The 71611-nt window shown below is 41.7% G+C and overlaps 3 protein-coding genes, 2 non-coding genes and 1 pseudogene across 6 annotated transcripts; 2 read left to right on the top strand and 4 right to left on the bottom strand.

Moving 5' to 3' along the window:
- The first annotated feature begins 2353 nt into the window (after positions 1-2353).
- Positions 2354-2438, top strand: TRNAR-UCU (transfer RNA arginine (anticodon UCU)). The gene is given in 2 exon segments: positions 2354-2390; positions 2403-2438. It is a non-coding gene; the product is annotated as a tRNA-Arg (tRNA).
- Positions 2439-13365: 10927 nt separating this feature from the next.
- DNTTIP2 (deoxynucleotidyltransferase terminal interacting protein 2) lies at positions 13366-31417 on the bottom strand. Its single transcript, XM_059688791.1, has 7 exons — positions 31260-31417; positions 28763-30366; positions 27234-27372; positions 23860-23955; positions 21721-21885; positions 19874-19983; positions 13366-13770 (listed from the first exon to the last, which is right to left on the bottom strand). The coding sequence occupies exons 1-7, from the start codon at positions 31329-31331 to the stop codon at positions 13677-13679; spliced, it is 2280 nt and encodes a 759-aa protein (XP_059544774.1). The 5' UTR covers positions 31332-31417; the 3' UTR covers positions 13366-13676.
- Positions 31418-33981: 2564 nt separating this feature from the next.
- Positions 33982-43380, bottom strand: LOC132230786 (long-chain-fatty-acid--CoA ligase 1-like). Its single transcript, XM_059688788.1, has one exon. It carries the CDS (start codon positions 38542-38544, stop codon positions 36448-36450), a length of 2097 nt encoding a protein of 698 aa, XP_059544771.1. The 5' UTR covers positions 38545-43380; the 3' UTR covers positions 33982-36447.
- Positions 43381-47710: 4330 nt separating this feature from the next.
- On the bottom strand, positions 47711-68216 carry GCLM (glutamate-cysteine ligase modifier subunit). Of its 2 annotated transcripts, none has more exons than XM_059688789.1 (7): positions 67795-68207; positions 62360-62425; positions 61122-61206; positions 58702-58761; positions 55681-55883; positions 54053-54167; positions 47711-48625 (listed from the first exon to the last, which is right to left on the bottom strand). In XM_059688789.1, exons 1-7 carry the CDS (start codon positions 67918-67920, stop codon positions 48456-48458), a joined length of 825 nt encoding a protein of 274 aa, XP_059544772.1. In that variant the 5' UTR covers positions 67921-68207; the 3' UTR covers positions 47711-48455. The 2 variants fall into 2 exon arrangements, with proteins under 2 accessions (XP_059544772.1, XP_059544773.1); XM_059688790.1 differs by lacking the exon at positions 47711-48625 and adding an exon at positions 49418-49443 and having other exon boundaries at positions 67795-68216.
- On the top strand, positions 57208-57747 carry LOC132231905 (ubiquitin-conjugating enzyme E2 C-like; annotated as a pseudogene).
- On the bottom strand, positions 66246-66350 carry LOC132232036 (U6 spliceosomal RNA). Its single transcript, XR_009452200.1, has one exon. It is a non-coding gene; the product is annotated as a U6 spliceosomal RNA (small nuclear RNA).
- Positions 68217-71611: the final 3395 nt, after the last annotated feature.

Genomic DNA, 71611 nt, shown 5'->3' with positions numbered 1-71611 from the left:
AACTAAATACCCATTTTCACTCCTTTTGCACTGCTGCCTCTGAAGCCAGACTCACGATAAACCGCTTATTATCAGAGAACACCTGCAGCCCTCCTTCTGCTGTGGCTTTCCCAATCCTTTAATTGTCGGGCATGAAAAGCTTGCTGACCATGTATCTTGGTGATGTTTTCCATGACATAAGGAGTTTGGAATCAAATATCCAAAATTCTCTGATTCATTAAGTGGAATTAAGGACACACACACCTTTCCTTAGCACCAGGGTCCTTTCCCAATTCCCCTTGCCTTAACTTTTCTATGAGTCTAAGTTGTTATTTACTCATGTCAATGACTCACCATTGGAGAGTGGCTCCACCATATCTAAGCCAAATTCCCTGTATGGTATTCCTACAGGGGCACTGAGCATCTCTCTTCCCCCATATTGCCTTGTTCAATCCCAAGGACCAGTGAAGACTCTGAGATGCCACCAGTGCCAGGCATATTGCACAATTCGATAGAAATTTGTTTAAATAAGTGTGATTGAAAGTCATATCCTATTTTATTTTTAAAATATATTTTTATTGATTTAAGAGAGGGAGAGAGCCCTAACCAGTTTGGCTCAGTGCATAGAGCGTCGGCCTGTGGACTGAAGGGTCCCAGGTTTGATTCTGGTCAAGGGCATGTACCTTGGTTGCGGACACATCCCCAGTAGGGGGTGTGCAGGAGGCAGCTGATCTATGTTTCTCTCTCATCGATGTTTCTAACTCTCTATCCTTCTCCCTTCCTCTCTGTAAAAAATCAATAAAGTATATATAAAAAAAGAAACTGCCATTGTTAACATGTTAAGTGTATTTCTTCCCTTCTCATGCAATAAAATGCCATCTATAAAAAAAAAAAAAAGAGGGAAAGAGATAGAAACACCAATGATGAGAATCATTGATCGACTGCCTCCTGCGCGCCCCCTACTGGGGATCGAGCCAGCAACCCGACGCTCAACCATTGAGCCACACGGGCCAGGCTAACCTTTTTTTTTTTTTTCCCCCAGCTTCCCCTCTTTAGAAAGGGGACAATAGGACCTGCTCATAGTATTGTTGTGGCTTAAATAAGAATGTAAGCTACCTAGGGCACTAGGACCTCCCTTTCTCTCTTTAGAACACTGACAGGCTGCCTCGATGCCTGGCGATGCTGGGCAGGGATGCTGGACAGGGAGGCACGGCGCGGACCACGGGTGGGCCGAGGCTGATCCTGGGTGGGTGCAGAACTGGGCAACGGACCAGGCTGCAGAATGCGCACAGCCGCGGCTCCGCAATTGGCACGGAGGCGGGGCTCGGAAAGGGGCAAACTGATTGGACCGGGAGGCGAGGGATTTCGTCCTGCAGCAGTGGTTGCATGGCAACCGCGCAGTTTTTATTTAGATCTTCTATTTCAAGTGGCTTCAAAGTCGTAAAGGTGGGGATTACTGGGGCACTGAAGAGTCCCCCAGGCCTCCGAAATCACCCCCCCGATTCGTGGCGAACGCGCCGTTCTGAGCAGGCTGGGGCTTGGGCGCCCGGCACCCACGAGAACCCCCGCGCCCGCCCGCGCCCTCCCGCCCCCGGCGCCCCCACGCGCGCAGCCCCCCGCAGGGCTGCCGCCCACGCAGCCGCGTGCTCCGGAGGCGCGGGCTTGGGCGGCTGAGCGGCGCCCCCGGGGCAGCTCCCGGCCCAGGGACAGGTCCCGGCGATTGCTGCGATGGGGGCGCGTCGCCTCCCTCAGGCCACCAGAGCCCGGATGCCTCCGAAATTTGGCTCTGGGTCTGTGGGGAGCGAAATGCAACCCACACCCCGTTTCAGCCAGCCCCGCGCAAATAAGCACTCAGCCCGCACACAGACGGCGCCGCGCCCGCGCTCAGAGCGGCGGGTTTGGGCCGCCGGCGGCCAGAGCGGAGCCCGGGACCCGCGCGGAGCCGCCGCTCGGAGGTGCGACGTAAGTGCCCGGCGTTACTCGCTCGGCTCAACGGCGCAACGGCCGGCCCGGAGCCCGCATCGCCGGGGCGGGGGACCCGGGGGCGGGGCGCTCGGGCAGGAAGGGAGCCGGGGAGGAAGCCCGCGGCGATTTGTCCTGCGCGGCGGGGTGCGGCGGCTGGGACGGTCCGGAGACCCGGCTGCGGCTGCCCTTGGACCGACCCGCCGGGACCGGCGGCTGGCGGCCCCTCGGATCACGGTGAGCGGCGGCCGCCGGGGGAGGACGAACGGATGCCTGCGGCCCGTGTTTGGAGGCGGCTGCCCTGGCTGGCACGGTCTCGGCGACACAGACGCACGGCCAAAGGGGCATAGGGAAGAGCGCCGAGCCCTCGCCTCTGCTTTAACAGAGCAGCTGCGCGGAGGCTCCAACAGGTGGCTCCGTGGCGCAATGGATAGCGCATTGGACTTCTAGAGGTTGAAGGCATTCAAAGGTTCCGGGTTCGAGTCCCGGCGGAGTCGTAACCTTTTTTCTGCTCGCAATTTATTATAAATCCCTGTCATTTCTCTGCTTCCTCTCGTTTTCCTGAACTGTTTAACGCTTCCCGCTCCCTAATCTCTCTCTCCCCTCGGCACTCGGCTTCTGCGGCCCCTCTCCCTACAGCCGATCACGCGGATTCCGCATCACCCCAGCCGCCCGGGGTGGTGTCTCAGGGCCTGGGCACAGCCGACCAGGAATCTGATCCGGGAACTGGGAAGAGCGGCCCCGGGCGGCGGCGGAGCGAGGCCTCGCGGTCTGTCCTTAAAGGAGATTGCGGGGAAGGCCGTGTCTCGGGCGCTCTGGGGGAGCTGCCCCCAAGCCCGGGGGTGATACTCCCTTGTCGGGAACGCGACTGTGACTGCTATGGAGGGGCGAGGAAGCACCAGAAAACGCATCTACTCCCTTCGCTGCGCGGTGCCGGCTGACTGCCCCTCCCACTCAGAAGGCTTCAAAATTGTCGCCGGAAATCCTCGTGGAATCCTGTCAGAAATGCAGATTTCTGGGCGTCATTCCTGGACGGTAATTCAGTCGATCGGAGGCGGGGCCCAGAATCTGTATTTCTGATCAGAATGCCCGCTCCCCTCCACTAGATTCCTGTGCAGAGGTCCCAGGTCCCCTCCGCCTGTCAGCTCCTCCATTACCACCTGGCACCTCTTCTGACAGTGTATACCTTTGCACAAGATTAGGATTCCACCGCATTAAATGCGAGCAAATTAATGAATAAGTGGAATTTTAAAAAATCCATTGCAACAAACTTCATTCATGCAAAAATTAGAAAATCCGAAATTGTCAAGAAAGGTACAAGGAAAAGTAAACACCCTTATTGTTCCTGTATCCCAGTCTATAAGCCATTGGTGAAAATAATTTCTTGGAAATACTAGTATTTTCAGATTTTATGCACATGTTAGCATTTTTATATCTATTGTCTTGCTCTGTGTTTATTGATGTCAGTCACTTAGGTGATTGGTAGTATACTAGCCCTTTTTTTTCTCTTTTCTCTTTATTTTTTTTTCTTTTTAAATATATTTTTTAATGTTGATAGTATTACAGATATCTCCCATCCCCCACCCCACCCCCTTTCCTCCTCTTCCCAGCCCCTATCCATCCCCTCAGGTCTTCACTACCCTATTGCCTGTGTCCATAGACTATGCATATAAGTATTTAAGTTCTTTGGTTTATCTCTTCTCGTCCCCCCAACTCCACATTGAGGTATACTTGCTCTTTCTATTAAGGCAGGTACTTGTTCCACTGTACATGTGTATCATAGAGATTTAACAGCCCCCAATAGTTTGGCATTTAGGTATCCAATATTTTCCTATTACAAACAATACTTCGGTGAACACCCTTGTTCTTACATTCTTGTAAGTATATTCCTAGGACGTTGAACTGTTGGGTCAAAGGTTTGTTTGTGCATTCTTTGATAAGTATTGTTAAATTGCTCTCATAGAGCCTGTACCATTTTACTCGCCCCAGCAATGTGGTTCATTTCCCCACAGCCCACACGTTACCAAAAAAGATTTCTAGTTGTAGTTTCATGTCTTTTATTATGAGTGAAGCTGGGCATCTTTACATACATAGAATAATTTGTATTGCCTTTTTGTGATTTTTCTTGACTTTTGCTATTGCATCGTTGGTCATATTAAGGAAGCCAGCCCTTTGTGATTATGTTACAAACTTTTCCAGGTTATTTGTCTTTTGGTTTTGTTTATGGTATTTTATGTTATTTTTTGCCTTACTGACATTCATATATTTGGATTATCAATCTTTTCTTTTATGGCTTTTAGGTCTGGGGTTATACTACCTTCAGATTATTAAATAATTTCATCATATTTTAGTGTTTATAGTTTTATTTTTATATTTAAATCTTTATGTCATCTGGAATGTATTTTTTAATAAGGAGTGAAGTGGGAGTTTTGTCCAAGAATCACTGATAATGAATGCCTCTCCTTTTCTACACTAAGTTGAAATGCCCCCTCTGTCATTTTCTGAATTTCCATATGCATCTGGGTTTCTGGATCCTCTCTTCTCTTTCATTGATCTGCCTGTTTTAATTCTGACTGAGAACTGTGCTATTTTAATATCACAGTAGGGCCAGTCCTCTCTAAAAATGTTTGCTCAGTTGGTTGGATGTCATCCCATGCACCGAAAGGTTGCACTCAGAGCCCATGTCTGGGTTGCTGGCTTGATCCCTGGTAGGAGGCATGCAGGAAGCAGCTGATAGATGTTACTCTCTCTCTCCCATCTTCTTTCTCTAAAAATCAATCAATCAATCAATGGGTGATTGTATGGTATGTGAATTATATCTCAATTTTTAAAAAGGAAAAATAGCCTGGCCAGTGTGGTTCAGTGGTTGAGTGTCAACCCATGAACCAAGAGGCCACTGGTTTGATTCCCAGTCAGGACACACGACCAAGTTGTGGGCTTGATCCCCAGTAGGGGGCATGCGTTCATGTTTCTACCTCTCTATCCCTTTACCCCTCTCTCTAAAATCAATAAAAACATATTTTAATTGTTTAATTAATTAAAAAGGAAAAATAGCTTTTTAGTTGACTAAGTTGTATTTTCTGGAAATATATTTTCAAGGGAGCTCAAATGGTATTTTTACCTTCTCCTTTCTGATTTTTATGCCTCATATTGTTATTCTTGTAATAGCATCAGCTAGTATATCCAGAAAAATATCTATCCCTATTTTTCAATAATCTTTGATTTATTAATATTGTGAAATATATTAACAGATTTTCTAATATTTAATCTTTTTTACATTCCTGAAACAAATCCCACGTGGTTGTGGTATCTATTTTAATATTCTAATATTTTCAATTTTTGCATAGATTATAAAGATTGACATTTAATTCTCTACCATAAAAGCAGCATTGTGTAGAATGGCCCCAAACGGAAATAACCCAGATGTCTGTTAATAATTATCTGTTTGGAGAAAGTGTGGTAGAGTCATATAATTGAGTACAATGCAGACCTTTAAAAAATAAGGAAGATCTACATATACTGCTGTGAAAAAATGTCCAAGATTAATGGAAAAGGCTGATATGCAAATCAGTATGTTTAATATTATTCCATTTGTGTTAAATAATGTTAATATAATAGTTAGGTACTGGGGCAAGAGCAGCAGTGGTATGAAGAGTGGGGACTCCTTTTTTTACTGTGTACCTCTTTGTAATGTTTGAGTCTTCTTCATAATAAACCTACCCTGTAATAGAAAAGTTAATATTTTTAAAGGTATAGGAAAAACACCCTAATGCTAATGAGGAAGGGGGAAAAGGCATTTCGTGCCTATTCTTAGATCACTTGCACATGGCAGCCCTGTTACTGCATACCCATTAAAGATTTCCCTAACTTGATTTAACATTTATTGACCCCTTACACTCTACTAGATGCTGGATCTCAGCTATAACTACACCCTCCTACTAAGAGTGGAGAAGCATGTGAACAAGATAACTCTTTACAGAATGATTCCAGCAGGCACTGTGTCCTGAAGGTCATGTACACCATGTTACAGGGTGTGGACTTTACCCTAAAACAATGGGAAGTCACTGAGTAGCTTTTATAGGGGGGTGTGTCTTGTATTATCCCACTGGCTGCAGTGTGGATCCCAGGCTGAAATCACACAGACCAGAGGCCGGAATACCAGTCAGGGCAGTTGGAATTATCTAAGCAAGAAAATGGTGAGGGTTGGAATTGAGAAGGTGGTTTGGGGAGACATATAAGTGTACAAATTGGAGACATATCAAGGGAGGTTGAATTGATGGTATTTATTTGATGAATTAAGGGATATCTGGTGGAGAAGGAGGAAATAGTGAGAAAAGCCTCCCATTTCAAATTAGGGCAGATGGGTGGATGCCAAAATATCCACTGGGACAACTAAGGAGAGAGAATGGTTTGGGGGGAAAGTACGTACCAGTACAGATCTGCCTGTGTTGAGTCTGAGGCCTCTGTGGAACATCCCTGGAGAAGATGTACAGTGGCAATTGGATGTGCAAATGCCCAGCACTCAGCAAGCTCTCAATAAATGTATTAATTGAATGAAAGAACCAAAGGAAAGTAGGTATGTGGAAAGAGAGCAAAGGAAAAGAAGAGACAGTGTGGCGCCCAGGAGATGGATCTAGGCTTGAGATTTAAAATTCATTATCCTACAGATGGCATTTAAAACTCTGGACTTAGACAAGATCATTCAGGGAGTGTGGAGTGAGAAGAGATGACAGTTGAGAACAGAAACCCAGAGCACAGATATTTGAAGGATAGACAAAGGTTAATGAGGTCTTCAAAGAAGCCAAGAAGGTAGCTAGAGAGGGTAGGAAGGGAACCAGGAGAAAGTGTTACCTCCAAGAACTGATGGAAGTTTCCTCTAGAGAAGGGAATGAAGAGGAAAGGGGCCACATCTCATATTTTTCTAAACTATTGCTGTATGGCAGCAACTTTAACACTTACCATTTAATTATCTCCCAAATTTTAAGAAGTATGAATTACCCTCATTTTACAGATGAGAAAATTATAGTGCAAAGATGTTATAAGATGAAAGGATTAGCTTAGGATGATGGAAAAACGCCTCCTTTCCTGAGGCAAGTAGGACGAGGACAGAGATAAAAGCATGAAGGTGAAGGGAAAACTGAAGATGCTCATGTTTGAGGACCTATTTTGTGTGTGCTCTCTTCTATAGCTGTGCCCAGGATTCCAGGAAGGTATTGACAAAGTGGGAGCTGCCACAAGGGTGGAGACGTTCCCATCTTATTGCCACTTATGGCCAATACAGACTCTAAAGACCAGTGGCCAGGAGTGGTTTCATTTCAACTTTTTGCTGATCAGGGACTTTCTATATCCCATCAGCATTTAAAAAAATATAACCTCTCCCAGGCCCCCCTTCATTGTGCCACTGAGCAGCACCTTGGAGATGCTGGTCTTGGTAATTAGCCACTTCATTTACAGCGGCCTGTGCCCATGCGCCCAGTTCTGAGGCCCCCGGGTTAAGCTTTTGCCATCCCTAGCCCCTGCTTTACACCCACTGTCCCCACAGTTCTTTTGTATCAATGGTCTTTAGTTCTCATGCACTATGCACTCAGAAAAATCCAGGTTTAGTTTTTGTTATTGGTTTTCTATTCTCCAGGTTTCAGTGCCAAAGAGGCTATGCTATTAGATAGGTGGGCACTGCCTAGGAAATATATATCAATAAAACCTCATCCACTTTCAATTTTGTATCTAATCTATTTTTTGAGTATTGGCTTTGTGCAAGGAACTGTGTTGGAAGGAAATATAAAGAGGAATGAGATCAATAGCATTTTCTTAGAGTTATCCTAGTGAGGGACAGAGAGCCATGGATTGATTCCATTAATTAATTAGGATTGGTTTTGGCTATGAGTGACAGGAAACTCAAAATAACAGTGGATTTGGCAAGATAGAGGTTTCCAGGGAATGATAGCTATTTGATCATAAGAGAACCAGGCTTCTCCTCATTGTTTCTTCCTCAAAATACAACTCTCCACTCTTGTTCCAAGATGATTGCTTCTGCCTCTATCATCAGGTCAACACACAGTTCCTCTCTAAACTCACCTTTCTTTGAAGGACATTTTCCATAAGTTGCATATACACTTTCACTCACATCCCATGAAGAGGTGGGACTCATAGCTTCCCTCACCCCCAGGTGGCTATATTTCCAGCTAGAAATCATGTATTCTATAACAGTAAAAGAAAAAGTTCAGCAGTTTCTGCTGGTGATACTGAAGTAGGTATGCAGATAGCTATAATGCAAGGTCAAAATAAAATAGAAATGTGACAAAAGAGTTATACTTACTTGCTCTGTGACCTCAGGCAGGTTACTTAACCTCTCTGTGCCCGTTTCTTCAGTTATAAAATGAGGATAACACCTACCTCATAGGTTTACCTAAACTTTTGTATATGTATATAATATATATGTTCCATATGTACATGCATATGGAACAGTTACATAAAAATAAGTTGTATTTGCTAAGTTCTTAAGTACAAATAAAATAAAAATAAGCACAGTAAAATGGGAAATTCAAGAGTATACACATCAGTGGAGAAAACATGAAAAAGGATTTCATGAAGAAATGTAGACTGTCAGCTCTGTGATGCCTGGGATGAGCCTGTTCCTTCCCTGGGCACCCCCAGCACCAAGCACAATGCCTCGCACAGAGTAGATGCTCCAAATATTGGTTTCTGAATAGGCCTGAAAGGTAGTAGTATTTTATTAGGTGGGATGGAGGTAAGAAAAAGATATTAGAGGAGTTAACCATATGAACAAAGACATAAATGATGAAAACTCACTGTATCTAGCACAGTACCTGGCATGCATAAAACTCAGTGTATGTTGACTGCCTGCAAGCATTCAATATCAACCAGCTTGGTTTGGCTGAAATGTATTAGTCAGGTCAGGCAGAAATACACATCACTCTAGAGCAGTGGTTCTCAACCTTCTGGCCCTTTAAATACAGTTCCTCATGTTGTGACCCAACCATAAAACTATTTTCATTGCTACTTCATAACTGTAATGTTGCTACTGTTATGAATCATAATGTAAATATCGGATATGCAGGATGGTCTTAGGCGACCCCTGTGAAAGGGTCATTCGACCGCCAAAGGGGTCGTGACCCACAGGTTGAGAACTGCTGCTCTAGAGAATCCTATCTAATAATAGACAAACATGGTAATTGACCATACCTTCGCTACGCCTCCCATTGGCTAATCAGCACAATATGCAAATTAACCCAACCAAGATGGCGGCCGGCAGCTGAAGCAAGCAGGAGGCTTGCTTGCTCCAGTGATGGAGGAAGCCAAGGTTCCCCGCCTGCCACGGCTCGGCTCTGAGCCTGAAAGCAACAATGTTTCAATTATAGAAGCTAAACAAACCCCAGATACCTGCTTTCAGCAGGCCGTGGCCTCAGAGCTGAAGCGAGTAGGAGCCGGCTCTCAGCTCCAGTGATGGCAACAAAGTTTCAATTTTTTGAAGCTAAACAAATTCCAGATACCTGCTTTCAGCAGGCCGTGGCCTCAGAGCTGGAGCGAGTAGGAGCTGGCTCTCAGCTCCAGTGATGGTAACAAAGTTTCAATTATAGAAGGTAAATAAATCCCAGAATAAGAAAAAAAAAAAAAAGAAAAAAAAATGGAGAGGCTGGGAGCTTCAGTTGCCAGCCAGCCTGAAAATGGCCCTCAGCCCCTCACCCAGACTGGCCAGGCACCCCAGTGGGGACCCCCACCCTAAAGGAGGTGTGGCCAGCCTAAAAACAGCCATCAGCCCCTCATCCAGGCTGGCCAGGCACCCCAGTGGGGACCCCCACCCTGAAGGGGGTGTGACCAGCTGCAAACAGCCATCAGCCCCTCACCCAGGCTGGCCAGGCACCCAAGCGGGACCCCCACCCTGATCCGGGACACCCTTCAGGGCAAACCAGCCGGCCCCCACCCGTGCACCAGGCCTCTATCCTATATAGTAAAAGGGTAATATGCAAACTGACCCTAACAGCAGAAAGACTGGGAATGACTGGTCACTATGACACACACTCACCACCAGGGGGCAGACGCTCAATGCAGGAGCTGCCCTCTGGTAGTCAGTGAGCTTCCACATGGGGGAGCTCTGCTCAGCCACAAGCCAGGCTGATGGCTGCCAGTACAGCGGTGGTGGTGGGAGCCTCTCCTGCCTCCTCAGCAGCACTAAGGATGTCTGACTGCAGCTTAGGTCTGCTCCCCGCTGGCAAGTAGACATCCTCCGAGGGCTGCCAGGCTGCCAGAGGGATGTCTGACTGCCAGCTTAGGCCCAGTCCCCCGGGGAGCAGGCCCAAGCCAGCAGGTGGTCATCCCCCAAGGGGTCCCAGACTGTGAGAGGGCACAGGCCGGGCTTAGGGATACCCCCCACCCCAAGTGCACAAATTTTTGTGCACCGGGCCTCTAGTTTAATATAAGGGATTGTTACACAGGTGGTAGAAATGCTGAAAGTGTAGGTCACCCAGAGATGGCAACAGTAGGAAACCTCTATCACCCCTTGTGCTAGAGAGAGAATGGGAGGAGATGGTGTTACCAGAACCCAGAAGCCTGGGCCAATAGGTGGGAGGCTGCCTGGTGAGATCTGGGAAATGGCAGAGCCACAACCCAACTCAGGGTACAGAAGGAGATAAATACCCTGACTTCTCCCCTTCTGCTCTCCAGTCTTCAGGGCATTGTCTTACCTGAAAGGTAGTTGGCAAGGGAATTCGAGAAATGTAGTGTAGAAAGTGTCTGGGAAAGACCCCTGAGCTGACTGTCGTCTGAATCTAGTGGCGACTGGCAGAGCCATGCCCTGGAAACATACCTTGCCAGAGGCAGGTGTGTTGTCAGTCTGACTTTTAGCTCAGGCGCCAGGGGGTGGATTTCATTGTCAAAATCCAGCCAGGCACCAGGAACAAACACGATTATCTGGGCCCACCCAGAAGTGATGATGATTACAAAGACACAAGAATGCACATATTTTCTTTATCTTAAACTTTAGTAAAACTTCCTGGTATCTTACTGTATAAAATAAACACACTGTATCGCTCTGGGTCAACTGTCTCTCTATCAGAGGACAGCTGTCCCACCGGTCCCAGCTTTCCCTACTGTCTTTGTGTCTGTCTCTTTCGTTTTCTCAATCCCCCGTCAACCCTACTCAGGACTCCTGTCCGCTCTCTAGCTGTGCTGGTTGCGGAAAAGAGAGAAATATTTATATCGTAGGTTCCTGCAACCCAGAGTAAAGCAGAGAGAAACAGACAAATGATCAGCACAAATGGAGTTTGGTGCATGGACAGGGGAGTGGTGAATATAAACCTGTGGTGGCATCATTTTATAGGTCTTGAATGTCAGATCTTGAATGTAAGTTTTTCTGCATGTTTTGTTAAGCAAAGATGGCCCATAGAAGGTAAAATGCAGGAAGGCATTAAAATTGTTTAAGGAAGACTTCCCCAATGGGGAGTGGGGGGAATGATAGAGAACTGAGAAATAGTAGCTTTCCTTTGAGTACCTGCTATGTGCCAGGCACAGTGAGTGCTAAGTGCTTAATCATCTCAGAAAGATGATGTTTCTGGTTCTGGTATGAGATGACATCATGATACCTGGCTGGGCATATCACAGTTATTGGAATTACGTGCATCTGGAGCAAGGCTGTAGAGATAAACAAAGAAACAGAACTTCCGGAGGATGAGGCCCAGAAATCAGGATTTTAAAAAGATTCCCAGGTGATTCTAATGTGTAGCCAAGGTTGAGAACCACTGCCTTAGAGAGTGACTATGAAGGAGGTATGTGGGAAGTAGAACTTCCTAAATACTGCATGCTGAGGCCATTTAACCATTGCTAGAGCCTTCAGTGACACACAAAATGTGTGGGTTTTGTTTTGGTTTTATAGCAATTTTTATGCTATACTGTTTAAACTTAAGAAAAATTTCAATTATCATCCTTTTAAGAGAACATTACAAGGTGCCAGACATGTTGGGGAAGCATTTCAAACCTTCCAGATTTGCTTAGCTGCCAGCTGAATACTACTAATTCAATAGCATGTAAAAGCACCAAACCAAGCCCCATCAAATCAAGAGATACAATGAAAACAACGGTTATTTTGAGTCACTGATTTTTGGGGTAATTTGTAATGCGGTGATAATCGGAACGAACATGCACTATGAACCACCTGTCACCTGAGGCTAAAATAGTTTTTGTCTTATAGTTAGTGTTTAGTGAGTATTAATTAATAACCTTTTCCATTTCAGAAACTCCCCATACCTAATTTATTTCACGTTTCATTTTAAGATATTTCTTTTCTTTGATAAAACACTGATCTGCTTATGACATTTAATTACAGGTCATGCTATTGACCCTGCTTCTTGGAAACTATTAGTAAGTGGAAGCATTCCTTCTTTACTTTTAAAATAGGAAACATTTCTTTACTTTTAAATTGTGTAACAATGAGGAGATGAATTTTACATTTTAATTAGATGCTTAAGGAACTGATTACCTAGAAAGTCTTTTTTTCTGTTTTAACCCTAATTGAAAATGGTATTGGTAGTTATTCTGAATAGTTGCCATTGCTTGAAACTGACTTGAAATAGTATTAAAATGTCTTTTTCATATGAGCATGTTTTCTTCTAACTTGCTATTTCTAAGAGTAGGATCCCATGAATTTATTCCAAAACTTTACTCAAGGTTCTATTGAAATTTTCTTTACAGCCTCCCTACCCCCCACCTCTTTCCATTTTCTTAAAACTCTGCTGTTTATGGTCTCAATAGCCAAGTATTGCCTCTCCTCTCACATTATTATGGGAAGGACGTTTTCTCAGGCCTTAATAATAGGAATAATGTTTCTTTAAAGTAGTTGTTTTTATCTTATGGCAGAACACTGACACAGAACTGATTTTTGTGTTAGATGCTAGAAAGTTCATGGCTAATATTTATTATCTCTGTCACCCTGGCTTCATCTAATTTCTTCCATCCTCAATTTCCTTTCTGTAATTTCCTCACTTAAAAAACTAGCTGTGTTGTATGCATTTTTTAATAAGCTATCTTAAAAACATTTTGAAACAAGACAGGCTATTTTAGAAATCATTCAAGATCTTAAGGTATTTTGAAAGTCCTTCTTTCATCAGCTTTAACCCAATCTTTCTAGGTAGTCTTCCTTATTTTTTAAGTCCTTTTGTATCCTTCCTTTGGTTTCAACTATGACTTTTATACTGGCTACAAGTAGATCTGTGTATCTCAGTCCAGATCTCTGTATTTTTTGGACCTAAATTTACAGCCAACAAAAGAGCATTTCCTGTCTACTATCTCTCCCCTATATATACCCCACCCCCACATCTTTAATTAATATTGTTAATTACAATATTGTTACATATATCCTTGATCACATTAAAGTTTTTTGAATGTTAACAAACTTTATACTTTCTAAATATCTTTTAATTCAATTTTCTTTAATAACCAAGCATTGAAAACTTTACAAAATGTCCATTAAATTTGTTAAGGTTCTTTTCCTTTTCCCCCTCTATGGGTCTAAGCATGGGTGGGACTTTTGTAGATGCATCTATTTTTACTCCAAGGGGCACATGATCGAATCTCACTCAAATCAACTTTTCCAAACAGAAAAACCCCTATAAATAAATAGGGCCAGTCTATGTTAATTTTTTGTGATGGTGTTAGTTTTGAAAGACATCTTTAGTAAATAAATAAAGGGGCGAGGTAAAATACTGTGGCTTGCTTGGTGAATCTTAATTGCGAAATTTCTTCTTCTTTCGGAACTTCTTTCCTGCTGCATTTGCTGTTTTTTCAGCCATGATCTCTGAGTACTTCCTTCGGTTATATCTAAAAATAAAAACCAAACTTTTAAGTTCTAAAGTATGACAAATCAAACTTTAGAAGTCAATGTAACATTTTTGGGAGGTAGAGCCTGCTTTTAAATCTCAAATATTTTGTGTGTGCATTTTTACCATCTATTCATCACATTTGTACTAAGTTCCACCATGTGTAAGGAGCCATACTAGGAGTTGGGGACAGAGGAGGGAACCAGAGGTCAAGGTCCCTGCCCTCATGGAGCTTATAAGCTAGTGAGAAAAAATGACAACTATAGAGGAAAGTTTTTGAAAACTTTCAGTCACTAGAAACTCGTGCACTACATCCAGCTAATATCAAATGCTTTAAATATTTTTGTGGGATAAAAATGTAAATAAAATAGAAGGACTAAGTAAAACAAAAAATTTGCACTTACCTATAAACTCACAAATATACTTCTTAGAACCTTAAGAAATATACCAAAGACCAATGGTTTTCAAAATATGGGCTGGGAATGAGACCCTTCCAGGAATCCATTAGGTAAACACTATTTTACAAGTACACTAAGACATCGTTGCCTATCGCATGAGTGTACAGGGAAGTTTTCCTGAGGCTACACAATGTGTTGTATCACAACAGACTGACACAGAAGCAGATATGAAGCTCCAAATGTCTTTAAGCCAGACATAAGAGATCTAAATTTCATTATTTTTGTTTTGTTCATGAAAATATGTTAATGTGTAATGGGTTTATAACTTGAAAATGAATTGATAAATATTCTTAAAGTTTCTAAATTCTAATTTCCATTATGGTAAATACTGATAAATGTAACCCACAGAACACAAGTTCTCTGGGTCTTCAATAATTCTTCAGAGTGTAAAGGCATCCTCAGACCAGAGAATTGCTACTATAGACTGTATTTCCCCATTGGGCTTTGGAAACACAGAAGCACAATTTATTGCAGAAAAATAATGCTGTGGTAGCTAGAAGTTGTCAGTCCACAGTTAATTATGAAAAGTTAAATTCTCTAAACATACAAAATTCCTTTGTTCTAAAGCACATTCACTGTGTTAAATAAATCTGTTATCACATTACTAAACCCAAGGATTAGCTACAATTCTCTCTAAAACAGAAGCTATTTAAAGCCTTTACAACTTTACAGCCCATTCTAGCCCCAAAACACAACTTACACAGACTTTCTAACAAATCTAAGGTTAGATTAAAAATAAAACAAAGCCAGCCCTGGCCAGGTAGCTTAGTTGATTAAAGCATCATTATAAGTCAAGGGTGTGGGTTCGATCCCTGGTCAGGGCACATACAGGAATCAACTATTGAATGAATAGATACGTGGAACAACAAATTGATGTTTTGCTCTCTCTCTCTCCCTACCTTCCTCTCTCTCTCTCTCAAATCAATAAAAATAATTTGAAAAAAATGAATTAAAACAAAAAAACCACATAACAAAGAAAAGCACATTTTTTTTCTGTCCCAGAACATTCCTACTAATGAACATCTGATGCATTAAATATATTCTGTGAAGTTCTCTTTCCCAAAGTGGTCAGAGACAACCTCTTGAGCCAGGGTAGAGGGGATTAAAACTTCCGTCATTCAAAGTGATGAATAGCAGGAACCTAAAACCTAGATTACTTTACCCAGCAAAGCTATCATTCAGAATTGAAGGTCAGATAAAGAGCTTCACTGATAAGAAAAAGCTAAAGGAGTTCATCACCACCAAACCAGTATTATATGAAATGCTGAAAAGTATCCTTTAAGAAGAGGAAGAAGAAAAAGGTAAAGATACCAATTATGAACAACAAATACATATCTATCAACAAGTGAATCTAAAAATCAAGTGAATCAATAATCTGATGAACAGAAAAAACTGGTGAATATAATAGAATCAGGGGCATAGAAAGGGAGTGGACTACTATTTCCAGGGGGGAAAAGGGTGTGGGGGGTGCGGGAAGAGACTGGACAAAAATCATACATCTATGGATGAGGACAGTGGGGGGGGGGGGGGTAAGGGCATAGGGTAGGGTGGGAACTGGGTGGAGGGGAGCTGTGGGGGGAAAAAAGAGGAAGAACTGTAATAATCTAAACAATAAAGATTTAATTAAAAAAAAAAATTCCGTCAGTGTTCCACACATTGTGGCATGTAAGTTTCAGTGATAAAACAGACTATATTCATTTTAAGTAATGTATTTTATCTTAATGTATATAGAAAAATATCATTAATAAACTCATTTACAATAGCAATATAAAGTCTCCTTCCTTTTAAAATAAAGTAAGCAGTACACAGATAATTGTGTAACATTGTGAAAATGGTATTCAATGACTGAGGTATAGTAAACAATGAGCTGATATGACAACCTCTAACTTGCAATTTTATACTTCACAAGTGGCCCGGTGCATGAAATTTGTGCACGGGGGTGGGGGATGGGGGTGTCCTTCAGCCCAGCCTGCACCCTCTCCAATCTGGGACCCCCCGGGAGACATGCCTCTTGCAATCCGGGACCACTGGCTCCTAACCGCTCACCTGCCTGCCTGATCACCCCTAACCACTCTGCCTGCTGGCCTTCTCGTCCCCAACTGCCCCCCCTTGCTGGCCTTCTTGTCCCCAACTGCCCTCCCCCGCTCACCGGCCTGCTCACCCCAAATTGCCCCCCCACTGGCCTGATTGCCTCCACCCCGCCAACCTGCTCACCCCCAACTGCCCCCCCCTGCCAGCCTACTCACCCCCAATTGGCCCCCCCCTGCTGCCCTGCTTGCCCCCAACCCCCCCCCCCCCACCCCCCCGGCCAGCCTAATCACTCCCAACTGCCCTGATCGCCCCTAACTGCCTCTGCCTCTGCCTCGGCCCCGCCACCATGGCTTTGTCCAGAAGGTCTCTCCGTCTAATTAGTATAGTACCCTTTTACATACTTCATTCTACTACATTTCTAGGTTACTGCCCCAACTTATTTATTCCAAGACTAGAGGCCCGGTGCACAAAATTCATGCACTGGGTGGGGGGGGGGGGAGACCCTCAGCCTGGACTGCACCCTCTCGTAGTCTGGGAGCCCTCAGGGGATGTTCCTAAGCCATCAGTCGGACATCCTTAGTGCTGTTGCAGAGGCGGGAGAGGCTCCCACCACCGCTGCTATGCTAGCCAGCCATGAGCCTGGCTTCTGGCTGAGCAGCACTCCCCCTGTGGGAGCACACTGACCACCAGTGGACAGCTCCTGCACTGAGCATCTGCCCCCTGATGATCAGTGCGTGTCATAGCGACCAGTCTTTCTGCTGTTTGGTCTATTTGCATATTAGCCTTTTATTATGATAAAGTGTTATTATGGGCAAGGCCTCTAATTCAATTTTTTTTAGGTAAAGGGAGGGGCAGAATTTTCACCAGAGCCTGAAGCTAAAATTGCCCTTAGCTCAAAAATCTACATACCACTGAGACACATTTTGGTGAGGCTCATTTTGAACCCCCCCACTGTTCTGTTATGTGTATTAAGTATTGGGAACTATCTTATCTCTTTAGTGAAAGGAACCTTTTGTTATGTTACAATGACTAACTTTATCTCATGTGTTGTGTTTTGGCTTCAAGCCGGTATCCAGTATTCATGCAGCAACTTCAGCTCTTCTGTTCAATATTTACCTGTTTTATCTTTTATTTTATTTTCTCTAAATCTTTCTAGATTTTTATGTATTAGATAGGAATAGCCCATGGACACAGACAATAGTCTGGCAAAGGCCTGGAAGGGGCGGGTGCAGGGTGGAGATCAATGGGGAGAAGAAAAAAAAACTAAAAGGGACATCTGTAATACTTCCAACAATAAAGATACATTTTAAATAAAGGAAAATATCTTAGCTGAAAAGAGTTTTATGTAAAATAATATAAGTAATTGCTCTACTCTGTACTTTATATTCTCAACTCCTCTCAATGAGATATTGACCCTATGTTCACTGACTGCAGGATTACCGCCAGACCGACCCAGCACTGACTGCTACAGGGGCTGCGATCAGACCCTGCTTTTCTCTCCCAGCCTCTGTCTGGGCCTGATCACAGCCCCCTCAGCAGTCAGTGCTGGGTCGCTGAGGAGCCAGCAGCACGGCAGTCAGTGCTGGGTCTCCATGGTGACCCAGCAATGACTGCAGGAGTGACTTCCTCCACGCTGACCCAGCACTGACTGCTACAGGGCTGTGATCAGACCCTGCCTTTCTCTCCCAGCCTCTGTCTGGGCCTGATCGCAGCCCCCTCGGCAGTCAGTTGCTGGGTAGCCTCAGCTGAGGTGCCCGCAGTGCGGCAGTCAGTGCTGAGTCGCCATGGCGACCCAGCATGCCTGACTTCGGTGTTTGGTCGAGACTTCGGTCGTTTTGGATATTACGGACCCTGGCTATTTATATATATAGATTATTCTTTAGTGTTCTAATACCTAAGTGTTACCCATATGTTGTGGATAAAATTGAACTGTATTTTGTAATCTTGATGATGGCAATCTCAGAAATCACAGCAATGTTGATAGTGCTTATTTCCAAATTTTTACCATTACCCAGACTCATTAAATAGCTTCCATAATATTTTCCATACCCACAATCTATATTATATTTAGAACCCTTGATAAATATTTTCACTTTTGCTATTAAACCAATCTGGGACTTTAGCAGATATGCTTTTAAATCTCCTATAATATATACATAGCTGCTTCAAGGAGCTTTAAACATATTCAAATTGTTCCCATCTTTAAAAAATCCTCTTGCCCTAACCGATTTGGCTCAGTGGATAGAGCATCAGCCTGCGGACTCAAGGGTCCCAGGTTCGATTCCGGTCAAGGGCATGTACCTTGGCTGCGGGCACATCCCCAGTAGGGGGCGTGCAGGAGGCAGCTGATTAATGTTTCTCGCTCATCGATGTTTCTAACCCTCTATCCCTCTCCCTTCCTCTCTGTAAAAAATCAATAAAATATATATTTTAAAAAAAAATCCTCTTAAGTCCACATCTACTAGCCCTGCCTCTCTCTTCTTCTTCACAACAGAACTTCAAAGAGTTGTGTCCATTTCTTCATTTTCTTTTTTTAAATTGTTGAGATGTCTTAAATGTCTTTTTATTAAAGAAAAATATATTTTCTTATTTATTTCAGAGAGGAAGGGAGAGGGAGAGAGAGATAGAAACATCGATGAGAAAGAATCATTGATCAGCTGCCTCCTGCACGCCACTTACTGGGGATCAAGCCTAAAAACCGGGCATGTGCCCTGACCCGAAATCGAACAGTGACCTTTTGTTCAACACTCAACCATTAAGCCACAACGACTATGCCATTTCTTCACTTTCAACTCACTCTCCAGTTTTCTTCCCTATCACTCCCCTAAAGCCCCTGCCAGTTACTGTAACTAAATCCAAAGGAAGTTTTTAGTTCTTATTCAGCAGCATTTCTGTTAATCACTTCCTCTGGCTTATACTTGCTTAAAACATTCTCTTTCCTTGACTTCTATGTCATTGTGTCCTCCTGGTTTTCTTAATGCCCCCTTGGCTATTCTTTCCTAGTCTTCTTAGCAGGCTCATTCATCTCTAGTCAGTCTAATATTTTTATCTTCTCCCTAAGCAGTTCTAAACTGGGAATGCTTATGCCTTGCAGGGGACACTTGGAAATGCCTGACGACATTTTTATTGTTATGAATGGGGTATTGCTACTGGCATATAGTGGGAAGAGGCCAACGAGGCTGATAAACATCCTACAATGCACATGAAAGTCCCTCCTAATAAAGAATTATCCCATCCAGCCGAAACCGGTTTGGCTCAGTGGATAGAGCGTCAGCCTGCGGACTGAGAGGTCCCAGGTTCGATTCCGGTCAGGGGCATGTGCCTGGGTTGCGGGCACATTCCCGGTGGGGGATGTGCAAGAGGCAGCTGATCGATGTTTCTCTCTCATCGATGTTTCTAACTCTCTCTATCTCTCTCCCTTCCTCTCTGTGAAAAATCAATAAAAAATATATTTAAAAAAAAAAAAAAAAGAATTATCCCATCCAAAATGTTAAGTAGTGCTACTGTTGAGAAGGCATGCTAAAATAAAGCATTTAAAAATATCTGAAATTTTAAGTTTATGCATATTGTAAAGGAAAGCATACATATTATAAAGCGAAACATAAATTCCTTTACCTTCTAAACTCAGAATCAGCCAGCAATTCTTCCACAATAGTTTTCTTCCTTTGTTTCTTGGGAATTCGTGAATGGTAGAAGTCAGCTGGATTGTCAACAATGGTTCCAATCTATGAGCAATTGATAAAATAAGTCATGTGACACCTGAATGCAACGTTGCTTTCTTATTTCAGAGTAGCTCTTACAAAATGTATTTATAGAAATGAAAAACGTAAGCATACATTACACCAACATTAAAGTTAATTTTTAAGAGCAAAAGTAAATCACCTATTCAATCTCCATTAGGTCCTAATGACATTTCTTCATTAGTTTATAATAAACCCAAAATTCCTTATATGATTTAGTGCTAGACAGTACAGTAAATTCTTGATGAACAGCGTAATTAGAGAAAAAAAGTGGGACAGGTAATACAAACTTTTGTTTTAGCTTCCCAAATTAATGAAATCAAACACAGAAATTCTACTTCCCACCTATTTGATCTCCTAGATCAGCGGTTCTCAACCTGTGGGTCGCGACCCCTTTGGGGGTCAAACGACCCTTTCACAAGGGTCGCCTAAGGCCATCGGAAAACACATATATAATTACATATTGTTTTTGTGATTAATCACTATGCTTTAATTATGTTCAATTTGTAACAATGAAATTGGGGGTCACCACAACATGAGGAACTTTATTAAAGGGTTGCGGCATTAGGAAGGTTGAGAACCACTGTCCTAGATTATCATAAATGCTGCCAGCTTAGAACCTTCTTATTGACCATTCTGCATTAGTTCATAGATTCAAACAAGTAAATTTTACCGAGTGTCTACTATGTGCCAGGCACTGTCCTAGGTATAGGGAAACAAAGATAAAGATCATATGGTCCCTGGCAGTGAGTAGCCCAGTCTTAGAAGGAAGATTCACGGACAGGTAACTACAAAATTAAAGCATAACACAGTATTATGCTGAACAAAAGATTACAATGCTCTAAAAACTGAGTGACCAATTGTGTCTGAGAGAGATAAAGGTTTCACAAAGGATGACATTTTAGCTTGGATTTATATGGGTAAAATTTCACCAGCAAACATGGCAGAGTCAAGCACAGGCAAAGTCAAATGCCAAAACCGTCTGCATATTCCAAGAAGACTGAGTAGTTGTGTGTGTTCGCGCATAAGAGGGCTATGTGACAAAGTGAGGACTGGTGAACTGGTTTGGGTGCAGATTGTGAAGGGCCCTATCAAGGTCACAAAGAATCACTGAAGGTATCATTAAGTGATATCTGTGCTATCACTGAACAGATTGCCCCTTTTTTAGAATAACTGGCTACAATATGGAGGATGTACTAGAAGGGAGGGCAGACTATTCTAATTAATAATCCAGATGAGTGACATGAAAGGTAGCCAAGAACAAAATGAATTTGAGAGCTCCAGAGGATGACTCCATTGGACTTTCATCTGAAAATACTTTGAAAACCAATTTTTAACTTATCTTCTATTTGCCTGGGGATATCCCTCTACCTTGAAAAGAAGAGTTGGTACAAATGATTCCCTCCTTCCCCCTCCATTCTGTAAGAATTCTTGCTCATAGGCTAGTAGTATTCATGGATGGAACACCCACCTTTAGGTTCCACAACTTTTAGAGAGCTGATATAGGAACCTAGTTACCATCTGCAACACTGTTTCTCTCTATGGAAAGCCATTACAAGCTGCTGGCTGTCTGAATTGGGTTCTGACCATTATTATATGGCCTGAGCAGATGTGCATTGCAAATATTCATCTATCTTAAGAGTGAACAGAAAGGTCACACTTTAATGCTTTCAAAGCTAAAATCCACAGAACGTCACCACCGTTATTTTGTTTGCTTCATACCTGGAAGTACTTAGGGAAGCCATCCCTATCGTTTTTCTTATAAAACCTTTTTGGGTCCATGCCAGCTCTCATCTTCAGTGCTTTGAGATCATTTTTTAGTTCATCTGTTAATTCTGGAGCTTTCATACCAAACCAGCCATCGCCTGCTGTTTTTTGTCGCTCTTTCTGAAATTCAGATTTCAAAAATAAACAACATTCTAACTTTAATAAAGTGTATAAACTATACCTTATTTCCCCCCAAATGTACATACAGAAAATTTCATTAATTAAAACAAATAAGGTGTTACTTTACAGAATGTATTAGTCTCCAGATTTATCTTGCATAAAAGGAATGAAACCACAAAAAGTAATCTCTCAGGTAAATTAGGTAAAGCATTACTGATGTCAAAAATGAGGGCTCCTTTAAATTTAATTTTGCTGACTTACTGGGAGAAAAACCCACAGCTTTAATTTCTATTGTCTAAAATAGTCTACATAAGAGATAATGTATAAAAATATTTTTGCTTCTGAAGTTTATATGTAAACATTAACCCTTTTATTCAGCCACTCAGGTATCTCAAAGTCACTCACTCCAACAGTCCAGAAATTTGTATTACTTCTTAAAAAATAAAAATAACCTGGCCAGTGTGACTCAGTGGTTGAGAGTTGAACTATGAACCAGGAGGTCACAGTTCCAATTCCCGGTCAGGGCACATGCCAGGGTTTCGGGCTTGATTCCCAGTGGGGGGCATGCAGGAGGTAGCCAATCAATGATTCTCTCTCATCATTGATGTTTCTCTCTCTCTCTCTCTCTCTCTCTCTCCCTTCCTCTCTGAAATCAATAAAAATATATTAAAAAAATAAAAATAACAAATTAGCCCGGCCAGTGTGGCTAAGTTGGCTAAGCATCTCATCCCATGCACCAAAAGGTTGCCAATTCAATTCCTGGTCAGGGCACATACCCAGGTTTTAGGTCCAGTCCTGGTCAGGGTGCATATGTGAGGCAATTGACTGATATATATATATATATATATCTCTAAAATCAATTAAAAAAAACATATTAAAAAAATTATTCTTTTAAAAACTCCTAGCAAGTGATTTGCTTAATTTTTTGTTCCATTCATACAACCAATATTATCTAGTATCTACCATGTGCCTAGGTGTTTCATATTAGTGACATTATTGGAGCACCTTCCTTAAATTTCCTCCAAACTCTCTTGATAACTTCTTTATGCTTATCAGTTGAAATGTCAGATAGAAGCAACGCCCTGCTCCGTATTTTACTAAAGAAACCAGTTCATTTGGTAGACTAAATAAACTAGATTTTTAGCTGGCTACATTAAGTTCCCTACAATAGCCTGCAACAGACAAATAATTCTTGGCCTTTAGTGAATGGTACCCATAAGCCAAGAGGAATAGATAGTGATCTTATATGGTAATTGTCACTGTTTTTAAGGAAAAAAGTTATATCTATGTGCACCACTCAGTGCACTTTCACTTTGTGAAAATCCATATAAAATATGTTTATGGAACCACATTTTATAAGCCCTTAGGTATCTGTAACAATTTTCTTCCCCCCCCCCCCAAAAAAATTTTTAGTTGTATAACCATCCTATCTAATATAGAGGGAATATGCTAATTGACTGCTCTGCCCTCAAAGATGGTGGCGCCCACAGCCAATAATGAGGGAATATGCTAATTAACTGCCACACCCTCAAAGATGGCAGCGCCCACAGCCACAAGATGGCGGCACCCAGTCCCCTCAGCCCCACTGGGGCAGCAGGCGCGCAGCAAGGTCAGGCCCGCCCCCAGGTGGGCCCAGCCGCTCCACATGCCTGCCTCCAAAAGACCCCCAGTCCCCTGAGCCCCCCAGACGCCCACGGCCAGCCCGAGGTACAGGTAAGCCTTGGATGTCAGCTGTCCAGCCGCCCAGTCCTCAGGTAACCAGGGCCGACCGATGCTTGGGGTGTGATGGGGCGTTGCCTTCCCCTGATCGCCAGGTCGCCTCCCGCCCTTGAGGACTCCTGGACTGTGAGAGGGGTCAGGCCGGGCTGAGGGACCCCCCGCCTCCAGTGCATGAATTTTCATGCACCGGGCCTCTAGTGTCATATATGAGCTGAATATACCTAAACATTCTAAATAATGAGCCACTGTACTTACTCTGCGTTGTTTTTGAAGCTGATGTTTTGATTCACGATAAGGTGGGACACAGTAGTTTTTTTCAAAATCAGGAGTAATGATGGCTTTCTGCATAATCTATAAAAATATTAAATTTGTTTTAAAACTTCAAAATGTCATATTACTTTTTCATCATTTTTTACCTTATTATGGAAACATCTCTCAAGACTGAAGACTAGATTCTCACAGCCAGTTGGCCTGGAGGTCAAATCCCCCGCCAGTGTTACCTACAACAATCAAGGCTTAACTACAAGACTGTGCACAAAGACCACTAGGGGGTGCACCAAGAAAGCATAAAAAATGCGGAGACAAAGAAACAAGACACAAATGACAGAAATGGAGGAAAGCAAACTGCTGGATATAGAGTTCAAAACCACACTTTTAAGGTCTTTCAAGAACTGTCTAGAAGCCGCCGATAAATTTAGTAAGACCCTCGAAAAGACTGGTGAGACCGCCGATAAATGTAGTGAGATCCTCAAGAAATCTAGTGAGACCCTCGATGTTGTGATCAAGGACCAATTAGATATTAAGCATACACTGACTAAAATAAAGAATATTATACAGACTCCCAACAGCAGACCAGAGGAGCGCAAGAATCAAGTCAAAGATTTGAAATACGAAGAAGCAAAAAACACCCAACCGGAAAAGCAAAATGAAAAAAGAATCCGAAAATACGAAGATAGTGTAATGAGCCTCCGGGACAGCTTCAAGCGTACCAACACCAGAATTATAGGGGTGCCAGAAGATGAGAGCGAGCAAGATATTGAAAACCTATTTGAAGAAATAATGACAGAAAACTTCCCCTACCTGGTGAAAGAAATAGACTTACAAGTCCAGGAAGCACAGAGAACCCCAAACAAAAGGAATCCAAAGAGGACCACACCAACACACATCATAATTAAAATGCCAAGAGCAAAAGACAAAGAGAGAATCTTAAAAGCAGCAAGAGAAAGAAACTCAGTTACCTACAAGGGAATACCCATACGACTGTCAGCTGATTTCTCAACAGAAACTTTGCAGGCCAGAAGGGAGTGGCAAGAAATATTCAAAGTGATGAATGCCAAGAACCTACAACCAAGATTACTTTACCCAGCAAAGCTATCATTCAGAATTGAAGGTCAGATAAAGAGCTTCACAGATAAGGAAAAGCTAAAGGAGTTCATCACCACCAAACCAGTATTATATGAAATGCTGAAAGGTATCCTTTAAGAAGAGGAAGAAGAACTGTTTCTATTAAACATTTTTCCATTAATCATTATAAACACCACCTTTGCACACTTGTGATTACTTTTGTAAAACAAATTCCAAAATGTGTTATTTAAAAATTTTACAGGTCATGCTAAATTGCTTGCATTCAAATAGTATAAACTCCTACCAACGGTTAATCAGGGCCCTTATCTTTATTTTGTCACCAACACTGAGTACTATCTTCTTGTATGTTGTCGGTGGTGTCTCTTGGCTATTTTCATTTGCTGTTGATCATCTTTACACATCAAGTCCTCTTCTGTGGGAATGCCTGTAGTTTTTTGTTTTTGTTTTGTTTGTGGGTTTTTTTTTTCATTTTAAATTAGGATTGTGTTATTAATTTGTAGAAATGTACTTTGTATCTTAGTGATATGAATGTAGTCCTTTACTTGTCTTTAAGGTGTTTTTAACTGCTTAAGTTTTAAAATTTTGTGTAGTCAGTCAAATCTGTTAATCTTTCCTAAATTACTTCTGCATTTTTTGTCTTTTTGCCTAGGATGATTAAATATTATAATAAATACCATTTATGTGACTAAAAGAAGCCTTAGGGTAATTAGTAATTTCCCCCAGTGCAAGAACTAAAAAAGACTACTCCTTTGTCCTCAAATTAGTTCATAGGAAATATGAATATATTAATTTGGTCAATAGCATTTAACATTATCAATTATCAATTCAGACATACCCAATTCAGGTTTAGGCTTAGAAGTTTCTGGGTAGCACAGTAGCAATCTAGACATTCCTATCACTCAGAAAAGAAAGCAAGCCATTTAACAAATTATTAAGAAGTTGTTGTGTGTCAAGTACCATACTAGGGTTTAAGACAGTGGTTATCCATTGGGAGCAATTGGCGATGTCTGACGACATTTTTGGTGTTTGTGAATGTGTGCATATGGTGTGGGGTGTGGATGCTATTCGCATCTAGTGGATAGAGGCCAAGTCTGCTGCTAAACATCCTATAATGCGCAGACACTCTCCCACAGCAAGGAATTATCCATTCCAAAATGCAAATATTGCTGAGGTTGAGAAATCCTGTTTTAGGAATATAAATATAAAAGACAATAAAATAACAATCATATAACGATTAAAATAATACAATAATGATTAATAATGGATCCGATCGATACTGGATGTTGCAGAAGCACAAAGGAGGTTAGGGGGAGCACTAGGATCAAAGAATGTTTCTCAAAGACAGTGATCTATCTCTGTATTAGCCTGGGAAAGATCAAGGTATATTAGATAACTAGCAGTCTTCAATGGCAAGAATGCAGCAAGTGAATAGAGTTGGAGGAATAAAGGCACATTAAAAGCTCTGAGGAACCACTGAAAGACTTCAACAGAGTATAATGCTCAGATTTATGTTTTTAGGAAATCTAGCAAGAGTATGGAGAATAGCTTGAAGAACAATGAGTAAGAAGGCTATTGCGGTAGTCTAAAGGCCTGCATGAGCCAGTGACAGTGGGGTGAAAGGAGGAAACAGAGTAGAAAGTATGTAAGAAGCCTTGTAGCCTAGGCTTTTTGATTGCAAAATGGAAAGATTTTGGCATCATTAACCATGATAGAGAATACAAAAGAAGGAGCTGGTTCAGGCAGAGAATAGAGAAGTAGGGCAATTAGTGAGGTCAAGTGCCTGAGCACATATAAAGAACAGACTACAGGCACCTGGATTTAAAGTCTTGAAGAAAGACCTGAAGATGCACAAGGCTAGAAAATACAAATGTGAAGCTATGCAAGGGGACAGCTAAAGCTGAGGATTTGGATGAGATTACCTACCCTATAATTTTCTTCTGAAATTAAATGTACAATTTTAAGTCTTTTCCTAGTGAGGGAGGCAGGCACTCACAGCCTTCAGATTCTCATCACAGTCCAGAACAGTTAAGAACTAAAAGTACAGCAAGAAAAGAGAAGAAAATACAACCCCCCGGGATCATAACTGGTGGGTGCAAGAGAGTCATCCTTTGCAGCTAGGACTTCATAAAAAAGAGTGACGATTATTCTGGAAAGAAGGAAAAAAGGAGCACAGCAGGCTTGATATGATTTCACTGTAGGAAAATTGGCCTCTTATCAAGGACTAATCATTTCTAGAAGTAATTGGCTAGTTCTATGTAACTTACCTCATTTTTCTTTTTCTCCTTGATCTGTGTTAGGGTTTTCTTGTTTGATTGTAGTTTGTCTGCATTAAAATTTATATATAAACCACCCAATTGCTTGATACTCAGACCAGGGTCTATGGTGCTGCTTGTCAACTTCAGACTGAAAGAGAAATGATCACTTAAAGATCAAGTAATTAAATCAAAATGGAAACAACTGAGACTGTTTCAAAATTTCTTTTTTCCCCTTCTCTCCCCCTTTACTGTCAACGACCAAAACAAATCCTTATCTTTAGAATGAAGTTTTGAAAAACTGAACAAATACATAATCTAGTAAAAGACATTAAGGAAAAAATTCAGGGATGAATAATGAATTAAGCAAAAGTTTTTTTGGTAGCACATACAAATTTATTCCTCAGATTTTCTTTAAGAGGGTTAAGGCCATATAATATAACGATTGATTTCTTAACAGGATTTTTATAAAGAAAAGAATTACAGAAAAGATGAGTTGCCTCTGGCAATTTGGCTCAACTTCATATATAGGTAGTGAATCAATGAGATAATACAGGAAGACAGTAACTCTGATAAAAATTAAAAATAAAACCAATGAGAAAGACAGGTTATTCTACTCTGAATTTCCAAGTTATCCAAACTTAGAATATTCTGGGTAATCAAAGGCATTTGGTAGTGCCGCTAAACCAAAGAAGTTTTAAACAGATGAGCATCCATATTTCCCACAGGAACTTTTAAAAAAATGTCTTTCCCCAGACCTAACAAATTAGACTCTTCTGCTGTTGGCCTGGGGGGTCCTACTATATTAATGTAATGAAAGGTCCTTTTTATAAGCAAGTATATTTGGACTTACAGTCACTTTCTTTCCTAATTATTCATATAAACTGAGCAGCTAAAAGTTTTGATAATCAACCTTTAGTGGAAAGTGAAATCATTCTATTGCAGTGTCTTGAAATTCTCAACCCTGACTGTACATTGTAATTATACTACTACAGAGGACCATGGCTTTTAAAAAATAAAAATGCCTGAGCCTATCCTCAGACTGATTTCACTAGGCATCCATTAATATGTAATTCCTTATAAGGATGCCTGTATTTTGTGGATACATTGCTACCAGGGCCTGTACTTGGGAAAAACAAATTTAAAGCAGAGAAAAAGAAACTAAAGAAGTAGCCCTAAACATTAATGCCTTTCAGTGGTTGATAGATGGCTTTTATTTTTCAACTTCTCTACAATCAACATATAGTAAAAAATAAATTATTTTCTTCCCTTTTATATTGCTATTAACAATCATGCAGGAAAATACTAACAGATGATTTTTAATATATCACCAAAAGAAGCACTTTTAGCTATCATTGTTGGGAAAAATATGATTAACATAGGCATCCAGAGAGATGAAGGAAATGCTGGATAAAAGAGCTCTTCCATATAGAACTCGAGGCAATAATTTCCTCAATTCCCTGGCTTCTTAATATTTTAATGGTAAATTAACCACTTGAAATATGTATCAAAAACTTATTTTAAATAAAGGCAAGACTTACAGTTTAGACTTTGTGCTATTTAGTAAGTCGTCTTCATCACTAAACTCATCTTCATTTTCATCTTGGTCTGATGGTTCTTCACTTTTTTCATCCTCCTCCTCTTCTTTTTCTTCCTCAGTGGCAACCTCACTTACCTTGTCTTCCTCATCCAAGTAAAAATTTTTATCAGCACTTAATCCAGGAGTTGTGTCAATTACAAACAGTGCATTGTCAGATAACTTATTTTCTGAATCTCCATGTAATGACCCCCTTTGAACACTATTTTCAACAAAACACATAGTGTCCTCTTCAATCTCACTGTTTTCAGACTGCTGGCTTTCATCACTGCTGAGAAGTAATAAAACAGAATCATCCTGAGATGTGTTGAGCTCAGACTTGTACAGTTTGGTATCACACTCAAAATCTACATCTCTTTCTTCATTCATGTCTTCACTATCAGCTATAATTGTGCACTCTTCTTCATCACTACCACCACCATCACTAGATGTGAAGTCATTTCTTTTTATGGTGCTCTTTCTCTCTTCAGTCCATCTGTCTATTTCCACAACTGCAAATGTTTGAGCTAATGATTTCATTATAGCCTCAGAGTTCAGACTTGAGGGCTTTGATGTAGTTTTGTTATTTTGGGGGGTTGAATGCCTCTCAGAAATTAACTGCTGAAGGCCACTGTTCTGAAGTTCAGGAAAACTCTTCAACTCAGAATTTTTCTCATTAATTTCTTTCTCCTTATCTATCATTCCTTCAGCTTCTTCATCTAAACTCTTACAATTCCGCTTTGTTATTTCTTTGAGAGGTGCAACATTAGCCTGTTTTTCCTTTTTTTTATTAAGACGTTGGCATTTTTGCACTGTTGGTTTTTTTCTAGACTTTCCATGGAAGGAATCATTATCAAAATCATTACAGATTTCATTAGAGATATTTGGCTTATTTATCTGAGAAAGAGATCTGGCTTGTAAACAAGAAGTTTGTCTAGTATCTGAATTCATAGATGAGTTTATCATTTGCTTTTCATTTCCAGGTATAATTTTATCTTTCTTCTCTGTTTCTGCCTGTAATTTCCTCTGCATACTCCTCGTTGTTCTAGTTGCAACTCCAGAAAATGTAGAAATTTCTGAGCATGATGATTCAGCATCAGAAATAGCTTCCGAATGTAATTCTTGGCTTGGATCTGTTAGGGATTTAGCCTTACTTCTGGTTCTTGTAGAAGGCACAATTCTAGAAATACCTGAAACATGCGATTCTGCTTCAGAGACTTCTTCTTCAGTATGAGACTCACTTATTGAAGTTATTTTCAGCCTTTTCCTAACACTGGACACTGGGGTGCATGGAACTAAGATTTGCCTTCTCCTAGTTATTCTTAAAATGGAATCCTGGGGCTCAGATACAGAACAACAATTTGAATCTGCTTCAGAGGTCTCTCCATCAGTAGCTGGTTTGTTCATTTCTGATAATGAGGCTCTAGTTCTGCTCTTTCTTGTCCCAGTTTTAGGAGTTTTAGGGATTGGACTTTGTTTCCTATTGCCCTGTGATCCAGCAGTTCTTGAGTCATCAGATGGAGATTCCTTCCTGCCTTTTGGATTCGCTTGAATTCTTTCAGCAGAATTCTGTAAGCCAGAGAATGCACACTGTTAATTTAGGAAGGGCTAGGACATGGGCAAGGTGAGTGAGGCACTACCCTCAGGAGCAAATTTTAAGACAGCACTAAAAAAAAACTCAGTAAACTAGATGAACACAAAACCCAACACCACCATCCATTATTTTAAAAACTTATATACTGTATCTGTCCCTGCATTTGCAGGGCCCTGCTTCATTCGCCTCATCCAAGTCCTTGACTCTGTCTTTAGAGAGCAAAGTAATAATGATAATAATAACTGAAAAGAAAATATTTCTACATCTAACAATGTCAAATATTCTAGGCGGACCTATATTCCGAAACATATGGGGGAGAGGGAATAAGGAGACTATTAACTCCGAGCAAAGATAGGTTTAGGAACACACACCAATAGAACTGGTCGCTGCCCTTACCTTTACCTACGTAAGAGAATTAACGTTCGTTTTCCTTCCTCCCAGAATCAGAGGGAGCGACAACTAGCGCCACCGAGAGCCGCCAGGCGGCATCACTGCCGACCTCCCCACGCCAAAAGGAGGTGCTGTGGGGTCTCCGCCAGCCTCCCCATGAGAAAAGGCGCCCTTCACTCCACACCCGCTCAATCAGCTCACGCTTGGTGGCCAAAACAAATCCTTAGTACGGTGTTAACAGTAAAGTTAAAAGGTTTGGGCTGAACTACCCCAAACAAGTTAACTAACCTCTCGGTTCCACACTAAGGACCGCCTTAAAGACAGCAGAGGAAGTGACAGGCTCGGCGGCGGCCAGGACGCAGCCCCGCGCGGCAGGCTCGTCCCGACGCTCCAGCATCAGGGCCGCCGCCCCCCGCCCCTCCCCGGGCGCCACTCTGCGAAGCGGCGAGCAGAAAAGAGGAGCCTCGCTATTCCCTACCTTCTGCCTGGAGCTTTCAGGCGACGTAGCTTGGATGTCGGCCCGAGGCCGCGCCGACCTGGTGACCACCATCTCACCGGCTGGCAACCACCTGGCCCGTCTCGGTTCCGGAGACACGGAAGTGCGTCAGAGAAGGGCCTCGCTCGCGGTTTCCCGCGAGAATTCCTGATCTCGCGAGAACTTCTTCCCTACCTCCGCCCCCCCCCCCCCGCCGCCACCCCCTCCCTCCCCCCGGCCGAGTTCCGGCGATTCCCTGGGATCCCGGAGGGCGCGGGGTTTAGCGTTCACTCCGGGCACCATCCTTTTGCCCCACGTTGTGGGGCGGTGACACTCGCAGTGACGGAGGTCTGCGTTCCCGCTTCCCCTCCTCCATCCATTCTTTCACTGGTTCGGCAAATTCTAAAGGTTTTAATGTAGCCTGTGATGTGGCCGAAAGAGACGTTTGCATTACGTAGACTTTTTTTAAAATTTTGCTTACGTGGGTTTTTTTTTTTATTTAAGGTATTACAAGTAGTAGTACATGTCTCTTTACGTATACTTTCTTAAAAAAAACAATCACTCTTGTATTATTTGTGAAGTTAAATATAAATAAAATAGCATTTAAAGAATTGGTTGGGGTAAAGATGTTTATGTTACATTTCCCAGGAACTCAGACTAGTTAGGCAGGTATATGACGTAAAGGTGAGATGGTGACTAGGGATTGGGAATAAGCAGAAAAGAAGAAATGTTAAAGAAATTGTGAGGAGAGTGATAAAAAAATTTCTTGCAGTGAAGGGAAGAGAAAGACAATCAATAGAAGCTTTTGGATTTATTTTAGGATGAAGGGTGGAGAGCTAGAATGTTTGAGGGGAATGGAAAGGGATTGAAGAAGAAGATGGACATTGTTGGAAGTGAGAAAGGATGAGTGCCTCACTAAATGTATTCTTTTCTACTTCTTTTATAACAGAAAACCTTCCCCCACCCCCTTTACAAAACAGATTTTTCAGTGGCACACTGCCACTCAGCTAAATAGCTCCTTTCATTGTTTCCCTTGCAGCCAGATGTGGCTAAATTTTGGGCAATTACATATAAATTGAGTGTTGTGTAGTTCTTAAGGGACATCTTTCTTTTTAGATTATCTTTTTATTATGTATTTTTTTTATTGATTAAGGTATTACAAATGTATCCTTATCTCCCCATTGTCCCCTCATCCCTCCAGTCCTGCCCTCACCCTCACCCCCTGTTGTCTGCATCCATCACTTAAGGGACATCTTAAAAGAGAGGATTTCTTCCCTTCCGGCTTCTTTTCTTTTCTTTTTTCTTTTCTTTCTTGTTTTTGTTTTTTTGTTTTGTTTTGTTTTGTTAATCCTCACCTGAGGATATTCTTCCATTGATTTTTAGAGAGAGTGGAAGGGAGAGGGAGAGACAGAAACATCAATGTGAGAGAAACACAAAAACACATCAGCTGGTTGCCTCCTGCATGCACCCTGACCAGGGCAGGAGAACCTGCAACCAAGGTACTTGCCCTTGACCAGAATGGAACCTGGGACCCTTCAGTCTGTGGGCTGACGCTCTATCCACTGAGCCAAACCGGCGAGGTCTTCCCTTGCCTTCTTTAACTTCATTTTACACCCTGAAAAGTAGTGTGTGCTATCTGGTTTGCAAGCAGTAGGTTTGTGCCACTTTAGTGATGGCAGAGGCGCGAGAAAGAAAAAAGCATGGGTCCCAGACAATGGGTGGAGCTGCCGTATCAGTCTTAAACAGACTACTTCTAGATCTGTCTCACCTGAGAAAAACACTTGTCTTTTTTGAAGCCAGTGTTATTTGGTGATTTTCTGTTATTTGCTGACAAGCCTAATCCCAAATGAAGAATGGAATAAAAAAAATAGAGATGGAGGGCGCAGAAGCCACAGAAGAATACTCCTTCCTTTGATGCAGGAGGGGAGAACTAATATTTGAAGCAGAGAGGAGAATGTGAATGCAGGGAAATTAAAGCGTTGAGAAGAAAAGAGAAGGGGATTTGGGATTGATAACTCCAATTTTCTATATAAGAACATTCATCTGCTCAAGAATGGGAAAAGTTTATATTGGTTCTTGTGGGGAATGTGGTGAGGAGCAAAAAGAAGGAATTTTGGTTGAGCCAAGTAGCAGTGAGACTATGTAAGCAGTAAAAACAGAAGAGGAAATAGGCTAGATTGAAAAGAAGGTAGAGGAAGGAAAGTGAACATATTGAAGGTCAAAGCAGCAGAAGACAACAGCATCAATCATAGTAATAGTATTGAGCACTTACTATATCCTGGGTATTCAGTGCTTGACGTGTGTTAACTCATTTAATCTTTACAAAAACTTTAACATGAGTGTGGATGAAAAAAGGGCCACATGCTAAACTGACAAGCTCAGGGAAGGCCTTCTTGGCGGTCTTGCAAACTCAAAGACCTAAAGTAACCACAAAGGATGGTCTGAAATAAAACTTTAACTAAAAGCAGTTTATAGTTTATGTCCTAGGCCAGTATCTTCCCTGACAAAAGTCAATCTGTACCTTCACTGAGCCTATTGTCTTTTTGTATCTAAGATAACATACCTGTGAAATGTCAGGGTAACTTATAACTTCCCTTTTTCAGGACCCCCTCAGGGCACAACCAAATATGCCTGGGCACCAGGACTGGAGACTATAAATTTCTTCATTATTGTTGTTAATTGTTGACTGTTAACTATCCTATACCCACCTAAGTAAAAGATGTGTCTATCATTTTACTTTTTATCCAATCCTCAGGTCCCCCGCCCCCGCCTTTGCTTTTTCCCACCTTCCTAATCTATCACCAAGGGATTTCATGTAATCCACTTACATCTCTTCCTTTGATTGTAATGTATAAAACAAGGTGTAAAACTGCCATTCTCCAGAGCATTTTCCCGATCCATTGAGATTCTGCTTCCTAGCCATTGTCGACAGTTTGGTTTAAAACACTCACAGAAATTCTTTACAAGTTTGAATGTTTTTACGTTAACATGAGCAAATACATAAAAATAGAAATTAAGATCACAGGAGTAGGTTTAGAAAATTAGGAGAGTATTTGAAAATTAATTTGTAATATTCACTTGCAAGCATGGCCCCTTAAAGTAAAACAGACAAAGTCCCAAACATTATAATCTAAAAAGGTCAAAAAACAAATACCAAAATTAAAATGTCAGTACATATTCGTAATCTGAGGAAATTGAGCTAGCCTACCATCAATAGGTTCTGTGTTTGTTTTATGTGTACTTACCAGGTGTGTCCTGTTTCCCTATTTCTACTTTCTCTGCCTACCCTCTTTGCCCAAAGTGGATTTGGAGCAAATACAGTATTCTCACTTTTAGATAAGTGCAGTATAAAAATATGGTAGTGATGCCCTAACGGGTTTGGCTCAGTGGATAGAGTGTCGGCCTGCTGACGGAAGGGTCCCAGGTTTGATTCCGGTCAAGGGCATGTACCTTGGTTGTGGGCACATCCCCAGTAGGGGGTGTGCAAGAGGCAGCTGATCGATGTTTCTAACTTTTTATCCCTCTCCCTTCCTCTCTGTAAAAAAATCAATAAAATATATTTTTAAAAATATAGTAGTTATTACTCAGTCCCAAAGAGAAACTCTACCTTGGTAGTCTGATAGTCTATATTTTACAAATTAAACCCTTAAATCAAGGATTGCCTCTCTGGAATTTTAGGCATTAACCAAAAGATGAGAGTTTTAGTGCATGAGCCGTCTTTCTTTCTTTTTTAAATGCAGAAATATTTATTTTTGTTTCCTTCATTGTTTTTGGAAATTCTGTTTTGGCTTATAAAACATAGAAATAGCCAACACTTACGTAAAGCAAACACTCAAAAACTCCAGTGTGACAAGTGATTGACTTTTTGTGCAGTGAAGAACACACACACAGATTAGGCTATGATGACGACGAGTGCAACCCCCTGTGCTGTGCGACATGTGTACTCACACCCATAATGACAACTTACTCCAGTCACACGTGGCAAAGGCTTTCGGTAAGTGAAATTAGCCAATTAACTTAAAGAAATCCTGGGAGGAGTGACTCCCAGGAAATGAGTGTTCAGACTTCCATCCCTGAGAATTTGGCTTGCGGAAACATTTCACAGGAGCCAGGAGGCATGATGGTAGGAGAGCAAGTTTATTACCATCCATTGCCATTAGTACCCACGTCTATGCACGTCCTTAAAGCCTCGTAGACACGCCTTGCCTGAGAGTTTAGTCTGGGGAAAAGCCAGTCAATCACAATGTGAACTTCTGATATGGAAACCACATTAAAAGCCAGCACTGGCCATCACAAACAGACGGATGTTCAGTGGAGATAAAGTGGACAGTTACTTAGGCTTCACAGGTGAGCATGGTCTTGCCAGGTGATTCTTTCTTTCTTGACATGCTTGTCTTCATGTCAAGTGTAAGGCAGATTTTCTCACAACCCCGGGGACAGAGGGAGGGAGAGTCTGGAGAGGAGGCCCTGAGAGCACTCTGCTTCGTGGGTACCAGAATCATTCACCCTGGGAGTGGCCCCGTGTCTGGGACTCAGTATCTTTACTGTCCTGAGTCGGTCTGTTCTGCACTTCCCTGGGAAACTTCAGCTCCAAAAGGAACAATAAGGGAATGGAGGGGAAGAGCAGGCGTTTCAGAAGCCTTCATCCAAGGGTACATGAGCATGTGTAAAGGGGTGGGGAAGGGGAGCTGACAGGAATAAAAAAAAAAAAATCTCTAGTCCACTTGTGACATTCTCCAGCCGGGTCCCCGGTTGTTCATAAGGAACAGTTTCCTTCCAGTGCAGGTATTCTTCCGAACAGCCAATGACTACAGAGTTTGCAGCAAGCAGCAGACATTCAGAAATAGCAAGTCCTAGTCCCTTGGTTAGAAAAACAGGGAGACAGAAGTTCCACATCCGCCTTCTGAACGAAGGAAGTCACGAATAACTTAGCACATGTATAGTTTCCCTTGACTATTGTGAAGGCTCATTTTGGAAATGGTATATCACCACATGGGCACATGGTCTGCCATGCGAGGTGACTGCAAGGCAGAGTCCCGCTTCCTCTAATATTCCTATGACAAGAGCCCAATGCCCAAGTCAAACAAGGGGTGCCCTTCCCTATGCTCGTGTAGTCAAATTGCCAACGTGAAAGCCACCAGGAGAAGAAGATCGTGGAGGTGTGTGGTTTCTTCTGACAGTTCCTCCTCGCTTAAACTTTGGTGGTGGAATAAAGTTCCTCTATCTGTGACTTGAAATAATTCTGAAGTTGTGGCCTTTTTGCCTTCATTGTCGGGGTCAGAAGGCCGTTTTCGACAGAGAACAGTTCAGGGTGGAGAGCGATGCCTTTGACCTGCTCGAATGGCTTCAGGCCAGAGTCCTTCCCCAGCCTCACCAAATCCTCTAGGATGGCTTTCTTGACATCCTTGCTGCGGCACAGCTCCTCGAAGGATCCCACCAGGCCTCGATTCCCCGCCCAGAGGCCCAGCGTCTCCACGTCGGGGACCACGACCGCTACGAGAAATGCCTTCAAGCTGTCTCCATGGACGAACACCTGAGCAACGGGTTCGCTCTGTACATAGATAGTCTCGATCTTTTCGGGTGCTATGTATTCTCCTTGTGCCAGTTTAAATATATGCTTCTTCCTGTCGATGATCTTCAAGGCCCCATTCGGTAACCATTTCCCGATGTCCCCTGTGTGCAACCAGCCCCTTTTGTCCAGAGCTTCCGCTGTCTTCACCGGGTCCTTCAGGTAGCCTTGAAATACATTTGAGCCTTTCACACACACCTCGCCCTCGCCGTTGGCAGCCAGGTAGTTCATCTCTTTCACATCGATGAGTTTTATCAGATTGCAAGGCAGTGGGGCACCGACATGGCCTGCGGTCCACTCTCCGGGAATGGTCATCGAGCAGCAGGCTGTGCCCTCAGTCTGCCCATAGCCCTCGTAGAAATGACAGCCCAGCGCCGCTCGCATAAACGTCAGCACCGTGTCTGACACGGGCGCAGCCCCGGTGATCATCAGCCGGACCTTCCCTCCCAGGTTGGACTGTATTTTGCGGAAGATCAGTTTGTCCCACAGGCTGTCGTTTCTAATGATGCCATTGCGAAGCTCGGTTTGTTTCCTCTTGGAGGCGAAGTCCAGTAGCAACCGCTTCAGGGTGGTGTTGGCCTGCCCCCAAATTCTGTCGAACATCCGGTTCAGCAGCCTCGGGACCACCGGAAAGATGGTGGGCTGAAGCACTTTGAGGTCATCCATAAGCAGCTTGAGGTCTCCTTGGAAAAAGCCTATTTTCGCTCCGTGGCACAGGATCGCACTCTGCAAGAGCTGCTCGTACATGTGTGCAAGCGGTAAAAACGAAAAGTGCGTGTCACTGACATTCAGGTGAATGACCTCCTCGGTCACTTTCAGAAACGCGGAGAAGTCGCTCACCATGTTGCGATGGGTGATCATGGCCCCCTTGGGGTGGCCGGTGGTCCCACTTGTGAAACAAATGACTGCCAGGTCTTCAGGCGCGGGCGGCTGGGGCGTCTTTCGGTGGGCTCTGCCCAGGTCCCCCACGGCCTTCATGCTGACGATCTCCACCCCGCACCTCTCGCCGCGTGCCGACAGGTCGCTGCCGTAGGAGTCCATGACCACGACGGTTCTGAGGCCCGGGGTCGCCTTGTTTTCTACCCCTTCCAGCAGCAGGCTGGCCTTCTCGGGCTTGTCCACGAACACCAGGGCGAGCTCCGCAGTGTTGACGATGTGAGTGACGGCTTCGGTTCCCAGGGTGTCATAGAGGGGGACGGCCACCATGGAGTAAGCAAAACATCCGAACTCGATGACTACCCACTCGGGCCTGTTCTGGGAGAAGATGCCGATGTTCTGGTCCGGTGCCGCCCCGAAGCCCATCTGGATCAGGGCCGAGCCCATGCACTCGGACATCTCCGCCACCTGCTGGTAGGAGAGCCATTCATAGGGCCCGTCCGGCTGCCGGGAGCCCAGACAAGGGCCGTTATTGGACAGGCGGAGGCCCCTCTGGAAAGCTTGGTACACGGTCCTGACGTCCTCGTACAGGTACACCATGAGCTCGTCGCTGTCCAGGAGCGCGGAGCGCCGCGCGCCGCCGCTGCCCGCCACCTCCACCGACTGCATGGCGAGGGCGCGCGGTGGCGTGGGCGCCCTGGGCCTCATGGCAAACCACAGGATGGTGAAAGCGGTGAACGCGTCCAAGCCCGTGAGCGAGTTGGCTGGGAGCGCGCGGACGTACTGTCGGAAATCGGCCAGCTCTGGTATCCGAAAATACCGGAGCAGCTCGTGGGCTGGCATGGTCCCGAGCCGGAGGTGCCCTACTTACTGAGCCACGGGTTTTGAAATCTTAGACGCTGGAGAGAAGACGGGTGCCTCCGGCGCAATGTCTTCGTGGAGGCAGGAAGCTGAGTCCTCACTCCACCCAAGTCTCGGTCCCCAGAACGTGCCATCCATCCCTCCATGCCAGCCACATCACAGGGAAAGCGCCATCGTACTTCTCCCCTCTCGGCTCCACCAAGGCCACCCCAACCGGGATACCGTGCGTCTCCGACACACAACTTCTCTCCGGGTCAACTCCTTGCGTCTGAAGCTCAAGGAGACGCCCGGCCCCGCCACCGCACAAATGAGGAGTGGGACCCGCGGCGCACGTCACCGGACCCCACGGTGGACCAGCGCCCTGGCCGTGCGGGCACCCCCGCCGCGGGCACAGGAGGCGGGCGGCACCGAGGCCTCCGCAGCCGCCGGGCAGAGGCGGGAGAAGCGGAACGTCCCAACGAGCCGAGCGGCTGCCCACGCGCCTCGGCTGCGGCCGGCCGCCGGCACTGGAGCTCAGGCGGCGGGGCAGCCTGAGCCCAGCACCTTCGCGGAGCCCACGGACGCCGCAGCGGGAACGTCTTCTAGTAACAGATACTATACATGGTCATTCTGTATTATTACATATAAAACATTACTTTTAAATTAAGTTTGACTTGTAAGAATTTCCTGAATAATCCCATCTCCTGGTTTCAACCCCTTGGGTGTGGGCTGGACCTAGTGACTTACTTATTAGTATAATGAAAAGAATGACACAAGTGATGGGTTACCTGACCCACGCGCGGTGGCCTCCGGCTCCCTGCAAACACTCTTCCCCTCCCCAACTGTGGTGCCAGGAAGCACCTACTCCTTAAGGACAACCGGATGCCTTCAGCTGCTGCACAACCTCCCCAGGCTCAACCTGGGTGGCAACTCGTGGCGTCTATCTGGTTTGCTGCTCTACCTGGATTGCAACAGTATCGCCTTCGTGGAGGAGGGCGTCTTCCAGACCTCTTGGGCCCCCTCGTTCTGCACCTCAATGGCAACCACCTCACTGTGCTCACCTGGGCCACCGACCCCCCCTCCCGTGCGCTTCTTCCAGGACGCTCTTTCTCATGCTGCCGGAACTGGATGGAGAGCTCTGAGCTTGTCACCAATGTGACTCCTGGGCTCTGTGGCAGGAATCTGCCAGGTGGCCTTTGGGCTCTCACCTCAGAGCCAGCGGTCACCACTGTGAGCGGGTTCAGCTGCCTCTTCTCCAAGCTGCTGGCCCGAGGCCCCGGTGGAGGAGGCGGCCAACACCACCTCGGGGCCAGTCAATTCCTCCAAGGCCTTCCCTCGGCAACAACGCCGTTTCTCCTTGACTCGAGTCTCCTGTTCAGCGTGGCCCAGCACATGGTGTTTGTCCTGTGACCCTGCCACACAGGGTGCCCAAACTGCCTTAGCCAGCTGGGAAATTTTACTTAATTGGGATTGAAAGTGTTGTGGTCCGGGGAGAGGGGAACAGGATGGGAGCAGGTGGAAGGTGGAAGGAACATTTTGCTGCCAGAGATGGTCCTAGGAAGAGGACAACCCTGGGAAGTGTCATGGGGGTGGGGGTGGGGGTGGGGGTGAGGTATGAATTTCTGTTCTTGTCACATGGGCATCAGCTGGAAAAGAAAGGAGAATGAACATGATGGCCCTGTGATAAGAAGGCTGGGAATTCCTAGAGTCTCAGGGCTCCAGCTCCATCCCTCCTCACTCCCTCTCCTCCCATGGACTCATTGCAATGCCTGAATTAGAGTCAGTTCTTGGCTAGGTACTGAGAACTGTGCCAATTCTCCTGGTGGGGCAACCCATTGACCCAGTCCTTTTGTATTCCATCTCAATCCTCTTCTCCCTGGGCCTGAAGACACTAGGGTCCAGGAAGATGGGCCAGACAGGAAAGGGGGATGGGAGAGGGACTTAGACATAAGGGGATGGTGGTGGTTCCTGGAGTCTGAGATGTGTTACTAGGTGGTTCAAACAAAGACCCATTTCATTTACTCCACAATTATTCCCAGGGGGGGCCTTAGGTGTAAAGGAACTTTAGGGGAGGGGAGGGGAAAAACAGGGAGGAAGTGTCTGTGGACAAATAAATTTGTAAAATCCTAAGATTAAAAATAAAAAGGTAACAGGTTTGTCTACTGCAGGACCTTTCAGTCTTTCACAGGCAAACATGCTCCGTGAATCTCTGGGGAGGCCACAAAATATTTTCTTAGTTTTTTGTGGGAAAAGTGTCCAGAAGACACAGGAATGCTTTATTAATGGGACAGGAAGTCTCCAGCCTGGGTTCTATTAGCTGTGAAAATTATGGGATGCACCCTTAGGGGCTAATAGCCAAGAGGAAAGGAAGCAACCAGTGTGTGTGTGTGTGTGGGGGGGGGGAGTGAGATATTCCCCAGGAAGTTGCCAACTGTAAATCCCCAGATCTGAGTGTCAGAGCAAAGGCTGTATTTCTGCAAAATCCTTGCTTAAGCTGTCCTCCATAACTGCATTTGTCAATACTTTGGAAATCCCTAATCTAAATACCCTGAGTTCTTCACTCTGAAGAGGTAGGTTTTCAAAGTCCACAGATTCAGGGTGCACTGGGCTGTCATTTCTTTATGGTGACAGTACTTCTTTTGTGTTTCTAGGTGACATTAAATACTAGAAATGTTGCAAAAGCACCTCCGAGGGCATGTTCAAATAGGATGTGACCATTAGTGGTCAACACAATTTAATGAGTCATAACTGGCATTTAAAAAAAAACAAGAGCCCTAGCTGGTTTGGCTCAGTGGATAGAGCATTGGCCTGAGGACCGAAAGGTCCCAGGTTGATTCTGGTCAAGGGCACGTACCTTGGTTGCAGGTTCCTCGGTCCTGGTCGGGGTGCAGGCAGGAGGCAACCAATTGATGTGTCTCTCTCACACAAATTTTTCTCTCTGTCTCTCCCTCTCCCATCCAATCTCTCTAAAAATCAATGGAAAAATTACCTCGGGTGAGGATTAACCACTCCCCCCTCAAAACAAAACAAAACAAAACAAAAAACAAGATAGAACACAATCACAGAGCATTACATGTAATACAAAAGTATTGTTTTATGAAACTTGTTATTTAATGTGTATGCATTTATTCAGATTATATATGTATGCATATGTCAGTCTGGATTGTGCCATACAATCTGTATTTTATTGTGGGTTAGCATTTAAAGTTTGAAAGTCACTAAGAAAAAAAGATTAGGTTACAAAAATGGCTGACTTCTACCTTGTACTCTCTCACTCGTCCATTCTGTGGGAAGCTAGCTGCATGTTATGAGCTTCTCCATGGAGAGGACCTATATCTTTCAAGAAACTGAGCAAAGTTAGAAGCAGACCAACCTCAAGCAAGCATACAGGCCAGACCAATTTCAGCTGACACTTTGCAACTGTTTGAGACATATTTTTTTGTGTTCTAAAATTTTATGTAAAGGAATTAACACAATATGTACTTTTTCATGTCTAGCTTCTTTCACTCAGCATGTTTCTAAGATTCATCTATGTTACTGTGCATTGTGTACTTCATTCTTTTTAATGGCTGAATAGTATTCCATTGATTATAATACAACTCATCCATGCAACTGTTGATAGCATTTGGGTTTCCAATTTTCAGATATTATAAATAAAGTACTGTAAACAATTATATATTTTGGGACACATGTTTTTATTTCTCTTGAGTGAACAGAGTTGCTAGTCATAGGGTAAGTATACATTAATTTTGTAAGAAATATAACATTTTACATTCTTATCAGCAATATGAGAGTTCTGTTTGCTCCATATCCTCACCAACACTTGGTATTCTCGGTCTTTTAAAGTTTTAGTGGCATTTTATTGTAGTTTTAAAGTAATTATTCCCGATGACTAAGATGTTGAGCATCTTTTAATGTTCTTACTAGCTATTCATGTTATCTTTGGAGAAAAATGTTTTAATCTTTTGCTATTTTCATTTTATTTTTAAAAATGTTTTTATTGATTTTAGAGAGGAAGGGAGGATAGAGAGATAGAAACACCAATTGGCTGTTTCCTGCACACCCCTTACTGGGGATGGAGCCCACAACCCGGGTATGTGCCCTGACCAGGAATCAAACAGGTGACCTCTTGGTTCATGGTTGATGCTCAAACACTGAGCCATACCGGCAGGGCATCTTTTGCTATTTTTGTCTGTTTTTTTTAAAAAAAAAAAAAATATATATATTTTATTGATTTTCTACAGAGAGGAAACGAGAAGGATAGAGAGCCAGAAACATCGATGAGAAACATCAATCAGCTGCTTCCTGCACATCCCCCACTGGGGATATGCCTGCAACCAAGGCACATGCCCTTGATTGGAATCAAACCCGGGACCCTTCAGTCCCTAGGCCGATGCTCTATCCACTGAGCCAAACCGGCCAGGGCTTTAATTGGGTTTTATTACACATTCTAGATACAAGATCCTTATCTGATATGATTTGTAAATATTTTCTACCATTCTGTGAATAGTCTTTTCACTTTCATGATGGTGTCATTTGAAATACAATTTTTTAAAAATTTGATTTGTCTAATTTATTTTTCATCAGAAATATGTATCGGATATATTCCCCCAGTTGATGCTTCAATTTTCAGTCTGTTTTTCAGGGGGGTAGGGAGGTGAGGTTAACACTCACCTGAGGATATGTTTTTCCATTGATTTTTAGAGAAATTTGAAGGGAGGGAGGGGGTTGCTTCCTGGACACTCCCTAACTGGAGGCCAGGATCAAATCTGCAACCCAGGTACATGCCATTGACCGGGAATTGAACCCAAGATCCTTTGGTGCTCGGGCGCACTCCAACCACTGAACCACACCAGCCAGGGCACATTTTCATTTTCTTAACAGTGTCTTTTGAAGAACAGAAGATTCAAATTTTGATTAAATCTAATTATCAATGTCTTATTTTGATTACGCTTTTTTGTTATAAAAAAACTTTACAGCCAGTTTTAATTATTTTGCTTTATTTTAATTCTATACACATCAAAATAAGTTGAAATTCTCAACTAAAAATAAAAAAAAGCAACTAGAGAAAAAGACATTATTTCTAGGGAAGGAAATCCAGATTTTCATTGGCAAGAGTATACATACTGTCAGTAGAATATTTAAGTTGCTGAGGGAAAGTATGTGGAAAATTAGAATTGTCTAGTGTCCAATGACCATTAAGGTTGAGAACAAAATAAAGACATTTTCAAACAAACAGGGCCTAAAAATTTATTGCCCAAAGATGTTTGCTAATTATTAAGGACATACTTAAGCAAGGAAAAAGGGAACATAAATGGAGTAGCATGCAAGAATCAACAGTGAGTAAAGAAACAAGGAAAATAGTGCTCAGTCAAAATAAGTAATGCATATTGTAAAATATGAATCTTCTTAAAATAACGGACCAACACACAAAAACCTTATATATGACATTTTGTACATTTATTCATTATTGAGGGATACATATTAAGGTTTTGACTTTTTGGTAGTGAAACTACATGAGACAATATCCTGATATGTTCAGGGGATTTGAGCAAGTTTTAGCCTCTCTTTTATATAACTTGACTTTTCCAAACTTACCTACTCTTATCTCATCAGAAGTCATTCCTTTCTCTTTGGTAAGCACAAAATCTTAAAGTGTTTCCACTAAATTTCTAAAGTTTACATTATAAACTGTCATTCAATAAAAGCACATCTATAAACCAGGCAAAAAGGGCCTCTGGGTAGAATGCCTGCCCACACCTCCTCCTCTGATCCTGTCCTAAAGCTAATTTCCTCAGAGGAGTCTTCTAAAGATAATATTTCCACGCCCCATTTCCTTCCACGTATCCCCCAATCCCTTTCACCATAGCTATCATTAATAGATGCAGGTTTTTATTGGTCTGGTTCATGTACAGATCTCTATATTTCTGTGTCTACCTGCCAAATACCTTGCACAGTGTGTTACATATTAGGCATTTGATATAGCTGCTGAATGAATGCATGAATAGCTTTATGGCTTGGATATTTAAAAATTATTCATCATTTATTTTCAAATTATACTCAGTTTGAGTTCAAAATCAGTATAACATTTCAGGATGTTTTCAACTGTTAAAACAACTCAATTAAAATATACTCACACTTTAAATTTACAAGTAAAATTAAAAACTATTATAAATATTAACTAGGGGATCAGTGCATGAATTCATGCACCTTGAAAGGAACTGTGGGCTGCAAGGCTGTGTTGGGCACAGGGGCGGGTCTCGGCCCATCCTCCATGCCCTTGCCTGGCCCCTACCGCCGCAGCCCCAGTCCCCAGTCTGCTGGCAGCCCAGCTCCCACCACCGCTGTTCCCACGCGCTGATGGCGCATTATATTTTTGTCCCGGCCAGGTGGCTCAGTTGATTGGAGGGTCGTCCTGTACGCCAAAAAGTTGTGGGTTTGATTCCTGGTCAGGGTGCGTACAGGAGGCAACCAATAGATGTTTCTCTCTCTGTCTCTCTCTCTCATCAATGAAAACATATCCTCGAGTGAGGAATTAAAAAAAATAATAATGCTTTATATTTTGTCTGTATTTTATAGTACATCACTATAGACACATAACAGTAGAATTATCTGGTAGGGAAAAGTTATGTTACATATTTTCAAAAATAAAACTGACATCCCACTAACATTATGGGAAAACAATAGGTATAAGTTCTGATACATTAGGAAGTTAAGTTTTAAAAAAATAGGTTCAGCCCTGGCTGGTGTTTTCAATGGTTAGAGCATTGTCCCATGCACTGAAGGGTATCGGTGCTCTGAGCCAGGGCACATACCCAGGTTTCAGGTTTGATCCTCAGTAGAGGCGTGCGCAGGAGGCAGCCAATTGATGTTTCTCTCTTACATCTATGTTTCTTTCTCTTTCTCCCTTTTCCTTCCTCTATTTCTAGAATCAATGAAAAAATATCAAACATATCCCTGGGTGAGGATAAAAAAACAAAATAAATAAGTTCTCATTAAAACAACTTCAAATTTCTCTAAATGTACAATTGGCAGAAAAATTAACTGTCAGCCAATATACAATAAATATATCAGTCACTTACATTCCCAAATATTGAAAATGATGGGTGGAAATATTAGAATGAAAATCTTTTCTGAAAAGAGATATAGTTAAATAAACCTTAGATCTTTTATCACTGAAAATGGAGATTCTATTTTAGTTACTAATTGGCTCTGGTAGAGAAAAGTCTGAACTATTCATTCAAAATAGAATGACTTTATTTTCCATTTCACACATAGCTGTCTAATCTTTTTTGAGAATGGAAATATTATTGGCTGTTATTTGTGATTCCAGTTGTGGCATGGGTTATCCCTAAATGAATACTCTCCCAGCGTACTGGCACAAGTGGTCTTCAGAATTCACACTATGTAGACATATTTTATAAGACACCTTGGTCCTTCTGGTGACTCCAGTTTCTCGGATGGGAATTCAAGATGAACTTATCACAAAACAAACTCCCAAGTTACAGTACATTGTGCTAAGTAAGGCTCTAGTGTATTTCGGAAATGTAACAAATAAGCTGCAGTGTTGTTTTTTAATGTTTACTGAAAAAAATTAGATGAATTCTTTCTGTCTTGGTCCCTGGATACTCATCTCCCCAGAAAACATATCTGGTATAGACACTATTGATAACTTAGCTTTCAGCTTTAAGCAATTATTTGGTAGTACCACTTCTTCATTTTATGGCTTTTTAAACATTAAGTTCTTAAATATTTGAAAAGTATTCACTATTTTCTGATAGTTCACACACAAAAAAAGATGTGAACATCAGCTTGAAAAATTATATAGTCTTAAAAAATCAGTTTTTTCTTTAAAAAGTTTATTCAGCCTGGCCGGTGTTGCTCAGTGGTTGAGCATCAACCTATGAGCCAGGAGGTCACAGTTCGATTCACGGTCAGGACACATGCCAGGGTTTTGGGCTCAATCAGTAGGAGGCATGTGCAAGAGGCAGCTGATCAATGATTCTCTCTCATTATTGATGTTTCTAGCTCTCTCTCCCCCTCTTCCTTCCTCTCTGAAATCAAAATAGATTTTTTTAAAGTTATTCAATAACTAATTAAAGATAGAGAAATGAAACAAATACTCATTTAAAAATTCCAAACATGATGCCTTTCACAAAAATGAATCTATAATCTTGTCAGGAGTGGGGGGAAAAGAACACAAAAGGGCTCCTTTAAGTTTGGATACATTAGCAACATACATTTTTTTCCCCATTTTCAAAATAACCCTTTAAACAATCCATTATTTGTAAGACTAGGGTTAAAAGAAAACAATAATGTGATATTAAAATTTCCTCTTAAAATATCTTGACCAACTCATTGTATATAGGCTTAAATTAAAACGAGCATTTGTTTAAAGACTTACATTATATGAAAAATGTTGTATATTTCCAAATAAAAAAGTTAACTATATACATTTAATAACATTACATACAATTAATATAAAGGCTATATAAGGCGTTAGGAAGCTCAAAGTCTAAACAAGTCTTATCAGATAAATCAATCGATTTAACATTATAATTTGGATGATCAAATTATCTAACCACTAAACCCAAAACCTTATTTATGATTGGTAAATAGTGTATTTATTTTGAATATGGAACCACAGTTTTTTTCCCTATGTTGAAAAAGGTTAGGCAAATTAGTCTTATATATTAGTTTATATATATATATTTATAAATTATATATTAAAATACATGGTTTAAAAGTACTGATTGAGAGAAAAGAGATTTTTAAAGAACTTCCCAAATTTATAGAATTAAGGAGATCTATAGGTCAAAGATTATTTATTTGCTATTTTCTGGCTCTTTAATGAGGAATTATACTAAGTGATCTAAAGTGTCTTTTAGCTCTAAAGTTTTGATTATATTGTTTTGCTTTTAAATAATTAAGGCTTTTTATACCCTTCTCCTTGCTTTTAGTCCCTCACAAGTCAGTTATTAGTGGGGAATAAATATCATATTTAGCAACTTACTCTTAATCCCTGTGCCCCCTCCTCTTTCCAGAGCCCACAGTGCCAAGCACATGGTAATTGCTCAATATTTATTAGATATTCTTGAATGAATAGCAAAATATTAAGGATAAATCAAGAATTAAAAAGAGTCTGAAGGTAATAATAGTTGCTTTTATAAAACTCCCAAACAATAATTTCAAAGTTTCTAGTCTCCTTTTTATCTTTTCTGTTGTTTTTTTCTTTAAGTTGAATTTATTGGGGTTATTCTAGTCTCCTTTTTAGATTTACTTTGGTTTGTCTTTGTAAATAACAGCAAGAGAAAATATGGCACAGGAATACAAGGTTAAGTCATTATAGGTAAACTACAAGCAAGGCTATTAAGTAAACTTAAATAAAAAATTGTTTCTATCCATATATTGAAGATATGAATTTTATTTACACTACTAGTAGATCCCAGCTACTCCAGTTACTCTGAGACATAATCATCTTATCAACAGGAAAAATATTTTCCAGTATTTAGCAGTTTTAACAATTGTAACCAAATTGCTTAGTTATACTATAGAGTAAGAAGCAATTAATGAGTTTTTTGGAAATACAAAATATGTATACTAGTATACATTATCCTGATGCCTAGGCCAAAATATATCTAACAACAAACATTCTTGATTTCTATTAGTCATAAAAATAAAGGCAAAATATATTGCAAATATTTTCTTTGTAAATGATTTCAATTAGAAAACAATAGTTTAATGAAAACAATACAGAGGTTCATGTGAGTTCAAAAACTTGACAGATAACATGTCAAATATAACTAAAGAATATTTGCCTCAATGATGCCACAGTAAATAGATTTTTACATATCTCAATTTTATCTTATAGTCAAGGAAAATACAAGTCAGTAGGTTATGATCCTAAGTCAGAGTTAAGGGCCCCTTCTTTTAGCTTGTAAGATGTACCCTTTTGATTTGATAATTCCTCTACTTTTAACAATGACTGAATATCGCAGTAGCCACAGTGGCACCCATTCATGTGCTGGAATGTCAGGGATGCTTTCCCGAAGAGCTTCTTGGAAACTCGCTTCAGAAAGCAGTTCTTAAAACAAACAACAAATAAAAACCCAGAGTTAAATTTGAAAACAAAGGCACTTTACTATATAGGTAAGCATCTCTCTATATATAAAAGCCTAAGCAACCTTTACGACTGACGACCGAAAACAACTGAAACGACCAGTCGCTATGACATGCAATGACAACCAGGGGGCAGATGCTCAATGCAGGAGTGATGGTCAGTGCGCTCCCACATCGCTCAGCTGACCGACCCTTCCGGTGGCCCACCAGCCCGGTGGCAGCCACTCACTCCCTCAGTAGTCCTGCAGATCCAATCTCTGGAGAACAGGCCTGGCACCAATGGACCAGCACCGCTGGCATGATCCTGACAGTGCCACCACAGGCCTTCTGGAAGTCAGCCTTGGGCACTGCAGCCGCTTCCCCTCCCTAGACGCTCCACCAGGAAGAAAGGATATAAAAGCAGCTGCCAGGTGGCTCCCGACAACCAGTGCTAATGTCAGTAGGATGGATCCGGATCCTGGGTTGGCAAGGTCATCCCACTGCCCGCTGGGAGGGCCGATCACATCCCAGTCCCACCCTCCCCCCTCGGGACCCCACCCATTCACAAATTCGTGCACCGGGCCTCTAGTTTAAATATAACACAAGGCACACCTCAAAATTGAATACAAAATATGCTTATCCCTAATGGGTGCTATGAAACTGAACCAGGATGTCAGATGGTCCGAGGCAGTTCTTCAGAAAGTATCTATACCTGTAACACAGCCTATTTAATTCATAACGATAGTGAATGGAGCCTGAATATTGATACTTTTTTGAAGATCTCCAGGTGATTCTAATGTACTACTAAGGGAAATACAGGAAAGTAGGGAAAAAATGTTACCATTATCCTATCAACCAGAGACAGACCATTTCCATTGGCATGTATTTTTTCCCCAATGTTTTCCCTATACCTACCTATCTCAATATCTTAAAAACTAGAACTCATACTGTAGTTACAGCCTAAGTTACTTATTTTTTCCACGTATGTGATAATGAATATTTCCCATATAATTAAATGTTCCATGAAAGCATCATCAACACTAATAAAAGAGAAAAATGGTAATTGGCGTACGAGCTACCCTTTTCATTGGCTAATCAGGGCTATACGCAAATTAACTGCCAACTAAGATTGGCAGTTAACTGCCAAATAAGATTGGCAGTTAACTGCCAACAAGATGGCGGTTAATTTGCATATGTAGGCACAATGCAGGGAGGCGAAAGGGAAAGCAGGAAGAAGCCCCCTGCCACTGACAGTGATCGGAAACCCAGGGGGGAGCTAAGAGCTGGGGCCGCCTTTGCCCTGCCCCCCAGCCATGATCAGAGAATCAGGTGCCTTTTCCGCCCTGGCCAGTGATAGCAGGAAGTAGGGGTGGAGCCAGCAATGGGAGCTGGGCACGGTCGAAGCTGGCAGTCCCAGGAGCTAGGGGTCCCTTGCCTGGGCCTAAAGCGAAGCCCACGATCGTGGGGCCGCTGCAGCTGTGGGTCCCCGTTGCCTGGGCCGGAGGGGTCTGGGGGTCCCCTGCCCAGGCCTGATGCCTGGGCCAGAGGCATCAGGCCTGGGCTGGGGGCAGAACCAGTGATGGGGGGAAATGAGGGTCCCCTGTCAGAGGCGTCAGGCCTGGGCAAGGGGCCGATCCTGCGATTGGAGGGTGATGGGGGTCAACGCCTGAGGGCTCCCAGTATGTGAGAGGGGGCAGGCTGGGCTGAGGGACACTCCCCCCCCACACACACCCAGTGCACGAATTTCGTGCACCGGGCCCCTAGTTTTTAATAATTTTCCAATATTAGATTATATAGATATCAAAATTGATATATTTCTTTATTGTTGGCCAAAAATGTAGTTTTTTCCTAATATCTTGCTAATAAAAATGCTATAATAAACACCCTTAAAATGCATGCATGGCTATGGAATGACAAGCTCAAAGTCCAAGTATACTTTGAAGACTAGATATATAACAAATTGCCAACTGCTTTCCAGAAAGGCCATCCAACAGCAGCCGATAATGCTAGATGCCAATCTTAACCTAGCCTCAGGAGCACCAGCAGTCACTTAAGGTTATCTTTTAATTTGCATCTCTTTGATGAAATCATTATTTTCTCTTCCACATTCATGTCCAAACCCTCTACTACTGCTCTGATGTACCATTCCCCTCCTTACTTCCTCTTCTCCAGGAACACTGGCCTCATAGCTGTATCCTGGAATCCTCTAGCACATTCATACCTTAGGGGCTTTTGCATCAGATGCCCCCTCTTTCCTGAACACTATTTTTCCAGATGCCCACATAGCTGACTCCCTTCTTGCAGGTCTCTGATTAATGTTGCCTTAGCAGGGAGGCCCACCTGACCAATAATACAAAACAGTAATCCCTAACCTGAGCACACTTCTCCCTTAGCCAACTTTTCTCTATACCATATGCCACCATTTATCATTTACATTATTGTTTGTCTCCTCCCATTAGAAAATCAATTCGGTGAGAGCTGAAATTTGTCTGACTTGGTTGTCAGACAAATTTGACTTGATTGAAATTTGTCTATCTAGTACTTAGAAACAATGCCTGGAACACAGTAGGTGTCTGCTGAATCAATCAATCAATCAATCAATCAATCAATCTGGAAAGATTCCACTGGATCAGAAGCAACCATACAGCTAAATATTAAGTATCATCTATACAATATGATTTGGGAGCACTAGAGGACCAGTTTGCCCCAATGAACTGCTGTGATATTTGAATAGCATCAATAGTAAACTCCCAGTAAATGTTATCTATTATTATTCGCCAGGCACTTTTCTGAGTATTTTAGATTTATTAACTCATTGAATCCACACGTTAACCCTATGAGATAGGTAATATTACTCCCCTTTACAAGGGGACACTAAAGCAGCCAGGTTAGATAACCTGCCCAAGATCATACAGCTAGTAAACAGCTAGTTTTCATAAACAGAAAGCAAATATCTCATCGGGAGAAGTAACATTAACATGGATTTGTTTATCAGACAGTCTAAAGGAGAAGAGACTATGGAGGGAAGAAGGATAAAATTGGGACGGCGCTCCAATCAGCTGAGCCACTTGGCCAGGGCTTAATCACATACTTTCGATTCAGCTGTGTTAACTCCTTAGAGTCAGTAACCATGACAAATCTTTTAAGAGAAGAACTGCTTCATTTATAGATCAAAGTGTATGAAGATTCATTCATGGCATATGCAGAATCAGTCTATATATTCTAATCAAAGGGTTTAGAATTAAAATTAAAAAGACATCTAGGGTGGGGGTGGGCTAGAAGGGGTCAATGGGGGGAAAAGGGACATATGTAGTACTTTCAACAGTAAAGATTAATTTAGATAACATGGAAATAAAATACTAGACACCTTAGTCTTTTCCTATTTCCTTTCCTACTAGAAAAAGGATAGTATTTTTTCCAAGTGGAGCTAGATCAGGGTACAGGCTCATCTATGAGCAGCTGGTAACAACTGCTACTGGTAATAATTACCGTTGAAAGAGCCCCCAACCCAAAGTAAAAATGTAAGTTGATATAATATTACCAACCTATGAAAAGTTACAATTTTAATGGTTAATATTACAGAATGAATCAGCAATAGCAATTCTTTGTTAGATTTTCACTAAAATGACTTTAAAAAAAATGATTCTGTACGCCATGCTGTACGCTCCACTGTACTGGCCGATTTGAAACGTTTCAGATCAGAGAGATTGTACAACATGGTGAGGAAAAGCTCCAAATTCAGCCAGGACATAGGTCCACATTCAAACTTTACCCTGTGCCAGTGGAGTGACCTTGGCTAGTTTCGTAAACTCGAGGCTTCCGTTCTCATCAACAGAATGCCTAGTTTCAGTTGTTATGAAGATTACAGATCATCTTTCTGAGGCAGTTAGCAGGGTGTCTGGCATTTGAGGAACAAAGCGATTAAAACTTCTCCTTGCCCGGCTCATTGGTTGAGCATCAATCTGTGAGCCAGAAGGTCATGGTTCGATTCCCGGTCAGGGCACACATGCTTGGATTGCGGGCCCCATCCCTGGTGTGGGGCATGAGGGAGGCAGTCGATCAATAATTTTCTCTCATCATTGATGTTTCTCTCTCTCTCAATTCCTCTCTGAAATCAATAAAAATATGTTTAACAAAAAAAAAAACCACAAAAAACTCCTCCTCCACTTCCCCCAGAATGTGAAAAATGAGAATGGGACAGATGGCTGACAAAAATAGTGTAAAGTCTCAAGAGATTATCCATAAGCATCCTAAAAATTAACTGAATCAAAACACTAATACAATGCCATCTTTTTAGACATGGAAATAAAAACCCAATTTTTTAAAAAAATATTTTTATTGATTTCAGAGAGGAAGGGAGAGGGAGAGAGAGATAGAAACATCAATGATGAGAATCATCAATTGGCTGCCTCCCGCACACCCCACACTGGGGATTGAGACCGCAACCCAGATATGTGCCCTTGACTGGAATCAAACCTGGGACCCTTCAGTCCACAGGCTGATGCTCTATCCACGGAGCCAAACCAGCTTAGGGCTAAAACCCAATGTTTTTTCTCCAGGAATGATCATCTATAAAATGTAATTTCCTCCAATATGGAGATTTAAAATTCCTAAGACAGTTGTCACTTAAAACTACACCAAAAAATGCCCCGGCTGGGTGCTCAGTGGTTGGAGCGTTGCCCTCAGACTGAAGGGTTATGGATTCAATTCCCCATCAAGGGCACATACCTCAGTTACAGGTTCCCTAACCCTAGTAGCAGGAGCCAACCAATAGATTTCTCTCTCTCTCTCTCTCTCTCTCTTCCTCCCTCCCTTCCACTCTAGAAAGCAATGGAAAAAATATCCTTGGTGAGAATTAAAAAACAAAAAGAAACCCCAAAACTACACCAAAATACTATTTCACAGAGCCTATAGATCTACTAAGTAAAATGCTTCCTCCTCTCCCTACAAAACAGTGAAAAATGAGAGTAGGACAGAATAAACAACAGTATCAAGTGTAAAACATTCTCTTCCCAGCTTTCCTAGTTCTCATGTAAAAGTTGACAAAAATTTATGCTATAGAAGGCAGATAAGCCATTCTCATTAATCAAATAATGTTTCTATTAGCATCAAATATATGTTTTAATAAAATACCTACTCAATCACCAATCCTAAAATGCTTACATTTCAAATTAAGTTATCTGCCTCTTTTTCCAGATATTTATCTTTTTTAATTAAGTGGCTCTTTGGTACCTTAAAAGATCTTTTCTGTGTAGTTTAATACTTATAAACCTAAACAGGCTAATATCCAATAGTTCTAGGCAATAGCACTGTGCACCAATCACTGTACACAATTAGAAATTCAATTTTCACAAGTAGTTTCTTGTAAGATCAAAGCTCGTGATCAAAGTCTATAAATGAAAATCTGTCTTACCTTTTGGATCATTATGAGTTAATAGCTGTATGTCAAATTGTTTAGCGAATGCAGTCAAATCAGGTGGCATCACACAGCAGGAGGCAAGATTAACTTGGTTACTATTTGGTTTGACCTAGAAGTGAAAAAAAAAAAAAAATAAAATAAAATCATGATATCTCCACTAAATTAAGTACTACTAAAAGTAGATGATGATACAAGAACTCAATTGTAGAAAATATGAAATATCACATTCTATAGCACTTAAAGTTTATAAATTACTTTTACATCAATATATTTATTAATGTATGTTTTCTAACTCACATTAGCAGTAACAGGGAAAGGAAAAATAGTCTAGGCGGGGGGAAAGCCACTATAACACAATATTAAAACATCTCCTGCTAGAACCTGTAATCTAATACATCTGCCTCAGAAACAGACTTGATTCCAACAACAGAGGGAATATGTCTTTAAGGTAGAGGATCAAACACAAATGATAAGTACATTTAATGTTAAAGTATAAAATGGTTATTAATCAGAGACATTTTGAAAAAGAGAAGAATTAGGTCATTTCTAATAGCTCCTCTGGTTAATTTATAGATACATTCTGGATCACCCAGGCTCTCTAGCAGGGTCTTAGTCACATTCCAGCTACCACCAAGTCAAAGGAAGAAGGGGCAACACTTCCTCTAGAGTATCGGTTCTCAACCTGTGGGTCGCGACCCCGTTGAGGGTCGAACGACCCTTTCACAGGGGTTGCCTAAGACCATCGGAAAACACATATATAATTACATATTGTTTTTGTGATTAATCACTATGCTTTAATTATGTTCAATTTGTAACAATGAAATTGGGGGTCACCACAACATGAGGAACTGTATCAAAGGTTCACGGCATGAGGAAGGTTGAGAACCACTGCTCTAGGGTCTTCTTGTCTCTAAGAAACTGAAAGGTCTGAAAAGGACAAGGCTAGGATGAAGTAAAAGGAATAAAGAGAGATACAGAGAGTAAAGGTAAAATTCCAGTAAGCAACTTCACTAATAATTTGTATGTTATTAGGCCAGATAGTTGGGGGCGGGGGGGGGGGGGGTGTTAATTTGTGACTCCATTATCAAGTGTATAAACTAAGCCTCATGTAACTTTAAATAATAGTCAGCAAAATATTTGTTATATATAGTAGCCCCTTACTTTTAGGAAATCAGAACCATGTTCTAATAATAGCTAATGAAAAATGTAATATTTTTATCACATAAGTAAAACAGAAGAAAACTGAATTCATTTGGCTATGAATGCTTCAATAACACATTTTCTAGTGTTTTTGTCACTCCTTTTAAATGAGACTAATATTAAGTTCAATTAGACATATAGGGTGTCCCAAAAATGTATACACACTTCAATTTCAATTTTGAAACTGAAATGTATGTTAATAAACACTGTGTATACATTTTTTTGAGACACCCTACGTATTTGAGGAGAAAAAATCCAATTCTGTATATAAAATCAGCCTCAAGACTTCCACACTTGGAATAGTTACTCCACGGCGAGTGTCCACTACATGCATGATACTCAACAGAATCCCGCAAGGACTGTAAGAGAAAGCCCCTCCGGGATCCCCCTCCCCCAGTGCTCGTGATCTGGCTGTCCTTTACCTTGGCCCACTGATACAGCTGTTCCAACTGTGTCTTGTCCAGATCAGAGGTACCTATGGCAACAATTTTTTTATTCTGAACTAAGTTTTGTAATTCCTCCCAGTAAGGCTGCAAGTGCTCCAAGGAAAGATTAACTCCATCTTCAGTAGGAGGTGAAGCAATGATCACAGAATCCAGCTGTGCAACTCCAAGGACTGAACAGGCTGATGTGAAGGAAAACACAGAGGATAAATGTTTGTTACATAATAAAACAAGTATTTCTAATGCTTCAAACATCCCACTGAATTCTGTCCATATATTCATTAGTTTTCTACATAACAGGTTGCTCCGTTTCACAATTTATCTGTTCCTTAGAATATTTCCATTTTCTAAAAAAGTTTAAGTGCACAGCCCTGGCCAGGGGGCCCAGTTGGTTGGAGCATTGTCCCGTACACCAAAAAGTTTTCAGTTCTGTGGGAAGCCGCCTATTGTCTTCTTTAGCAGAGAGGTGTGAACAAGGAGCCCAGGATGCTGGTGACCCTTGAAGCCCTGGCATAGGTCAGGGCTATGCACCCACTGTTTAGTCCAGACAATGGTAGCTGAAGCAACTTCCCCACCAGATAGTCATGTAAATCCTTACTGATAAGATAGTCTGTCTGTTATTGGAACTTGCCTGCCTAAGGGCTATGGGTGTATCCCACACTCAATAAAAAGATGGCAAGGCCTGAGCACAAGCGGAGTCCATCCTCTTGGGATGGGCTCTCACCTGGCCCCCCAATTTCCAAATTATCTCTTGTCTCGTCTCTTTCATTTGTGTGCGTCCCCTCTTCCAGATCCTGAACCCTGAACCACGCGGGCCGTGGGGGGAACATTAATCAGAGTTCGATTCCCGGACAGGGAACATACCTAGGTTGCAGATTTGATCCCCAGTCGGGACTCAAATGGGAGGCAACCAATTGATGTTTCTCTCACATTGATGTCTCTCTCTCTAAAAATCAATAAAAACATATCCTCAGGTGAGGATTAAAAAAGAAAAGTGTAAGTGTTCATTCATCTACTTGGTCTATATAGTAGGTAAGTGGATTTCTTTGACCTGTCTCTTCTTGGGGAACCCACAGCTACTTTAGGCTCCTCTCTCTGGGAGAACAAACCTCCTTGTTTCCTAGGTGCCAGGATTTTTTGGTGCCTTCCTTAGCTTCGCAACATTTTCTTCTCTAGTTCTACTAGTATCTCACATAGATGATCATGAGAATTCTGACCTAATATTCTGCAACTGGTGGTCATAGCAAAAAATAAATTTGAGACTGAAAAACTGAATGTATGGTCTTAATCTATATTTATAGAGGTAAGTACTAGTAATTTCTTAGTTTCTATAAAAATAATTTGAGTTTATTTTTAATGATTATTGTGCACTCCACAGTTATATTAAAGAGCTAATTATTTAAGTGTTCAACATATGTAAATACTGGAAGATGTTTTTAAAGAAAAAAATACTAGCAACTACAGTCGTGTTCTCAGACTTCCCATGTCTCTGCCAGTGCTGTCCGGATGGCCTCCCAGAACCGCAACCCAGCTGCCACCAGCGTCGCTGCAGCTTATAAAGGAGCCGAGCCCAGTGCGGGCCCTGCCCTGCCCTGCCCAGGCCCAGTGAGCAAGAGCTGATGACCCTTATGATATGTGGTGACAAAGGAACTTCTGACTTCCCTGAATGAGACAACCTTTTCTAATGGATGGGAACAGCTAGCAGTTTAGGAAGACTTGAGGCATAAGCTCTCCCTTGAGTTCCTCAGTGACTACCAGTAAAACGTGCGCATGGTGAAATTCCTCATCCCAACGTAGATATCCAGAGTAACATCTGCCTAGACACCCTAAAGGACAAGTGGTCTGCTCTATATTTTATCAGGACCATCCTGCTCTCCATCTAAGCCTGCTAGGAGAACTCAACATTGATAGCCCATTGAACATGCATGCTGTGGAGCTCTGGAAAACCCCACAGCCTTCAAGAAGTACCTACAAGAAACCTACACAAAGCAGGTCTCTGGTCAAGAGCCCTGTCCAGCCTCTCTTCTTTGCTGTCTTTTTCCTTAAATGGTCTGTCCTTGCCTTGATTTCTGTATAGGACCCTGTATCTTTAGCTGTGGTGTCATATTTGTTTTGTGTCTGTTTTTATAAATTGTCTCTGTTTGAGCCCCTGTGATGAATATATTAAATAAACACATTTGTGTGTGTGTGTGTGTGTGTGTGTGTGTTTGGGGGGGGGGGGAGGGGGAATACTGAATAACTGTAATAATACCACAATAACCTAAACCAAGTACTGAAAATAGATAAAAATGCTTTGTTTGTTTGTTGTTGTTTTGATTTCATCTATAGTATTAAAAGGGCAAAGAATATGATTAAGGAGAATTTCTATCTCCAAACATATAGTTAACAATTAATTGTTACATCTTTTATATTCCTCCTATATATCAAAATATGATCCTCCATAATTTAACATGATTCTACAGAAGCCTTAGGAAATTAGGTTAGAACTTTCCGGTCAGGGCACATTCCTGGGTTTTGAACTGGTTCCCCAGGAAGGGGCGTGCAGGGGGCAGCTGATCCACGTTTCCCTTTTACATTGATGTTTCTCTCTCCCTCTCCCTTCCCCACTCTCTAAAATTCAATTAAAAAAAAATCTTTAAAAAAAGGTAAAATTGGAATGAGTTCATTTTCTATTTTATGTGAATCTGAACATGGCAGGGGTATGGATGTGTGTGTGTGTGTGTGTGGGGTGATTAAACAAGGATCTTATATGCACATATGCATAACCCATGAACACAGACAATAGAGTAGCGAAGGCCTGGGAGGGGTGGGACAGGATGGAGGGAGTCAATGGGGAAAAAAACACACACACACAAAGAGGACACCTGTAATACTTTCAACAATAAAGATAAATTTAAAAAAAGATGTAACTAATGTAACACCTACAATAAAAAAAGATGTAACTAATATAGCACCTACACTAAGTCCACTATAAAGATAAAATGTTAATATTTTGCTTACCCATGTCAACTGCATTTTTAGTTGATGATGAAGAATTTGATCCTACCATGAACAGTTTTGCTGGGTAATAAAGAAAACAAAACTGATTATTACATTTGGATAACATTGTACGATAAAGTATTAATACTGCTAACAGTACTAAGATGACAGATAATCCTGAACGGATTGTTTTTTCTTTTTTAGTAACATTATTTTATAGTTTTCATTTTAAGACATAAAAGTATACTTTCACTGTAATTTTTAAATTATATGCTAGTTGCCAACAAATATCTGTCAAAACAAAAAAGCAAATATTAATTAACCATTGGTTAGAAGGTAGTTCAAATAAACAGAAATTTATTACTCAAAATGTATATTTAATGAATTAAACATTAATGGAGCATATTATTTATTCTCTCCAATAAACTATAATATATAGAAAGACTAAAATTGCTTGGAATGAGAAGAAAATGGAAAACAAACGAACAATCCTCCCTGTGACCTCCTGGTTCATAGGTCTCAATGCTCAACCACTGCGCCACACCGGCTGAGCTCAACTCAACATGTCTATATTTACTTGATGTAAATTCACTGTTCAAAAAAATCTAACTTCACTCAAATAGATAAGTGGATTAGTAGGAGAGAAGGCAAAGGGAAAATCCAAAAGGAGAATGGATAGAAAACCGGCTAATAAAATACCCTATATAAAATGCCTGGGATTCAACATATACAACAAATTTTCCTTATACATTTCTTTTCCTTCTCCTTTCCTTTTTACTGCTAGACAATCTTCCGAAAACACTGCTTTCCTCATGTTCTCTATTTAAAAGCCAGCACAGCTCCTCTGCCAGGTGAGTCAATCTTCACTTTAGTCCAACCTTAGCTCCCATAATCATACTCTAAGCAAACCCTCCCCACCACAGTCCCTCTGACCATGAATGTATGACATTTGAAATGGTCATTTCAAATCAAAGAGACATTTTTAGATGAGTAGAGAGAGGAAAGCTATTCATATGGGGAGAATTTGGGTGCTGAAGCTCTCCGGGAACTGAGGACAACTTGCAAGAGATCCAGGATGAATCTAAACCAGTGATGGCGAACCTTTTGAGCTCGGCGTGTCAGCATTTTGAAAAACCCTAACTTAACTCTGGTGCCGTGTCACGTATAGAAATTTTTTGATATTTGCAACCATAGTAAAACAAAGACTTATACTTTTGATATTTATCTTATATATTTAAATGCCATTTAACAAAGAAAAATCAACCAAAAAATGAGTGTCATAGGTTTGCCATCACTGATCTAAACCATAATGAACTGAGCCACACCGGCTGTATTTGGCCTGATACCACAGGGACAATGTTGCTTTCACTTCCTTTTCAAGACAAACAGCAATGTGAAACTAATAGAAAGAAATGGGTTTTGGAGTCTGGATGGATTCCTGGTTCAACCACTTACTGGGTTGGTTGTATGACAACTTTCAAGTTATTTAATGTCACCAGTGCAATGAGGATAATAGCCCTACCTTGTAGACTGTTTTGAGAATTGTAAGAAATACAATGAAAAAGGACAAGCACAATGCCTGGTACAAAGTACAACTCAACAAATGGTAGTTATTGTTAGTCGAAAGTCAATGCCCTATCTCATTTTATATGTCCACCCCCTGCCCCAAGGAAAAACAACCACAACACAAACACAAATGGTAATAAATAATAGCTACCTAGCACTTAACTTTATGCCAAGCACCGTGGCAAATGCTTCTTTTGCCTGTGAAGCAGATGCATCCCCATTTTATAGATGAAGAAACTGAGACTCAGAGAGATTAAATAATTTGTTAACCCAAGATGATACGAGTCAGTACTCTGCACCTCCAGAAATGTCAATTTAGTCAAGTTCAAGCTTTTCCTCATTGTGCTATGCTGACTATAAAATGAGTGCAAGAACACCTTTTCATTTGTTGAGCTTCACAGAATCTCTGGAAAGTAGTCACTTGATACATTTGTTGAATGGGTATAATGTGTATTTTATTTCTCTCCATGCAACTTGTTGCCCACACTTCTTTCTATACCCCCAGGCCATCTCAGCCACTGTATGGCAGCGTCCCACCAGGAAGGGAGGGCTTATGCCTGCTTTGGGTAGACAATGTTAAGACTCCCCTTTATTCTTTCCATTTCCTCCAGCTTAATCGTCCCACTGCTCTGAAGTCCAAAATATAAATTAATAAATGACTGTGAAGAACAGCAAGGTAAAGTTATATCGCGACTCCACTGAAGTAGCCAACACTGACCTCCTGTAACTCAGAGAGTTGACATTAAAATTTCTATGTCTCACACTTAGTAACCAAGTCACTCATTACCAGAAGCAAAGAAAGGCTTGTTCCCGTGCCTAATAAAAACTATCACTTCTGCTGTATGACATAATGAATTGGAAAGGCTAGACTTTACCAGAAACTTTCATTTCGTCTCTTTCATCGGGGCTTATCTTTTCAACTGCATGAGATACAGTACATTCCAAGACATCTGGAAACTCCTATAATAAACACATGATGTTTACAATGAATATAAAATGTTTTAGATTAGCTATATGTTTTTTACTATTCATAAACTCTTTAGCAGCAGGGAACCCAAAAGATAGCAGGGTTCTTTACCTGAGGTCTGAATGGGCTTCATAATCTTTGTAAAGCCCTGAAATACAGGTATAAAACACTGTGTGTGTGTGTGTGAGTTCATTTTCTGGGGAAAAGTGTCTCATTTTGATCAGGTACTCAGATTACAACACACACACAAATAAATGGGGGTGGAGGGCAGGAGGCCTGTGAGGAGTTAGAACCACTAGTACCGTAAATAATTTTACTTAGAAAAGAAATCAATGAAAAATACTATTATGTATTCTGGATAATGACATGCTACAAACTTTCAACATTAATCACAAACATTTTAAACAAAGTAAACAGTGAGGTCTTTCTCACAAGTCGTGAGCGTATTACAATGCCTGGCCAGTAAGTGTTTATTAATCATGCATAAATAAGGTAAATGGTCATTTTAGAGAAACAGAGACTGGTAATAGAAATTAATCAATGCATGTCTAGTAGCTATCACGTTATAAAACTTGCAGTACACTCAGGGGAACAAGTATATCCAGCATACAACTTGCCCCATTCTTTTAAAGCAGTCTATGTAATTTGTTATATACCTTTGGCTGATTTGGATCCCAAGAGTGGTTTACAGACAAGTATTCTGTATATTGTCATATATTGACATTTAATGAAACACAGTTCCTTACTGTTTCAGCAGAAACTGACATTTAAAAAATTATTTCTAGTGACTATATTATTGGGGTGATATTCTACCAAAACAATTTACCAACCAAAACTATTTAATAATAGTTATTCCTTTATCAGGCCAAATACAAATTGGAGCAAAATACATTATGAGAAAACTCTGGTGGGAATTAAGTAGAGAGAATCCTAGTATGTTGTCTAGTTGAAGAGTTGACTACACAGTCTAGATTTTCTGCTTAAGCTTAAGCTTATTGAGTCAGACTGCCATCTCAACACATTAGCCATAGGGAGTTTTATGCTAGCTGTCTATTTGTCTTCCCTATCAAAACTAAGGAAATTAATTTCCTGCTTACTTCACTTCCCTTTTGGACTACATGATTTCTTGACCCACATTTTACTCACCCTGACCAAATCAGGGCTGATTTGGGAACTCCACTCATTCAAGGTCTTTTGGATACAATCTCGAAGCTGCGAAAAGAATGCATTTTGAAACTGTTAATCAAATTCTATACACTTTTCTGTACTTATCTGATAAGAATGTATTAGCTTGATAAGTAGAAAAGGACGTCACTAGGAAATACTATACAAACCAAAATTTTAGTTCTACAAGATTGTTTGTTCTCTACAACGAAGATAAATTTATATCTATTTTATTCTACTCTTAATTCTCAAATGTTGATGTCCTAAAGTAGTAACCTAATTATTTTAAAAGTAATTTTTGTACCAATAAAAATTAAAGTAAACTTCTGAGACATAAAAACATAACTAAAGAAACAAACAAAAAAAATCAATAATAACGTTTATAATGGAGAAACATGGGTTTAAGCCCAGGCAGCCTGACTAGAACTAATATTAACTACTATTTTATATTTCTCAAAGACAAACACACGATTCTCTAAATGTGGCCAGGGGAACTCCTACATCAGACTCACCTGTGGTGTTTATTAAAAATTCAAATTCCTAAGCCTCATAATAGACCTGCTTAACCACTCTATAAGGGCAGAACTTTTACTTAACAAGCATCCCAAGCAATCGATATGTCCTCTGAAGTCTGAGAGCCACCATAGTCATATCTTACAGAAGTCAATGCGCACGTCAGTGCACATTTCCTAACACCTAGGTACACTGTCTACAGATTGTCCAACCTGTCTTCAGTGTTTTCTTACATAAGCAAATAAAATTCTTACACTAACATTGTAGTATGTTATCAATTCATTCAAATGTTTATACTCGTTTATCTCTTATGTCATTATATTTCAAACTTATTTGATAGTGGTAAAGCAAGACATAATTCACCTAGTGAGGACCTACATACAAATAATACAAAATTTATAAAACAATATTTATGTTCACTACATGCCAGGTACACTGTTTTTTTTTTTTCTTAATTAGAAAAAAATATGCTACTCCATAACTCACTAAATTGATCTATGACTACTAATGGGCATCACTAGCAGTTTGAAATCACTGCCTTATAATTATCCAAGGGCACAATGCTTTGCAGAAAAAATAAATGTGTAACTAGAAGCAAGTCCCTGAATTGCAAAAGCACTTTCCTAATAGCATTAAGAGAGACTATCTGATCTATGACTGCTTATGATAAAAATTGATATACACACTTTGTTGCTTATATATTAGTACAGACAATTACAAGGAACAACTAGTTTATCAATTGAAGAGCTCAGAGGCACTTATGTTCAGATTTACAATCCACAACAATACTATAATCCACATAGAATTCAGTTTACAAGGTCTATATCTTTACAGAAAGTATATTTATATACTCAAATTTAAGTCGGTACATAAAAATTAGTTGATAATTATTCCAGATAATTACAAGTCAATATTCTTTTTAAAAATTAGTAAAAGCTGAGGCAGCAGGACAAACTGTAAATTAACAATTCTATCAGGAGTGCTTTGGCTCAAATCACGGGAGAATTTGATGAAATTTTCCTTTGGAAGAATGGCTCATTTGCATACTTAAGGCTTTTTTACCTTCCTGATTCAGGAAGATAAATATATTTTCTGGGTATTCATTCCCTTCTTGAAACCATTTCTTTTCTTTCTTTTTTTTTTTTTAAGTATTTTTCTTGATTTTAGAGAGACAGGAAGGAAGAGGGATCGAGATAGAAACATCGATTAGCTGTGTCCTGCACGCCCCCTACTAGGAACCAAGCCCACAACCCGGGCATTTGCTCTGACCAGGAATCGAAAGGTTCATGGGTCGACATTCAACCACTGAGCCACAATGGCCAGGCATTGAAACCATTTCTTTAATAAATCTTGGATTCTGAAAAATGTCAGGATAAACCATAGAACAGTCCAATGTTATAATAGGAGAAATTCATTGACTATATCACAAACCTAGTGATTTTTAATCTTCTTCATGTTATCTGTATCAATTGAACATTAACCTGGTACTGTTTGTTCTTCACTTTCTACATTCTTACCACCCCCCTCCCCCCCAACACACACCCCTACATAGTATCACTGAAGATAAGTATCATTACAATGTAGTGTATCAGTAAATCTGCAGTTGTATAAGAGTTTATCATCCCATTCGATTAAATGCCTTATTGATTGTAATGTGAATATCCCATGGGTTGTGGTCATACTGGTCTTAGAAAGCACATTTTCCTTTACCTGGGAAGGACAGCACAGTTATCCCAAGGTCAGAAGGCTCTAGACCCAAAACTGTAATTTAGATAACATGCTGTTTCTGCTTCTGTAAACTGCTTTTTTTCGAACCAGGTTCCTCATTCCAAACCCTGGGATGTAATTAATACCTTTGTGATTTTTTGCCTATATGACCTTGGAGCTGCGACCATCTTATTACTATGAGATTTGGGAAAGCAAATGGCCCCTCATAGTCCCGGATTGCAATAAATGTGACTCTTTAATTTGACTTCTTGAGGCGTCCTTCTGTGATTCGCGGGGTACATTACAACACCCTTACAACAAATAACTGGGCAAAACAGTCCTATAATGGACCATTTAAAACACAAGATCTGCCCGGCCAATGTGGTTCATTTGACTGAGTGTTGTCCTGTGCACTAAGAGGTCACCGGTTTGATTCCTGGTCAGGACACATGCCCAGGTTGCCGGCTCAATCCCCAGTAGGGGGTGTGCAGGAAGGGGCTAATGCTTCTCTCTATAAACTGGTATTTATATATTTCTCTCTCTAAAATCAATAACAATATATCAATAAAGATCTAATTTCTCTCTGGTCGGCATGCTCAGCGGTTAGAGCCCACACTGAAGGGTCGCAGGACACGGACCCCTATATGGCGCATTCGGGAGGCTACCAATTGATGTCTCTCTCTCTCACATTCGTGTTTCTCTCTCTCTCTCTCTCACCTCCCCCCCTCCCCCCGCCCCACTCTCCCTTTCTATTCTCTCTAAAAATCAATGGAAAAAATATCCTCTGGTGAGGATTAACAACAAAAAATCTGCTTTCATAAAATTCTAGTGTAACAAAACATCTGGGCAGAGATCACAGAATAAAAACAAAGCAAGTATCAACACTAGAAGAGAACTTTTAGAAATTTTAATTAAACTCTCTATTCAATGTGTAAATGTTCTCAGTCATGAGTGATTTATTTAGTTTCTTTATTCAATGAGGTTAAACTGTTTAAGTAATATATCCCAATTTGAAGCCCTAGTTATCATGAAGTTATTTTTTACATGGAAACAAAACATGTATATTTTCCCTACAATATGCTGCCATATCTCAAGTGTTCCTCAAATATTTTCTAGTTTCTTTACTTTTTCCCTCTTATGTTGCACCCAAAATAAAACACATGAACCAGAATTAATCTTTTGAACGATGTTTTTAAAACTGTGGGGTGTGACTCATAACTGCATTAAGAAAGTAAGTTTTAAAAAACAAATTAGGATAGGAAAATAATCAGAATACACAGTATATAATAAGGGTTAGTATCTTCATGAAATCATATATACATACACTATATACTAGTATTTTTAACTGTGTTGCAAGAAAAATGCATTTCTTACTGCGTTCACAGTAAAAGACTTTGAAAGCCACTACTCTAGAGTGTGTTGTGTTGAGATAAGAGAAAATTTCACTTAGTATTATCAATATACATGCAAAATGGTATACTGAACCAGCAGCACTGGAGGAAATTAAAGGTCTAGAACTAAATATAGAAATATTTACCTTTGGGAGAAATAGTCCAATTGGGGAGGTTTGAACAAAACAAGACATGCAAACAGCTGGAACCTGGACACAATATGGTACAAGATTCTGATTCCCTTTTTTTTTTTTTTTTTAAATATGGAACGCTTCACGAATTTGTGTGTCATCCTTGCACAGAAGCCATGCTAATCTTTTCTGTATCGTTCCAATTTTAGTATATGTGCAGCCGAAGCGCACACTCTGATTCCTTTTAAAGTTATAATCAAGTGCTCTCATCTCCAGATGAACACTCACTCCCAATACCAGACCTGTGCACAGGCCCAGCACATACTTAGATGGCTGTCATGTACTGCTGTAGAGTATATCACCAACATCTTATATTAAAGAGCAGAAACTGCCTAGGAATACAGCTGATAACGTCACATTCTGATACAGTTTAGGGCATTTTTTTTTCTTTTAATCAAGATTTGTTTTATCGGTGTCAGATGGGTACCAGACACTTACTTCCTAAGTGACATAATGTCTAAACACTATCTGGTACACCTGAAACTAATATAATATTGTGTGTCAATTGTAACTGAAAAATAAACAATTATTTTATATATATATTGTATTGATTTTTACAGAGGAAGGGAGAGGAGAGGGATAGAGAGTTAGAAATCTAGATGAGAGAGAAACATCGATCGGCTGCCTCCTGCACACCTCCTACTGGGGATGTGCCCGCAAGCAAGGTACATGCCCTTGGGTGGAATCGAACCCGGGACCCTTCAGTCCGCAGGCCGACGCTCTCAATCCACTGAGCCAAACCGGTTAGGGCGAAAAATAAACAATCATTAAAAAAATATTTATCTTTCCGACTGAACCAGAAAATAAGGGAGATAAAATGCCTATATGGTGAGCGTTTTCACATATATTTTCATCCTCACAGCAGCCTGCTGAAGAAGCTATTATCCAACTTTAAGGCTACAGTCAGAGAGAGTAACTTTCTCAAAGTTATAAGAGCTCCTAAATCGAAGTTTTATTTTGTTTGTTTGTTTGAAAACTGTCCCATGCCACCAAGGTGCCTCCGCAATTATTCGTGCAGAGTCAATGATTTACTGTCCGCTCTGAAATGTAACGAGTGTAGGATTCCACATTGACCTCCGCCACTTCAAACCAGTGATTAGTCTCTGGGCAAAGAAACTCAGATTACTCCTCGGCAAGAAAAACATACACTTTGTTTCAAAGCCGAATTTGAGTGTGTACTCACTTGTCTCACAGCAACAGAGAAACTATTGTCAACATCCTACAAGCTCAGCGGATTGCTGCTACTTCATCTGAATCCTCCAAAAACGAATCTCTGGACTATTTTTCACCTGAACGCGCCGTGGGAAGAGAGCGGGGCAGAGCGACGGACTGGCCTCCCCTGACCCCACAGCCGGGAGAGGGATCCGACACCTTGGAGGGCTGGGAGAGCGGCCAGAAGCGCGCATGGAGGCACCACTCGCCGTAAAGTTGCACCTGCCAAGTTTTTAAAGACCCGCTGCCCCCAACAGCAGCTTTGGGGGCGAAGTCGCGGGCACCGCGGCCTCAGCCTCCTCCCGCGGGCGGAGCCCAGGTGCGCACCGCGCCCGCCCGCCCGCCCTCGGAGCCCCCCGCCCCGAGCCCCGCGTCTCCGCTGGCAACGCTCGCCCGCCCTCACCTCCTCGCTGTGCGTGGACGGGCACTTCTTCCGCAGGCGGCCCCAGTTCAGCAGGTTTCCCGTCTGCAGGTGCAGGGTGCGGGCCCGCGCCAGGAGCGCCCCGGCCGCGCGGCTGTCGGTGCCCATGGCAGCGGCCGCAGGCGGGGAAGGAGGCCGCCCCGCAGACGCAGCGCCCGAGGCCGGAGAGCCGGGCGCGCGGCTGCCTGCCCCGCGCGGCGGGACCTCGGCCTGCGCTCGGGCCCGGGGAGGCCGGCGGCGGCGGAGCGGCGGCCCGGGGAGGACGCGCTGGTGCTGCGGCTCCTGCTGCTGCGGCCGCCGCAGGAGAGTTGACTCCCAACTGAGGAAGCGTTTCCTGGAAGACAATGACTAAGCAGAAATCGCGGCGCGAAAGTGCTTCGTAACCGTTACCCGTCCCGCCGCGGAGCCAGGCGGGGCGGGGCGGGGCTGGGCGGGGCGGCCAGCGCGCTGCGGGTCGCCGGCCCGCGAGGCACTGGCCTGGGGCCGGGGGCGGGCGTGGCGCCGGGAGGCGGGGGGCGGGAAGGGGAGGGAGGGCGCGGGGCGCGCAGGGCGGGGCGGGGCGGGGCGGGGCGGGGCGGAGCCGGCGCGCGCAGGGCTCCCCCTGTCGGTCAGAGGCCGGCTCTCAGGCCAGCGCCCCTCCAACCGGCCCCGAGGGCACTGCGGTCTCGCCTCGCAGCCAATGGGCGGCCGCGCTGGCGATTTCCTCCCGCCCCTCTTAGAAAAACAGCGGCGGGGTGTACCCCGACTGAATGGTAGCCCCTCTTAGCTCCCAGAAACAGGTGTTCACGCACCAGCGCCCCTTCTCCCTGGCTGTGCTCCTCTCTTGCTTCATTTTCTTCCTCAAGGGCTTTCCTCCAAACGGCTCCTTTTTCATGCCATTAATGAAAGGTCTGTTGACTTTAAGCCATTCGCCGGGCAGTGTGTGAAATCAAATAAGCATCTTTGCCATGGAGAAGCTTAAACTGTAGTTCCGGAGACAAGGCCTCTAGCATATCATATGAAACTGTAAGTAATGATATAAGGCGGTTTCCAGATGAGTTCAGATGAAAGAGAACATTTAACCCGGCGAGACCAGAGAAGACTTTATCATCCATTTCCTTAGATTATTTATTCCTATTACATTTCGTATGCGGTAGACTTAGTATGCACCTCAAATTGAACATTTATTGAGCTTTCTTCAAGAAACTTTTACTTTTGTTGAGAGTAATCAGATATATTAAAAGTCAAACTGCTATTAAAAAGAAAGATGAGCCCAGCCCTAGTGGCTCAGCTACTGATGAACCAGGAGGTCAGGGCTCCATTCTGGTCAGGGCACATTCCTGGGTTGCAGGCTCAAACCCCTGGTAGGGGGAGTGCAGAAGGCAGCTAACCAGTGATTCCCTCTCCTCATTGATGTTTCTCTCTCCCTCTCCCTTTCCCTCTCTCTCTCTCTCTCTCCCTTCCTCTCTGAAATCAACAAAAAAAATTCTTTTAAAAAAAGTTGAATTCCAGTTGGTAAGAATGAGGGGAGGGGTAGAAAAGAAGCTCCTCCATCCAGGTGGACATTAGGAATTGAGTCAGACCTTGAATAAATATTTATTGAATAAGAATTCATTGAGGATAAGGGTAATCCCAGAAGCAGAAATAAACATGAGCTATTTTGATTGATATAAGCATTTAATTTTTTTTGCTGAATTTGCTTTGGCATCATTTCTTGACTTTGTATATTCTCTAATACCGTGCAAATCATTCTTGATTGAAGCTTAGAGGTTACACCTCCTTACTCTTAGACCAGCCATCTTGCCAGGAATTTATAGCATGTTAGTCACTGACATATACCTGTATGTCTTGTAAACCTGCCTTTACTAGGCTATTTTAACTTAGGTCACTTAGTCTCTGTGTTTTACACTCTCCAATCTGGGCAGATGATAGTTTAAACCATATGAAATTGCTGATAAGTGATCATTTTTGATGTACAGAAATGGCTACTTCCTATGGTTTCATCTAATATAGCTTTGACCACATTGGGTAGGTATGAGGAATTAATGAGAGAACTTATGAAAAGCCCTTAGTACAGTGCTTGGCTGATTGTAAACGCTCAGTAACTGAGAACTCCTATTATTATTTTAAAATGTATTTGTATTGATTTCAAAGAGGAAAGGAAAGGGAGAGAGAGATCAGCCGCCTCCTGCGCGCCTCACACTAGGGATTGAGCCTGCAACCCAGGCATGTACCTTGACTGGGAATTGAACTGTGACCTCCTGGTTCATAGGTTCATAGGTCGACACTCAACCAGTGAGCCACTGCAGCTGGGCAAGAACGCCTATTACTAATGCCCCTGCTCTTTCCCCCTTACAGTCCAGTTTTCACAACATTGATAAATTTATGACGTGAATTTACAGCAACACTGTTTTTTTAAAAAAATATTACATATGTAAAATAATTTATTCTTCACAGCAACTCAGATAGATGAATTTTCAAATTTTGTTAAAAATCTCACTATTAACTGTTGGGACTCCAATCAAAACCTAGATTATTCACCAAACTCCTTACTCTTCCCTACTGCAGTTTACTCTTTGACACAAAAGTGCGTTTGTTGTGGTGATTTTAATTTTTGAATGTGTGTGTACATGATTTGTATGCTTTTTATGCCTGCATAGCTTTTTTTCCCTATATATTATATTTAATTATACCCTTGTCATGGCACCATAGTTTTGGGAGAGAGAAAATTAATCTCGTATTTTCCATGCTCCCCTTTAAAACCACTCTCCTCACTTGGCTTGTAAGACACTACATTAATTTTCTCAAAATAGTTGTTCCCAGAACATTAAAAAAAAATTACAGTGTACTCTTGGAAGCCCAACAGGGGCCAATGAGCTGTAAGTGTTTCTATTACAGCAGACAGTGAAAAGGTCTTACGGTCTAATTGTCATAGGAAGGTCTCATTGTTGCAGGAAGTGATCACATTTTCATTCACTGTTTTACTTTATATCAGAACCAACAACATTTGAGAATAAATAGTCATTTTACCTTATTAAGGGACCACCTGGTATATTTTATTCTTAAGGTAAAATGGATTTAAATTCTCAAATTTTCCTGAAATTAGTGTAATTGCTATGTTTGTGTTACCATATTCAGGAACCACTAATTGGGTCATGGCCACTCTAGAAATGAGGGTTTTTAAAAGAACTTCTTTAGGATTTTTCTTTTTAAAAAAATATATTTTATTGATTTTTTACAGAGAGGAAGGTAGAGGGATAGAGAGTTAGAAACATTGATGAGAGAGAAACATGGATCAGCTGCCTCCTGCACATCTCCTACTGGGGATGTGCCCACAACCAAGGTACATGCCCTTGACTGGAATCGAACCTGGGACCTTTCGGTCTGCAGGCTGATGCTCTATCCACTGAGCCAAACCAGTCAGGGCCAAATACATTTCTATAATTAAATATACACAGCTTATTGACATTTTTCTCAAAACAAAAAATGAGGGCTCACCCAGTGACGGATAGGCATTCTGCCACCACCTCTGTCAGCAAATGGAATTAAGGTCTAAAAATTCCTGTGATCTCGAGTGTCTTGTTGAGTGTTAGAAGGCTTTTGTTTTTCTTTTAGCCACTAAATTTTTCAGGAAAAATTCACCCGCTTTATATGAAGAACGCACCAGAGGGCCACTTGCAGTATAATGAAATCCAAGTTCATTTCCTACCTTTTCCCAGTATTTGAACTTTTCAGGAGTAATGTATTCTTCAACCTTGAGGCTGCGCTTTGTTGGCTGCATATACTGTCCTAAAGTCAAACAATCCACATCGGCCTCACG

The sequence above is a fragment of the Myotis daubentonii genome, chromosome 3 (genome assembly GCF_963259705.1).
Source record: "Myotis daubentonii chromosome 3, mMyoDau2.1, whole genome shotgun sequence".
Classification (NCBI taxonomy): domain Eukaryota; kingdom Metazoa; phylum Chordata; class Mammalia; order Chiroptera; family Vespertilionidae; genus Myotis; species Myotis daubentonii.
This window is presented reverse-complemented; position numbering and strand designations above follow the sequence as displayed.

Coding starts and splice junctions, on each gene's coding strand:
- DNTTIP2 (XM_059688791.1), bottom strand. CDS start 31,331: ATGGTGGTCACCAGGTCGGCGCGGCCTCGGGCCGACATCCAAGCTACG. Junction 30,367..31,259: donor CTGAAAGCTCCAGGCAGAAG/GTAGGGAATAGC, acceptor TCTGGCTTACAG/AATTCTGCTGAAAGAATTCA. Junction 21,886..23,859: donor AGCTTCAAAAACAACGCAGA/GTAAGTACAGTG, acceptor TCTGAATTTCAG/AAAGAGCGACAAAAAACAGC.
- LOC132230786 (XM_059688788.1), bottom strand. CDS start 38,544: ATGCCAGCCCACGAGCTGCTCCGGTATTTTCGGATACCAGAGCTGGCC.
- GCLM (XM_059688789.1), bottom strand. CDS start 67,920: ATGGGCACCGACAGCCGCGCGGCCGGGGCGCTCCTGGCGCGGGCCCGC. Junction 55,884..58,701: donor TAAAAATGCAGTTGACATGG/GTAAGCAAAATA, acceptor CCTTCACATCAG/CCTGTTCAGTCCTTGGAGTT. Junction 48,626..54,052: donor AACTCATAATGATCCAAAAG/GTAAGACAGATT, acceptor GTTTGTTTTAAG/AACTGCTTTCTGAAGCGAGT.